The sequence below is a fragment of the Peromyscus maniculatus genome, chromosome 11 (assembly GCF_049852395.1).
Source record: "Peromyscus maniculatus bairdii isolate BWxNUB_F1_BW_parent chromosome 11, HU_Pman_BW_mat_3.1, whole genome shotgun sequence".
Lineage (NCBI taxonomy): Eukaryota > Metazoa > Chordata > Mammalia > Rodentia > Cricetidae > Peromyscus > Peromyscus maniculatus.
Genome location: NC_134862.1, coordinates 78014981 through 78087069, shown reverse-complemented (window position 1 = coordinate 78087069; position 72089 = coordinate 78014981). Strand labels below are relative to the sequence as shown.

Below are 72089 nucleotides of genomic sequence, written 5' to 3'. Positions count from 1 at the left end.
TTCAGAGAAGTCACAGCAGCCATAGACATTTGGGACAGATTGTCACTGCACCCACAGCTAAGAAACAGAGAACAAAGAATGCCTGCCTGCTAGTGCTTAGTTCCCTTTCTGCACTCTTATACAGGTCACAATCCCTTTTCTAGGGAATGGTGCCACCCAATGCAGAACTACTGCCCCTAGGAAATGGGAAATAGTTGAAAAAAAAATCCAGTGTTTCCCCAGATTTTGTCTGGAATTCTCCCATCATAGCACAGAATAGAAAAACTCAGAACTCAGTAGCCTAGAGACAGATTGGTGTTTAGGAAAGGTGGCTAGAAATTCAAATTGACCTGCACTGGAAAAATCCCCCCACCTTAATTAGTGTTATCAATATAATTCTACACACACACACAATCACAAGTCAATACCTCCTTGAACCTCCCTTCCCAGGTGATTCATCATTATGCCAAATCAACAATTGAAACTACCAATCAAAGAATAAATAGCCAAAATTTTACAAATTGGATGAAAATTGCAAACCCACATATCCCAAACCTTGACAAACACGCAAGGTTTTAATTTAAATCTCATGCAAAATAAGTGATGTAAACACTCAGAATGAAAAGAAAAATAAGACAGCAATTTAAAGAGTAAAAGGAATGGTAGAAAAAGACCCACATGTATCTACAGTATAAAGTAATGTTGGTAAAAATTTTATTCCTTGCTGAAAATTATGTAAGATAAGTAATGGACTTCAAAAAATTTTAAGAGAAAAATATTCAATGTCAAATATACAGAGGAAATTTCTCAATAAAGAAAGTAATATGAGGACTTTTAAGACAAAGAGAAAAAAATTCATCAGTAACAAATATACCTCAGAAAATATTAAAACGTGGTATTATTTTTATATTTATTTATTTGTGATTGTGTGTGTGTGTGCACACACACACATTTATGTCACTATGTCTATGTGGCAGTTGGAAGTCAAAAAAACATCTTGAGAGAGTCAGTTCTCTTCTTATGCCATGTGGGTCCTAGGAATCACACTCAGGTCCCTTTGAGTCATCTTTCTAGCCCAGAACAAATTCTCCAGATGGAAGGAAAGTATCTACATTTGTACCCGAAGAAAGAAATAAACAGCACTAGGTTTGGTAAATACTGCAATCAATGTAGAAGAAATTCTCAACTTATTTTAATCATTTAAAAACTAATTAAATGTTTAAAATATTGAATTTGTAGTTTCATACTATTAAGGTAAGCTATGAAAAGTGACGACAGGAGATATTTTAAAGTACACTTGTCTGACGATGTTATCAACAAAGTCTGACGATGTTATCAACAAAGTGGTGCTATTTAACTTGGAGATAAACTACAATGAATCACAGATGCTTACTGTAGCCATAGAACAGCCACATCAATGACAAAAAAGAGGCAAGAATGAAGTCAATAGTACAAATAGTAATTCATAAAATTAATCTAATTCTTCCGAAAAAAAAAAAAAAAAGACAAGAAGGAGTGAGGAACAATAGGTTGGAAAGTAGAAAACACATTGAAATGGAAGTTTAAATCAACTGTATTGATAATCATGACAAATCTATGGCAACTAAACACATGATACAAAGGTCAAGTTGTTCTAAAAATAACATCTAGATAAATGTCAGTACAAGGCCTGATTCAAACATGGGAACATACTCAAGGTATAGGGGTAGGATATCCTGGAAAGGCTAATCCACAGGAAGACAGAGTTCACATTACATTACACAAAGTCAATTTCCTAACAAGGAGTGGGGATAAGGATGTTACATGCCAGGAAATGATCAATGCATCATAGAGGTGTAGAAAGGTTCACAACTGATAACTGGGTTTCATAGCATGGGCTGTTAGGGTTGTAATATTTGATAGAACAGGCATAATATATTTATACACAACTATTAAACCACATTTATTCACCTTCATAAAATATAAAAAACATATGCCAAACAATACTGCCAAATAATCCAGCCCAGTCAACACTCACAGAATATTCCACTCAACAAGAGAATGTCTATTCTTTCTAATCCACATAGAATACCTGTCACTATAGGATATTACCACAAGCCATAACAGTTCTTTGGAATTCTAAAGATTCCAAATCCTAACTGTGATAAAAACAAAATTTGGAAATGTAAATAAAATAAAAACCAGAAGTTAGAATAAATGTTGGGAATATAATTAATATAGGAAATGTTTAATTACAGAATTGAATTTTAAAATAAAGCATGGATGTAAGAAGTAACCAGAGAAACAATTAGAATACGTCATTAGAAAACATTTATCAACTTACTAGGTTTAAGTGACAACAAATAAATTATATATTATCCAATTGTACAAAGTCATGTTGCCATATATAGACTCCTGTCATTATCACAACATGGTATACAAACAAGTTCATTACTTCCCAAATTTGCCACACATCCTTCCCCAAATGTTATTGTATATAGATTTAGCATCAGCCAGCAATCATCATGGCTGTTTCCAAAGTGAAATACAATGCCTAAAATGTTGCACATTTTCTCTTTTTTGTATATTATACACACACACACACACACACACACACACACACACACACACACACACACACACACCACATGTGTGTGGATGCGAGTGCATCCTGGGATCAGAAGGAGAGCTATTTGTGGAATGGAAGCAGATCAGTGGGAGGTGGAGGGGCACAAAGTGGAGCATTGGGAAGCAAATATGAGCAGAGTATGATAATCAATATATATGGGAATGTGTTATAATGAAACCCATTATCATGTGCACTAACTAAAAGGCTAGTTTTTAGGAGCAGCATGCCTGCACATAAGGATGTGTTTAGCTGTCGTAGATGGTATGTTTATAATTGTCAAAATGACTAGTTTCAGAGCTATTTCTTAGTTTCAGTGATGCTTGTCAGAGAGTCTGGGAATTTGCAAAACCAGAAATTCCTGGTTTCCGTAATTTTGACAGTTCCCTTTTAGGGCTCCATTTCTTTTTACATCACGTGATAAGCAAGAAAGATACGCAAAGGTTTGTATAAGCCTATCTCAAACATATTACAGCAAGAATGTTGAAGGAGAAAGGTGCTTCTAAAATTGTAAACTATCAAAAGTAAGAGAAAAGTAAGAGGTAGTGACTAAGATCACCCCTGGCCTTTCATTAGAAGAGCAGAGGCCAGCGGTGGTAGGGGTTGTGTGCAAATTACCAAACAAAAAAAGTAAAACATGAAATTTATAGTCAGAAAAGCCACCTTTAAAACTGAAGATGATAGACTCCCTCTTCCCTCTCTTTGCCTGGACTCCTGGAGCTCACCCTGGTACTTAGCTGTGGATCTCTGCATCTGCTTTCATCAGTTACTGGGTGAAGTTTCTATGATGACAGGGTATTCACCAGTCTGATTACTGGGGTAAGCCAGTTCAGGCACCCACACCACTATTGCTAGTAGTCTAATCTGGGGTCATCCTTGTGGGTTCCTGGGAATTTCCTTAGCACCAGGTTTCTCCCTTACCCCATAACATCTTCCTATATCAAGATATCACTTTCATTGCTCTCCCACTCCTCCTTCAGCTTGTCCATCCTGTTCCCTCATGTTCTCATCCCCCATCCCCTCCCCTCTATTGCCCTTCCTCATCCTCAGTTTACTCTGGGGGATCAAGATCATGATGGGGAAATCTACAGAGACAACTAAACCAAGCTCAGGAACTCATGAACTTTAGACTGACAGCTGTGGAACCTACAAGGGACTGGACCAGATCTTCTGCATACAGGAGACAATTATGTAGCTGGGTCTGTTTGAGGGGCCCCTGGCAGTATGATCAGATCTATCCCTGGTGCATGAGCTGGCTTTCTGGATCCCATTACCTATGGTCAGACACTGTGATCATCCTTGAGGCAGGGAGGAGGAGCTGGGTCCTGCCTCATCTGAATGTACCAGGCTTTGCTGTGCCCCCATGGGATAACTTACCCTTTTGGAAAAGGGGATGAGGGGTGAACCAGGAGGTGGGTAGGCAGTGGGGGGAGAGTGGGAGGAGGGATGAGAGGGGGAATCTGTGGTTGAAAGGTAAAATGAATAAAAAAACTTTTTTAAATAAAAAAAATGGAAGGTGAACTTGATACAGAAAGCATCTTCATAGGAAACAGGCCCATGAAAGATACTGAACATCCAAAATCATTAAGGATTTCCCATCGAAGAAACAACAGAATTCTACAGCTCATCTGTGAGAATGGAAAGCCAGAACAGAATAAAACCCTAAACACTGACAATGACAAATGTTTCTGTCAAAGAGGAGAATCAAGACATCTCTCCACTGGGAGAAAATACCTGCCAATCATACTTTTGATGAGGGTCTTGACTCTGGAATACAGTCAAATGTCCTGCAACTCAGTGGTACAAAGTCAAACAACTTAATTAAACATGAGCAGAGGTTGTAACTTGGCATTTCCCTTAAGAAAGCATGCAAAGAGATAAGAAGATACTCAACTTCACTAAATGTTAGGAGTCATGTTAATAAAGAACAACATATAATAGTTCATAAACACTAGAAATGCTATAATTGGATATTCTAAACCAAAGCAGACACCACTTCACAACCTACTAAGAATCTAAACACAAGCAAAATTATAAAACAGTAATATACTTTGTTGCAGAAATTAAAGAAATTGGTGTCCTCATATATTACTGTTGAGGGTGGAAAGTGCTTTAGTGCCCTTGAAAAAGAGTTTGGCAGTTGCTCAAAACAAAGTGTATCCATATGTACCAGAAACTCTATCAAAGAAATGCAGATATCCAGCCACACAAAACTTGTGCACATCTTCATAGCAGCATGTTTTGTAATAGCCCAAAATGAACAACCCATAAGTCCATGAAATAAATGGATAAATTAGATATGGTCATTAATATAATAGAACCCTACTATGCTTTCAAAGGTGTGAATTGGTGCTGGATATTTCCTCCAAATTGAAATGTTCCCTTCTGGAGGAGCAGGGAGGGTCCTAAGGCTCAAGAAAGGAAAGAAACTTAAGAGACTCAACTCATAAAACCTACAAGACTCAGAAAGTTCATAAAGTTATAAGATTCACAAAAAGCCAGAGGCAGTATAACCAGAAAACAATTGTGTAGGGAGAGGAGACTCTCCAGTAGAGCTACCTGCAGACTGTGCAAGGATGTCCAGGGAAGCAGCCTTTCCTAGTAACCACCTGTGCAGCTGTCTTTGAGTGACACGTGCTCTGGTAAAGTAACCCCTTACTCATGCTTATGTAAATAATCCCAATAAACTTACTAGTTCACCAAACCAGACATGGTTAGAATAATTTCTTTGTTATGCCCTCCCCTCAGTGTGTTATCTGGTATGACTAGCTATTTGCTTCTGTCTAGGAAAAGTCACACACAAATAATGATACATAGTATAGCCTGAGTGAACTTGAGTATTTAACCAAAGTGAAAAAAAATCATAAAAATACACACATCATAGGACTCTATTAATATGAAATGTCAAGAGTAGAAAATACAAAGAAAAATAAATAATACAGGTTAATGTTGTTCAGTGCCTTGGTGAAATGGGTGACTGAGAAAGGACTGCTAATGCGTATGAAGCTTATTTTATGATTAAAATGTTCAACAATAGATTACGACAAAGGTTTCACAGACATCTAAATACACTAAAAACCTCGAAAACAGAAATAGGTAAAGGAAGTGGTATACAAATTATACCTCAACAGAGGTGTTGAAATATCACATCTCACTTGGAACAAGAATGAGAATGAGTCTCAGATTTTACTGAGTTTCTTCCATTTTATTTTAGAGGCTATCAAATGCATAATCTAACTTTATCAAAAATAAATGATTAAATAACTTAGTGTTACGTGACTGGTAATAGAGAATGCATTTGAAGCCACACCTGTTTGGGTAGTTAGGAGATAATTAAGTTGATTACCTGATGTTTATTTATCCATTCATGAGTCTCCTGTCTTTCAAACTCAGGGTGAAGCCCTTGATTACACAATGATGATCTCTTAAAAGATCCTAGGAGGGCACTATTTTTATTTTCCTAAGTCTCCCTGAGAGCTTACAGATCTCTTCTCCTTTTGGGTATTAGATCCCCTGAGAGACGGTATTGTGATTAGCATCTTTGCCTGGATGTGGTAACCTATGTGGCTGTATATAATGGGGAAAAGTTGTAGGTTCCAGAGAACTTGGAACCAGAAACTAAGAGAGAAGAGTAGGGACTTTTCACCTCTAGCGATTTGTTTTTCTAACCATATTGATTTTATTCTAAAAGAAATTTTGAGTATTGCAGGACTCATAGGAAGGTAACTACTGAACTTGGCTTGGCAAAATGGTCCTTCAGGTTCCTGCTTTGCAAAGGAAACTGCCAGACATTCTTCAGGACACAGAGAAAAGTGACTGAGAGACTCTAAGTCAGTGGGCTGAAGACAGATGCCCCAACTTTACAGAGGAACTTTGGAAGACTGTCCAGGCTACCAGCTGTCTCTGCCTACTCTCACAAGACTCTTGAAAGTTGATTGTGTCCTTTTTCCATTTCTTAGGTAATATTATATCCTTCTGAGGTCTTTTATGTATTTGAAGACTAGATAGTTATAATTTCCTGAGTCATGATAAAAGATAAGTTAGATATAAAACCTTAGACTTACAAATATAGGATAGATAGGATATCTTCTTTAATTTTGCCAAATACAAATAGGCTAGATATTATAACTATAATTCTTGCTTGATAATTGTTTTGTTATATGTAATTTTACTATGTTAAAGTTAAAACCTTCCTTAAAAAAAAGAAAAGGGAAAGTGCTGTAGATATTGATTACTCTGTATGCTGTGAATGGGTTGTCCTGATTGATTGATAAATAAAACACTGATTGGCCAGTAGCCAGGCAGGAAGGATAGTATAGGCCGGACAAGCACAGAAGAGAATTCTGGGAAGTGGAAGGCTGAGTCAGGAGATGCTGCCAGCTGCTGCTGCTGCCATGAGAAGTAAGATGTGATGTACTGGTAAGCCACGAGCCACATGGCAACTTATAGATTAATAGAAATGTGTTAATTTAAGATATAAGAACTGGATAGCAAGAAGCCTGCCATGGCCACACAGTTTATAAGTAATATAAGTCTCTGTGTGTTTACTTGGTTCTGAGCGACTGTGAGCCCGGATGGGATTAGAGATAACTCCAGCAACAGAGAATTTAGTTAGATAGTTGTGGTTAGAATAAGAATGGTCCTATAGGTTTATATATTTGAATGCCTAGGGAATAATAGTATTTGAAAGGATTAGGAGTTTGCAGCCTTGTTGGAAGAAGTGTGTCATTGGGGGTGGGTTTTGGGGTTTCAAAAACCCCTTCTAATCATAGAGTCCTTCTTTTCCTGCTACCTGCAGATCAGGATGTAGAACTCTCAACTACTTCTCTCTTTATGCTGCTTGCAGATATAGATGTACACCTCTCAGGTATTTCTCAAGGTAACACATTTGTCCATTTGCCATCATGCCCCCTGACCATGACCAGAGGTTTAGTCCATTTTCATCATGGACTAAACATCTGAAACTGCAAGCAAGCTCCAGTTAAATGCTTTCCTTTATCAGAATTGCCTACAGTCATGGTGTCTCTTCATAGCAATAGAGACACTGACAATACAGAAGTTGGTACCAGGAGTTGGGTATTGCTGTGACACGCATGACCATGCTTCCTGTTGGCAGAATGTGGGCTTTGGGACTTTAGATGAGGGAAGATATTGAACATTTTATGCCCATCTTACTGAGACATGCTAGAAAGAGCATGGAAAACACTGGTGCCCAGAGCAACAGAGATTATGACATCCCAGTTTAAGAGGTTTCACAGGAGAAGAACATTAGTAATGGCCCAGAGACTGTTCTTGTGATATTTGGTAAAGAATGTCACTACTTTCTGCTCTTATACAAAAACTATGCCTAAGGCTAAATTGAAGAATTTTGGATTAATGGCATTGGCAGAGGAGATTTCAAGACACTCGAATATTGATTGTGTCATGGGATTATTCGTGGTCACTCTTATGTGGATCTACAGTGAAAAGGAAGAAAGCTAAGACAAACAGAAACACAGAAATAGTGTAAGATCAGATAGTGAAAATGATTTCAAATATGGGAGGCCCTTTATATGTGTGAGGCAATACTATGGTTCATCATAATGAAAAATTGATAGAAACAGAAAAGATAATGTTGGTGATAATCATAAGGAGGAGGATTACACAAAATGCCACCACTGATGACTTTTCCCCCTGAAAACTTACCTTGTGTATGTTTGCTATATGCTGAGATGCATACTTCACTTCTCCTGTTGCTGATACAGGAGATGTTTTCCCTGGAATAACCTTTACAGGTACAATGGTATATCACAGGCCTTTGTTATCAACTTTGTGATTTGTAGAATGATTAGAACATTAGAACTGACAGGGGACAAGAAGTAGGGGAGAAATGGCCATTCTAACCAATGCTGCTCTACTGGCTGACATTATTTCCAAGATGTGTGTGACACACCAAACAAGTTCAGAGCTTATGATGAAAAGCAGCTTCTGTATAACTTTTCATTCTAATTCTATACATTAACCCTTCAACCCCCTCAACTCCTTGAGCAGTAGTGCTTTTCTCATATCACTTAAGGGTGCACTTAATCTACCAGGAAAACTCATATACATTCCTCAAGACCCTGGTGAAGGCAGGTTGAGGGAAGCTGGCCTTCAGGTAGATTCCTGGCATACCTCAGAGGAGCAAATGTTCATTTCCCTTTTTGAGGGGTGCTGGAGACTGGACCCCATGGCCTTGTCCATGTTAGGCAAGCACTCTGTCACTATGAGTTAGAGCTCAGCCTTATGGCCACTGTTTTGATGCCAGTGTTTATACCTCTGGCTTTGTGCATACTGAGCAATATATAAACCCTGTACTTTTGTATCTTTCCTATTGGACTGTAAGCTCAGGGATACAGGGGTAGAGAGTCCTATCATCTACCTTAGAGCCACAGATCCCAGCACCCATATACAAATCTGAGAGTGGCCTGCATGCCTATAACCTCAGTGCTGTGAAATGTATAGACATCTTTTCTAGAAATTGTATGGTTGTCAGCCTAGCCCCAGGTAAGAGACCCTGTCTCCAGAGAATAAGGCAGAGAGTGACTGATCTGGATGCAGGGGCACCTCTCCATATACAAATGTGTGCATACACCTTATACATCTATACACAGACATACTCTCACACACACATCATTTAAAAAAATTTAAAAGTACTAATAATTTTGAAGAAGTCACTCTAGGTTTTTATATCTTATTTTGTCCACCAAGAAAGAAAGGAGTGTATCTATCTGGTGATAAGAAGCAGCTGTTGAAAATACAGTGGAGGCAGAATGCCTGTGTTGAGCCATAAAAAGGAAGAAAAACCCAAACAATACTTATACACATTCTTTTGCTAGTGTGTCCTTGGCCAAAACAATTCTTAAAACTATGTGTCTATTTGTCCTTGTGTGTATGTTTGTGTGTGTGTGTGTGTGTGTGTGTGTGTGTGTGTGTGTGTGTGTCACAACTACTCATGCATCTGTGGAGGCCAGATGAGGAGTTCAGACCCCCCCCCCCCGAGCTGGTGTTAAGGTAGTTGTGGGCAGCCATGAGTTATTGAGAACATAACTCCTGTCCTCTTGAAGAGCCACAAGTGTTCTTAACCATCAAGCCTTCTCTATAGCTCCTAGCAAAAATAATCTTTAAAATGTTTTAAATGCATGAAATACTTAAACTTACTAAGGTCATCACTCTTCTAATTATCATCGTAACTGAATCACAGGATCTTACTGATGGGGCAGGTACCTGTGTTAACTAACAATAGTCCTTATATGGCTTCTGATAAAAAAAAACAAAAAACAAACCCAAAGGTAGCAAAGGTATTAGAAGGTTCCATTGTTCCTCAAAGAGTTCTTGTTTATTTTTGATTTCCCAGCTATGGCAAGTGCCCATGCAGGCAGCTCCCACAGTCTGTGACCCACGAACAGGGGTTATTCTCCGAATGCTTAAAGAAAACTGCTGCTGAGGGATGCTGAAAGGATCGCCCTACTAAGGAGACTTCTTTGTTTCTCTGGCAGTGGGTAGGGCTGGATTGAATTTCTAACTTTCATCACTGCCATTTGGTTAATGATGTAATTGTTTTGCAACCATTGTGTATTAGAATAGGGTTTAAAAGGATATCGACAGTCTTTTGTCTAATGATCCCATGGCCAACTACGTTCAGAAGACATTGAACTCTGGGGCTTATTAATGTCTTTTGAAACCCCGTGTTTATTCCTGGCTCAGGACTTCTTCTGTTGAATTGCAGTTTTCTGGTGATTTGCTTGTCTGTTTTAAGTCTCTCCTCTACCCCTGCAGCCCCCCTCCTGCCTTGTTTTAACCTTGGTGTCTCTGCACAAAGTAAAGAGAAGGGATTGAGTATGGAACTGATGAATAAATAATTACCTCTGCAGAATCAGGAAGTAACCTCTTGGTGCCAGCATCTGAATCAGGATATTCACATTCACATCTGTAGCCACCACATGATGTTCTGGGCTCTCAGGGTCTCTTGAATACCATTCCCACATCCCTCCTCAGCAGGCTGCCACTCCAAGCCTCCCCAAGTCCCAAGGGAGCTTTGGTTACTGCAGCTGATATGATGTGTGCTTGAATATTAAAGTCTTCTGCACTCTTCCGCTTTAACCCTGGAGTCTCAGCACTGGCCCTCTGGGACCTCTCCAAGCCATTTAAATGACATCCAGGCAAAACCAGGCTGAATTACAAAATCATAGCTTTACTAATATAAAATCCCAAGCCTCATGTTTTAATATCATATATGAAGTCCTGTCTCATGACCAAGATTAATTTAATATGTAAAACAATAGATACTTCAAATTAATACAAAACACTGTAATACAAATGACTCTTATTCAGATTTGAATCCTGCACACAAAGGCTATAAGTAAATTAGTTTTATTGATCTATATTCATAGAATTATTTAAATGTACCCTCTGGTACTGAGAGCCAGGGGTTTCTCTGATGCTTGCCATTAATGCATTTTTCATTAGTGGCTAGTGCTGGGAAGCCCAAATTTCATTTGGCTGCAAAAGATTAATTTCCTCTTGACAACCATGGCCAGATTAAAAAAAGAAGAAGAAGAAGAAAGAGAGGAGTTGAAACAGTAACCTAAAGACAGTTCTCAGAACTATAAACTAGAAGACCAGGAAAACATGGATTAAAAAAAATAAAATTAAAAACAAAAAACACTGAAAACATTGTGTGTGGTTTTTTTTTTTTTCCTTCACTGTGTGTTGGAGGAAACAGACATCTTCAAGACAAATAAACCAGTCTTGTCTTTGGTTCTTGACCCTGTCTGAGAGCAGGCCACTCCCTTGTAGTTGATAACTGATGTATTTTTCATCTCAGAATCATAAATAGGAAGGTGTGAAGGCAATTCATCTCCAAGTGGCTTTGAATTATTGTATCCTTCCTTTGCCTCTTGAGTGGATTTCCTGAAAGTATTTTCTCATCAACCTCAGAGAAGAAAGCACATATAATAATAGGAATAATATAATTAAGGCTAATTAAAGCCGTTCAAATTAATTTTGTTTGAAGATTCTTTGGAAAATTCGAAACTCCCATTGAGATAATTGGTACACTCTGGGGAGTCACAGAACTGAGCCCCTGAACCTGATTGCTGCTTGGATGTCCCCACCAGCAGTGAGAGTACCCTGATTTGTCTTCCCCTAGGGTAGTGCAGTCATTATGCCAGCTCTGTGGGGAACCTTCTAGTTTTTCCTTTTAACTCTCTCATCATTGGACCCCACAACCACTAACCTATTTATTATGACAATAGAATAATACTGATGTGGACCGTGAAGACCAAAATGGGAAATATTTTCACAAGTGGGCAGAGTAAGCAGTCATTTTCCTGTGATTTATGAGCCATTAAATGTCTTCTTACATAAAGTGTGTCTCTCTTCTAGTCTTGTCCCAGTGTTAGAGAATCCTTTGCCTTCTAGGGGGTTATTTCTTATAGATGGAAGTTCTTTGTATTTTATAGAAATCTCTTTAAGGAACCAGTTCCGTTGGGCATATTAATTCTTTCTAGAAACTACTATCAATGTTTAGTGTCATAAAACCTCAATGGTTGTTTTTAAAACATTTTTCACAAACTGTGCTATGCTAAAAAATATCCCCTCAAAAATAATCTTCATTTATTACGTGTGTGTGTGTGTGTGTGTGTGTGTGTGTGTGTGTGTGTGTGTACATCTATGGAGGTGGGAGAACAATGTACAAGAGTCAGTTCTTTCCTCCCACCATGTGGGTTCAGGGACTTGAACTCAGGTTGTTAGGCTTGAAGGCAAGCACCTTTACCCACTAAGCTCTCTCTGCCCAACAAAGATGTCTACATTTTACTTCTCAGACATTACAGACTGACCAGATAATAGGGGATTGCAGTTTCTGATGGAATTAAAATTACTCATCAGTTGATCTGGATAAGAAAGTTATTTTGGAGTAGCTGATGCGCTCCACGTAACCACAAAAGGCCTTTAAAGTACAAGAGAGAAACAGAAGAGAAAGATAATAAGGCAGGTGTAATATTATAGGACATAGCTCATCTTTGTGGAAAGAATGGGACCATAAGCCAGGGAGTTCAAACATCCTGCTGAAGCCAGGATTCAGATTCTTCCCTAAAGCTGCAAGAGAGCCCTGTTGAAACCTTTATGTCAGTTCCACACAACCCATTTCAAACTCCTGACCTTACAATTCTGAGATAAGGCATTTATGTGGTTTTAAGGTAGTAGATCATGGCAATTTCTTCCAGTTACAATGGAAACTAATGTGAAAGGAGATGGGAACAGGCCAGTTTTTTAGGTCTGAAATCCAGTATCCAGCAATGGGTGAGTGGGAGGGGCTGGAGTGAGCACAATAGAAATAAGCACAATGGAGGAACACTGAGGTGGTGCTGTGAGGTGTAAGAAGGAGGGAGTCCTGAGAAGATGGGGGGCATGTGGTTATTGACAGATGCAAAGAGGGATGATCCAAGATCGAAGAGAGTGATAAACAGGAGGAAGCCTGTGACATAGCTTGATCATCCCTAATGCAAAGACCCCAAATCTACAACACACAAAATTTAAAGTAGCTTGAGGGTTGCTTGACACTGAGTTTTTGGAGCATTTTTGGATTTTAGAATTTTAGAGAAGGGATCATCAACTAGTAAAAATCTATGTCATTATTCCCAAACTTAAAAAGAAAATCTGAAATCTGAAAAGCTTCTGGCCCTAGGCCTTACTCCAGTTTATAATGATTTTCCATTGCTGTATAGTAAAATTATCGCAGGCTTAGAGACTTACAGTAACACATTTATCATTTCACAGTGTGTTGTGGTTTAGGAGCCTGGAATTGCCCAGTTGAACCTGCTGGTGGCCTCAGAATTGACCACCAAAGGCACATAGTCTGTTCTGGTCTGTATGCTCATCAGAGAAGTCACTTTCATGTTCAGTCATGCCGTTAGTTGGATTTATCCTTATGGTGGCATTGCTACACACTCTTTATCCACCCACCCATCCATCCATCCATCCATCCATCCATCCATCCATCCATCCATCCATCCACTCACCCATCCATCCATCCATCCACCCATCCATCCATCCATCCATCCATCCATCCATCCATCCATCCATCCATCCATTCATCCATCCCAGTGCCAGGGACCAAACCCTTGGCTTGTACTTTCTAGGAATCTTCAAATTCTCTAAAGACCCTGACTTTTGGTGGTTATTTTCTGGAGAGTACCCTCACACCTTAGAAGCTCAGAAATTCCTTCATACCAGGGTCTCCCCCAGTATAGCAAGTCACAAAGTAGCTGTGGGGAATATATTATGATGTAGTGTGCTAATCCTTAGGAACAAGTCCCAGGGATCTTCTCCAGCACTCAGGGAAGGGATTACATAAAGACATAGAAACAAGGAAATGTGAATCTCTGGAGCTCAACCCTATGTTTGCTTGTGTTTTTGTTTGTTTGATTAAAAAAAAAAAAAGCTAGTACCACTCAGACTTGATGGACATCTTCACCCAGGTTATGAATCTTTAGGGATTTTGTTACTATTGCTAATGACTTTTCTCACAATAGAATGGTAGGATTGATTTTTTTCAAGAAATTCAAGAGTTTTGTATCTTTCAAAATGGCAGTTATTTGAGCCTAAGTAGGGTTCATGTGTTCTTAGGAAAGCCTGATTCTTGATTGGTGTTTAATAGATAGTGACTGCTAGAATCCAGGCAAGCCACTAATCACACCATAGCTACTTTTAACAAACTCTTTCTCACAGACACAGTAGGGAAAATGTCAAGCCCAAACCTGTCTATGAATCCCTAACCCCTTGGTGCCAATTATCTGGAAGAACAATAGATGTCCAGCTCATTTGCCCTAAGAAAGTTTACTGACCCCAGGCTGCCAGACTCTGGAACAAGAACAGAAGATGGTGACATATCCTCCATCCACACAATGGGCACAACTTAACTAAAAGTGTCCGTTTTCTTCTACACCCTCAGTCACACATTCCTTCGCTGGGATCCCCTCCCCTGCCTCCCACCACTCAGGAATCAGGGACAGACTTCCTGCAAGCCCATGCTTTGAACTCATCACCCACATGGCATGGAACCTGCCCCCTCCTTTGGAATCTGTCATAAGAGAACCCCCACTGTGTCCCATGGGTCTGAACTCTCCTCAAAGTCCCTGTTATGCTGTTGTCTGTCTGTCCATGCCATTGATAATCAAATTTCTTACCTAAAAGACAATCTGCCTCAGTGTGCCTCTTGATTATCAAACCTGAAACCTTATGATAATGTACCTCATGTAAAGGTGAACTGGATAGACTCTCATTCTACATTGCCCCCCCCATCTCCCACTTCCTCCTTTTCTTTTATGCCCAGCTCCTGACTTTTTTCTTCTAGTTCCTTCATTCCCTGAGAATGATATAGACTGTCCATCTCTTCCTCAGAGTCAGTAGATTTCTAGATTGAAAAACAGTAGCATATGCTCAACTCCCCAGCAGCTCCTTGGGTATAGGGGGTGTCTCTGTCCATATGGCAGATTGAATAGCACAGAGGTCCTTTCTATGGCAGTTATTGTGGGACTTTTAGTGTTGAGATAGTGAGATTCAGCCCAGCAGACCTTGAATTTTCATTATTAAAATGGAGCTCCCAAGACAGATTTTAAGTTAATATATGTGGTCTAAGTCTAGCATATTAGGAACAGACCTGATTAAAGAACCTTTTGTGTAAGAAAAATAAAACAAATCTGTAAATATGATAAGCCAATGAAGTGTCTGTTAGTAATTTCTCACATAAATAGGTTTTGTGGAAAACCAGAGACACCTATAATTTCCACCGACCAGAGAAGGTCCTCAATGTTTGCTGAGTGAGTTCTCAGTTGAATCAGGATTCTGACTTATCATAAAGAACAATCCTTGGGCTTTACACAGGGAGGTGAGGGTGGTCTCAGTTTCCCACACAGCTTGGTAATGATAGATTCTATGCTATTTTAGATGAGAAAAGATCCTCACTGGCTTGTAGAAACCATGATAGTGATGTAGAAGGTGTTAATGAGAAAAGGAAAAGTAGCTAGGCTTAGTTGAGCCTTTTCACATTCTGCAAGACTGTGCTCTGAGTTTGGATTGGTGATGCTCGCTGTATTCCTTCTGCAGTCTAGGAAGGGGGCGTGGTTTTCAGCAGAGCACATCATTTTCTGGTAACTCTGCCTTACCATCCCTTTACACTAAGGTGTCAAATTATCAAATTACTATTACCAGAAGTTTAAATTAACTTGGACCCTGTCAGATGAGCCACGGGAAACCAGGATGTAAACAAATATAATCTTAACTATAGTAAAAGCAAAATGAAACAGTTTTCTGTGTGTGGATGTTGTGTGTTATGTATGGTGTGTGTGTGTATGTGTGTCATGTACACATGTTGTGCATGTATGTTATGTTTGTTGTGTGTGTATGACACATGTGGGGATGTGTATAAATATATATTGTGTGTTTGTGTTATATATATATATGTGTGTGTGTGTATGTGTGTGTGTGTGATGTGTGTATGCATGTTACATGCTAGGTGTTTAGGTATGATGTTTGCATGTTGTGTGTAATATGTGTGCCTGTATGTTGTATGTACATGTGTATGTGTGTGTGTGTGTGTGTGTGTGTGTGTGTGATCCTAAAAAGCACATGAATGAACTGAGTGCATATGGTAAAGACATCACTCTTAGTGAATTATCTTATAAAGATAATTTAATTGGGGCTGGCTTACAGTTTCAGAGGTTTAGTCTATTACTGTCACGGTGAGAAGCATGGGTATAAAGTATAGGTGGCAGCATGTAGGCAGCTATGGTGCTGGAGAGGGAGCTGAGAGTTCTCCATCCGGATCAACAGGCAGCAGGGAGAGAGGGTGAGGCACTGGACTTGGCTTGAGCTTCCGAAGCCCCAAAGCCCACAGCTAGTGACACACTATGTCCAACAAGGTCACACCTCTTAACACCAAACCCTAAGCATTCAAATGTATGAGCCTATGACAGTCGATCTTATTCAAACCACCACAATCCCTCTTAGGCCAAAAAAGTCCAATTTTCTCTTGAGCATGGGGTAGGCAATTCAGGAAGGTGGAGTAGGTTTTGAGCAGGGAACACAGAAACTGGAGATGGTATAAGGCAAAGCCTCACAACAAATAAGTAGAAGAAGGTTCAGCAAAACAGTAAACAGTATTTGTAAATATTTCTGCACTCTCCAGCTTTGAAAGGACTTCTGTGGTGACATTCCATTACCAAACCTAACAGACTATGAAAAGCAGCATTTAAATGAATGTATTATTATTTTACTACCTATGTATTTTTTTCCAAAATAAAAGCATGTATGTTATGTTTGTTGTGTGTGTCTGACATGTGTGGGGATGTGTATACATATATATTGTGTGTTTGTGTTGCATGTGTGTACGTTTGTGATGTGTATATGCATGTCACAGGCTAGGTATTTAGGTATAATGTTTACATGTTGTATGCAATATGTGTGCCAGTATGTTGTGTGTACACGTGTGTGTTTGTTCCTAAAAAACACATGAATGAACTAGGTGCATATGGTGAAGACATCATTTTTAGTGAATATCCTGTTGCTCTGAAGAGACACCATGACCATAGCAACTCTTATAAAGAAAAGCATTTAATTGTTCCTGGCTTACAGTTTCAGCTGTATTCAATATACAGCTGAATTCAAAGATAATCCAAAGACTATATTTGTTTACATCCTGGTTTCCCATGGTTCATCTGACAAGGTCCAAGTTAATTTAAACTTCTGGTAATAGTAATTTGATAATTTGACACCTTAGTGTAAAGGGATGGTAAGGCAGAGTTACCAGAAAATGATGTGCTCTGCTGAAAACCACACCCCCTTCCTAGACAGCAGAAGGAATACAGCGAGCATCACCAATCCAAACTCAGAGCACAGTCTTGCAGAAGGTGAAGAAGCTCAACTAATAATAATTATTATTAAAGCTCAACTAATAAAGTAATAAATTGGGTAAAAGATGCAGAATTCTGAAACCAGGGCTACAGGCAACACTAAAAACGAGGTAACCGTTGTCTTAGTCATTTCTCTCTGAATTGACCTGATACAGCAAAGGTGGATGCCACGACCCAATCTGATGTGAACTTGGCCTCCATAGAGAACAGCCAAGAAGATTTTATGGATCATTATTTATTTCCAACTTCCATGGGGTTGTTCTCCAAGTTTCAGGCAACCGTTGATTCCTTTAAAATAATTATGTCTAGCTGGATCAAGGTTCTTATTCAACTAGTCTACTGCTTTCTAACAGTTTAACAACTGTACACCAGCAACAAGAATTAAACTCATTTGCAGCTGGATGTGCAATCTCAGAGTTATAGGAGTTTGAGTTTGGCTTGTTTCTAGGTCTGGCTCCTGTTATCTTTATATACACAGCACATAGTCACATCAAGTGCTTCACTAGGCCAGAGGTGTTCTCAATGAGGCCTTAACAACTGGCCTGGAGAACACAGTGAATGATGAAGTCCTCTATTGTTTCGGACCTCAATTAAGAATGGTAACAAAAATGTGCTGCATATACTTAATGGGATTTACTTATCTGTAAAAAATTATGAGGTTATTAAATGTGGAGTGGATCTGAAAGTTATTATAATAAGCAAAGTACCTCAGATTCATAAAGATACTTTGTCTCACATGTATATCCTAGTTTTTGGTAATTATATGTATGTGTGTATGTGTGTGTGATTGTAGGCATAGACTATGAAACTAGAAAGGGGACCACAAAAAGGGGAAAGGGCGTGTTGAGGAAGCAGGGAGATGCAGTAGGACACATGGAACATGAAAGGGAGAAGAAGGGCACTAGGGGTGTTTGAGGACAAAGGGGGACAGGGAGATGGGGGAGAAGAGGGAGGAGGGTCAAGAAAGACAAGTTATGTTTGGGAAAATGCCATTGTAAAGCAATATTTTCTATGCCAATTTATGAAATTAAGAAAAATAATAGATAATGGGGAAAATAAAATAAAATTACACACTAAAAATTGACTTTTAAAAAATGCCTCATTTTGTGAGCATTGGTAAGCATCTCCCTGCTCATTCCATTGCCAACTCTTTAATTAGAGCATGAGTTTTATTGCATTAATGGGGGTTTGTCCATTTTCTTCTTTTTGTCTAGAAGGAGAGGTGAGGGAAGAGATTGAGCTATTTCTAAATTCTGAGGGTGTATCAGTAGAATGATAGCATTCCACCAAACTTTTCTGTGATGGTTGAAAAATGAATGACTCATTTGTCCCTATAAATATGAAAATGAAGAACAATGAGAAGATGAGTATTTTTAAAAATAGAATTAAGTTTTATTCCATTGGAGGAGGTTAAGAATATTGTACCATGTGCTAAAGATTTCCCCTTGGGCTCTATTCAGCTCATAATTTCACCTTTGTAAGCTGTGGCCCTAGTGTCAGATGAGCACTGCTCTTGGAGCCTCTCTGGAGCCTAGAACACACAATGGGTCACCTTCATAAAGCTTGAATAGAGAGCAAATTTATTGAGTTGTTAAAATGCCATGGTGAAAGCAACTTAAGGGAGAAAGGCTTTATTCTGACTTCAGTTTGAGGGGTACCGTCCACCATGGTGGGAAGAATGGGAGCAAATACTGAGGGGTGACAGCTGGTCACTGTACCTCAGCTGTTGGGAAGCAAAGAATGAACTGGAAACGAGCTGAGCTATAAAGCGTCAGGCCCCACATCCTGGTGGTCCATTTCTTCCAACCAGGCTTCACCTTCTAAGGGTTCTACAACCTTTCTAAACAGCATGGCTGGCTGGGAACTAAATGTTTAACCATGAGCTATCCACTTCCCTCCAGACCTGACACTGACTGTGCAACTCTGTCAGAAAAATCTAGAATCTAAGATAATATGATTTAAAGACAGTAGCAATAGTGTCACCAATACATTATTAGCTTTCCTTCAAAATAATGTTTTATTTATTTTAATACAAACCAGATACCTTATAAAAGAGTGATGTGTCTATATTGAGCACATTATGTGGTACATCTCATCTAAGACTTGACAGCCATCCTAAGACATGGCTAATACGTGTTATCCCAGGATAAAACTACCATTAGCATGCCACAGAGAGGAAGAAACAGACTGAAGCATGCAGATAAGGTAGAGAAAGAATTGCTAACTTTATACCAGTGAACTATCTCTTGCTTAGACTAAAGACTTAAGCCGAGGGTCCAGGGAGGATCTGAGTAGCTGCAAGATAGTCCTAACTTTTGCATTGTGGAGTTTTCAGTTTTTATTTTTCCTTTTGGTGCAGCATCCAGTGTTTCTGTTTGTGGAAGAAGTATTTGATAACAGAAGCCATGGGTATGTATGTATCTTTGCATTATTTAGTATTGCTTTTCCTCTGGACAGTAATGCATAAGAACTGAACTCATGTCATGAGTAAATATATTAGTCTAGTAAACAATAACCAGGATTTAAAAAGCTCTGCTGTGAGAAAAAGGCTGGGGGACCAGTCACTTGCAAATGAGTCTGATTTTAGTGTTTCTAAATAGTTTGTTAATGTTTCTCTCTCTCTCTCTCTCTCTCTCTCTCTCTCTCTCTCTCTCTCTCTCTCTCTCTCTCTCTCTCTCTCCTCTCTCTCTCTCACCACTGGGCTAAGAATACAATTGACTGCGATACAACTGTGATTTATAATGTTGCTTATAAAGCAAGTTCTGTCTTATTTCATCCTTCTCATAGACCCCACCATTGGCCGCTGGAATTGTGGAAGCAGGAAGGACTGACTATTTTTTATCCTTTTTTTCAGTTGTTTTTGCCTCAATAGAGGGATTGTTGGAGCAGCTGGAGGCAGCTAGTCCTAGGGCAGGTAATGATTAATCGTGGATTTCTTGGTCCTGATTGTAATCTTCTATGCAGATTGCCTAACCTGAGAGAAATGGAGGCTTAAAGAGACACTTTTGTACAACCGAGGCTGGTCTGAAGATGCCCTGCCCAGTTCTGCCCAGCTCTGAACAGACACCAGACAGTAGATTTTTCAGGATGACTCCTATGAGCAAGATAGGAATAAGCAAGGAAAAAAGAGTAATAAGAGATCTCTTTCCCTCAGAAACCTTGCACTCTGTAGGTTGTAGAAGGCCTCTGGATATAAATGCATAAAGAAGCATAAAGGAAGGAGGTATTTTTGTGTGCAAACTCCTAGTAGTACCTGCCTACAGCCTTCATCTTCATCTCTGTGAAGTGTCTGTATATGAACTTATAATACTACAGAGTCTTACAAAATAATGTGAAATGAAATAGAAACAGCATTGTTAAGGTTCCTAGGACTGGATCTGACACTTGCCTAGTCCTCCTCACATAAGTTGCTGAGATGCAGGTGGGTACTTCCTATTGAACACAGGCTGTCCCTCTCACCTGGAGGAAGAGAATGAACTCATTTCAACAAAGGTTTGGGAAGAATCTCTTTAAAGAAGACTAACTCAGTTGGCTCACAGGATGAAGATGGTCTTTCTTCCATGCTGTTCCTGCAACCTCAGTCTCTCAATACTGGTAGAGCTGAGGTAGCTATTGTAAACCATGTGACGATGAGGAGGGTGAAGTCCTGCTGAACGAATCCTGCCCTTAATTATTTGGATGTTTCTTGTCTCAATGCTTGCTCATTTGCCTTTGGAACTCTTAAGGGAGAGGAAAGCATAGTCCCTGTCTCATTTAAGTCATAACTGTTGGAGTGCTATAGTTACTGCACACCAACTACAACTCTCACTGATACAGTCATAGTATCATTTGTAATTAGAAATAGTGGGCTCCATTTGGGGGAGCAGGTCATTCAGATATCCTCGCTGGCTAAGTGCACAATATTTGCAAGCTCCCAGGGAGTGGAGCAGACAGTGAACATTATGAGAAATCAATGGAGGCAAAGTTGCAGTTATTCCCATAACTCTGTGAATCCCACAAGGAAATCCAGGCAGAGAAATTCTGTTCCATACAAAGTCAAACATTCTGGAAATTTCTAAAAACCCATGTAACTTCATCTACTGTGTTTCTTAAGTCAATAAATGGCTTCTTCACCTAACACCTTTTAGACCTTGCCTCTTGATCATACATCAAGTTCAATCTTTTCTTTTATAACTCATGACTCTCTTCTAAATTGTTATTGTGGTGGTAGAGACTCGACCTGTTATTTCCATAATCCTGTCTCCAGCACCTACTCCTGTGCCCAATACCCAAAGAATTTTTAGATAACAAGTAGCTAGATGAAGAACACTTTCTTTTGTTTTACTGTCTAACTGACACAAGTCTAGATTTCAGCCTAAGCTATAGCCTGACCAAGACACCACAAAGTAATCCCAGGATTGTTCTTGGTGGGGTTTACTGCATAATGAACTACTTTTCATTTTTTTCTGTTCAAAGAAATGAAAGACTCCCTGATCAATTTTCTTAGGTGAGACTGGAGAAATTTCCATGGACACAAAAAGCCAGCATACAGAAAACACCTCACCTTTCTCTAAAGCAGACAGGAACCTCCCCTGAGCCAGGCAACTATGCTAATTGTCTGCATGCTTGGAAATTTCCGTGATGAACTAATTTTGTAAATAGGGTGATGCTTTCTTTTCTTGTCAGTATGTTAACTCAGACTTTTAAGGAATACTTATTATTAATTAACTTATTTATTCATTCTTTCTTAAACTCTCATCCTTAAACTGATTGACTTGCACCACATTTTTTTAAGGTAAGAGATATTATGACAGATCAGACTAGAAGGAAGAATCACAAGAAAAAAATTTCTCCTATAATTTACTGTGAGAATAATGTACTATGGGAATTCTTCCTCCCAGGAAAACTGAACATAAATTCTAAAAATACATTTTCAATTTTTCACAACTCACAATCCAGAATAAATTCTAACCATGCCTTGTAAACCAAACATAGTCTTCATCACTGGTCACTCAGATGTCAGATGTCCTTGGAATTTTGTTTGTTTGTTTTGTTTTTGTTGAGACAAGGTTTCTCTTTGTAGTTTTGGTGCTTGTCCTGGATGTCGCTCTGTAGATTAGGCTAGCTTCAAACCCACAGAGATCTGCCTGGCTCTACCTCATGAGTGCTGGGATTAAAGGCATGTACCACCATCGCCCAGCCTCCATGGAATGTTTCAATGTCTCTACTCAATTACTCTCATATCACTGTTCTAAAGCAGGGACCTTTCAGTTGTATGTCTCACCCTTTGCAAGCCTGAGTTTTTAAAATGTACACTTAATATTTATTTGTTTGTTTATTTGTATATACACGAGTGTGCCTGCTTCTCTGTATGTGCACTGTGTATATGCAGGTACCTGCAGAAGCCAGAAGAGTGTAGTGCAAGCTCTAGAACTGAGGTTACAGGCAGTTGTACATCACCCCGTATGGGTACTGGCAACCGATGCTGGGTTTCTGCAAAAGAAGGAAGTGCACTTAACTGCCATCTCTCTAACCCTACAACTCTGATTTCAGAAAATATTTTATTATGAAAATTTCTGAGCATGCAGAAAACCAGAGTGTAATCATCCAATTTCAACAATCATGATGTTTGGTTTGTTTAGTCTGGGTTTTTTTTTTTTTTCACCTCTTGTCAGTTTTGTTTACTTACTTATTTTTCTATTATACAATTTGAATTAAATACTGATGTAATTTTACTTCTGATTTTCTCTCCCACAGCATAAATGCTATTAGAGCAATTTCCCATTGTTTGTGCTTTTGCTTTCCAAAGATCCAGTTATCCATGGTCAACCATGTTCTAAATCTATAAAATGGAGAATATCAGAAATACGCACTTCATAGGTTTTAAACCACATGCCATTCTGAATAAGGTGATGGAATCTCTCACCATCCTGGTACATCCCAGGTGGGACATGAATCATCTTTCTGTCTGCTGTTTCCATATTGTAGAAACTACTCACCCACTAGCACTTAATAAACAGACAGGTCTTGGGTTATCAAACTTACTGCCATAGTGCACGTGTCCAAATAACCCTTACTTTGCTTTGTGATATCACCAAGCATAAGAACGGCAATGTTGGCTACTTGTATATACCACAAGGAAGACATAACATACTTCTTTTAGGAGAAGAGGTATAAGTACTCAAAAAGAAATCCCCTCAAATTCATATGCTGAACTTGCTAAAATTCTACCATAAGAATACCTCTTCAAGGGCCGGGCGGTGGTGGCGCACGCCTTTAATCCCAGCACTCGGGAGGCAGAGCCAGGTGGATCTCTGTGAGTTCGAGGCCAGCCTGGGCTACCAAGTGAGTTCCAGGAAAGGCGCAAAGCTACACAGAGAAACCCTGTCTCGAAAAACCAAAAAAAAAAAAAAAAAAAAAGAATACCTCTTCAAAACTGTTCAATAAAAAAAAAAGAAAATTCTGCAAGTTTGCTGTCACACTTCATGTTGTAAATGCCACAGTATATGACAAGAGCTCAGTTAAGATGTAAAAAGCATTAGATTTATGTATCTATGAACAGGATAGAAAATAGACCCATGACACATGCTCTATGGTCTCAGGTGGTGGCGGCCTAAGACAGGAAGTAGATCAGTGGCACATGACATGTGGTCTCAGGTGGCAGGGGCCTTAGGAGATTCTGCATCCCTCTCAGATAAAGAAGACTACTCTACTATCCCTAATGCATTTTCAATGATTCATTAGTGTCCTTTAATATCCAGTCCATACCATATCACCTCATTTGTCTAATATATTTTTTTATAGTTGGCATGTTCATTCAGAATTTAAGCAATTCCTGCTTTCTGTATTTGACTACTTGTGTAAACTTATTTAAATTTACTCTTGATCTAGATCTATCTACTCTCAGTTTCCACCCCTCTCCCTTTTTTTAGCTATTGATTGACTTGGTGAAGGAAGTGGAGAAGAACAGTCCACATTCTGTACCTGCTTTGCTTATTGCTTAACAAGTTTCTGTATTTCGTATATTTTCTATAGACTAAGAGTTAGAAGCTTTTGTAGAGCAAAGGATACGGTCAACAAGGCAAAGCGACAGCCTACAGAATGGGAAAAGATCTTCACCAACCCCACATCTGACAGAGGACTGATATCCAGAATATATAAGGAACTCAAGAAATTAGACATCAAAAGGACCAACAGTCCAATTGAGAAATGGGCTTTAGAACTAAACAGAGAATTCTCAACAGAGGAATCCCAAATGGCCGAAAGACATTTAAGGAATTGCTCAACTTCCCTAATCATCAGGGAAATGCAAATCAAGACAACTCTGAGATACCACCTTACGCCTGTCAGAGTGGCTAAGATCAAAAACACTGAAGACACTTTATGCTGGAGAGGATGTGGAACTAGGGGAACTCTCCTCCACTGCTGGTGGGAATGCAAGCTTGTACAACCACTTTGGAAATCAATATGGCGCTTTCTTAGAAAATTGGGAATCAATCTCCCCCAAGATCCAGCTATACCACTCCTGGGCATATACCCAAGAAATGCTCAATCATACCACAAGAGCACTTGCTCAGCTATGTTCATATCAGCATTGTTTGTAATAGCCAAAACCTGGAAACAACCTAGATGCCCTTCAACTGAAGAATGGATAAATAAATTGTGGCACATATACACAATGGAATACTACTCAGCAGAGAAAAACAACGACATCACACGGTTTGCAGGCAAATGGATGGATCTAGAAAAAATCATCCTGAGTGAGGTAACCCAGACTCAGAAAGACAAATATGGTATGTACTCACTCATAGGAAGATGCTAGATGTGGAACAAGGATGACTAGACTGCTACTCACATCACCAGTGAGGCTACCTGGAAAACGGGACCCCAAAAAAAGACACGGAGAAATGGACAAGATCTACATGAATAGCCTGGTCATGAGTGGGAACAATGAAGGGCGACAGTCGAGGGAAAGAGTGGGAGATCCTAGCTGGATCAAGAAAAGAGAGGGAGAACAAGGAATAGGAGACCATGGTAAATGAAGACCACATGAGAAGGTGAGAAGGGGAGGAAGCAGAGAGCTAGGGAGGCCCACGGAGATCCACAAAGATACCCCCTCAAAAGACTGCTGGCAATGGTCGCGAGACGGCAGGAACTGACCTACTCTGGTGATGGGATGGCCAGACACCCAAATAGTGGTGCCATAAACCCCATCCAAGGACTGAGGAATCTGAAGGCAGACATCCACGGCTGGGCCCCTGGTGGAGCACTGGGAGTCTAATTAGTGAGTAAGAAGAGGATTTATATGAGCGAGAATTGTTGAAGCCAAGGTTGGATAAAGCACCGGGACAAATAACCAAATGAATGGAAGCACAGGATCTATGAACCAAAGGCTGAGGGGCCCCCAACTGGATCAGGCCCCCTGAACGGGTGAGACAGTCATTTGGCTTGATCTGTTTGGGAGGCAGCTGTGCATTGGTGCCAGGTCCTGGGCTCGTTGCATGAGTTGGCTGTTTGAATCCTGGGACTTATGCAGGGACACTTGGCTCGGTCTGGGAGGGGGGAATGGACCTGCCTGGACTGAGTCTACCAGGTCAACCCCGGTCCTCGGGGGAGACCTTGATCTGGAGGAGGTGGGAATGGGGGGTGGGCTGGGGGGAGGGGTGGGCGAGAGGGGGAGAACAGGGGATTCTGTGGCTATTATGTTGAACTGAATGGTGTTGTAAAATAATAATAATAATAATAATAATAAAACCAAAAAAAAAAAATTAGATTTCTAGAAGCAGTATGAAAAACAGCAGTTGAAGTCTGTCATATAAGCTGGCTCCTATAAAGAATTTAGAGAGTAGCATGCAATTAGCCTCTGAGGGATCAATCTTGGGAGACGTTAGAGTTCAAAGTATTCTCAATTGTTATATCAGTATAGAATTGATCCTAACTTTAGGAGACACTAGAGAAACTGAGAGAGATTGGCCAGCCCATATGGGGCAGATTCTTTGTAGCTTCTACAATAAACTTCTGTTTATAGGTCTCAATGTCTGTAAATAGAGTAAGAGCAGGCCATGTCTAAGGCTAAGTTTCCAGTATATTGGATTCATGTTCTTCATGTAGTGACCACTGGCCAGTTGTGCCTGTCTGTGAGGATTGTTGTTGTGTGCAAGGAATCAATTTATACCAAAAGGTATAAATTGGAAGGTATGTTCTAGATTTTGGCATGGTGTTACACATTTGAGTCAAGTGCTTATGCTGGTACTCTTGACTGTTGTTCCTCTCCAAATAGAGTGAGAAACCACAGAAAGGGAGTGGGCATACTCAAGAAAAACTCAAGTTGATCTAAGGAATTCAGCAAAGCAAAAATGAGGAATATCTTCCTTCCCATGACTTCTCTAAGCCCTGTGATCTCACAGACCTGTATTGTAAGGACATGGCACATCAGAAAAGGGCTGTAAACCTCATTGCTTATTATCCTGAACCATCCTGAAGTTATGAGACTGGTGGCTGGAAGAACTGGGAGTATTCAGAAGGAAAGGAGATGGCTTGGAGAAAGAAAGCAGATCTCAGTAAACACTAAAGGGTCTCTTGTATGAGATATGAAGTAGTCAGGGTGCTTCTGAATGATCCCCCAGATACAGAGCATAGTAGGAACCAAAGAGTGGGAGGGTGAAGAAGCTGAATTTATTGCAGGGTCAGATCCAGCCCTATGTCATAGCTAAGCATCTATCCTACAGACAATACCTTCCCTCTATGGAAGTGTTCAAGTTGAATCTGGATGCCTGGCTACCTGAAATTCACAGTAGATCTGGATTCAGGTGCCAGGTTAGACTGCATAGTTAGACTTGTCAGTGATGTAATCAATTCTTAATCATCTTCAGCCCTACTATCTCCCCAAAAGTTTCACTCAAAACTTGTGTGAATCCAAATTTTCCCTTTATCTCATTCCAAAGAACATTTATCATTCCTTTCATACATTGTGGTGGCTCAGATTACACTTTAGTTATATGTCGTGTTTAGATATGTCTCCAACTGTTTCATGCACATTGGCACCACACCCCTCCCCTTCTGCATGAATGTGTGCTCCTCTGTATGTTTTGAACTGTGTAATATGCCTTTGTTTTATGTCCCCCCATGGTGCTGCATGGTTGTGTTCAGTAAGTACATGTTGAAATGGGTTGAAATGATGTTAGGGACTTCCACAAGACAGCAAAACTGCAATGTGAAAACTCCAACTCTGAAGAGGGAAAAATCCAGCTTCATCTTTATGAGAACTTCCCTTAAGACTGCCATAGTTGCTCAGTGGTTTCCAGTTGGCCCTAGCCTCCATCCCTCCTCTTGTCCTCTCCACATCTTCTGTTCTCTCCACATCTTCCCTCCCACCATCTACTTCAGCTTAAGAAAAATCAACTGTCTTGGGCTTTTACTTTCCCCCTTATCAGTCCCTCTACTTTAGGGGAGGATGGGGCATTTTTGTATAAAAAACTTTTGTTGAGATAAAAGAGATAAAAATTATTTTCCCTCTCTTTTACAGTTGAGACAAAAGAGATGAAGTAAAATAATGTCTGGGCGCGTGCGCACACACACACACACACACACACACACACACACAAGCACACACATGCAGAAGATTCTGAATTTATGATGTGAGTCTTGCCTTTATAAGAGAGTTGATCATGTCATTTTGGTTAAGCTGTATGTGCCTTTGTTAATCTGGTCCACCTGACCTCACAAGAATTTGGTGTCAGTGGCATGAGAAAGCGAATGTGGAAACAGTGTGCAAATTATAAACTATGTGGATATAAAACTGTTTTTTAAAAGATTTATTTTTATTTATTTTATGTGTGTGTGTGTGTGTGTGTTTTGTGTGTGTCCATGTATGTGTGTGTACGTGAATGTTGCCACAGAAACAAAAAGAGAACATCAGATTCCTCAGAGGTGGAGTTAGATGATTGTGAGCTGTGCAATATTGATGCTAGGAACTGAAGTCAGGTCTTCTGCAAGAGCACAAAGCACTTTTACCTGATGACCCATCATCTCTTCAGCCCCTCAAACAGTTTTTTCTGTTAATATGTCAGAAGCATACTAGTCACCCTTCCTTCCCCACCAAGGATTTTCCTTGTACAAATTGAGAGTAGCTAACCCTCTGCAGATGATTGAGATGTGTTGTCTTCTCTGTGCACCGTGGAAAACATTGCATCCCTTAGTAAAACTAAAATAAAATGATCTTCTCATATATTTCAAGTTCAGAGAAAGCAGTAGCCACAACATTATTAAACCTGGAACCCAGTGCAAAGAAACCATGGAAGATCAATTAGCTCTATTTGTTTCTAATGAGCAGAATTCTCATTCAGAATTAGTGTGTGTGCTTTCATTTTCTGTTCTTATTTCTAATGCTTTCAAATTATACTTAAAAAGCCCAATGCTGATAAGGTAATTTTAAAAAATATTATTTTCCTAATATATATATATATATATATATATATATATGAAATATGAAGAATGCTAGATGAAATGCTTGATGTAATTTACTAATGCATTCAGAAATGGGGGTGTCACATCTGTAGCAGATGCATCATACAAGTGAAAAACATTAAATTACTGTAATGTGGGGCTCCTGTTAAGAGAGAAATATATGAGATGATGTTTAATTTGTATTTTCACTTTCTTTGGATTATTTCATTCATACATAATGAACAATAGTATTTTATGAATATCTTTTGCAATTTATTTATTTAATTTATAATCAAATATTAAGTCATATCATCCATATGCACTATCTCTGGCATCCCCAGACTTTCCCAATCACAGTCACTGATGCCATGTCAGGAGAAGCTCAGGTTGTGAGGTGATCCTGAGAAGATTGAAAGCATGTTACCTATTGATATGCCTTGGATGATAGGACCTGATGTTGGTTTATGGTTCCAGAATGATAATTGGGAGTGTGATTCATAAATCCACTAGCTTTCCTCTTCCTTCTTAGTAATGACACCATTGTCTGTGGTCTGTGTCAATGTAGTTCTTATCACCTATCAGCTGGCTACCTTGGTTTCATCACTTAGCTCTTCGCATTCCATCAGATGAGAGTCTGAAGACAAAGCCTTGACTATTTGAACAAAGCTCCAAGGAATGAATGTATTCTTCAGTAAAACATTTTTCTGGAATCTTGGGAAATGCTTTTCATTTTTCTCACAAACTATCTGAAGCCCAATGCATGCTCTGTCATAGCACCAGAGATGTAAAATATATTCTACTATCACTGGCCTCTCAGACTTTGAAGGGGCCTCTCCTTTACCTTTGTAGGAAAATAGTATTTAAATGTACTTAACTTATTTATTAACTCAGCTTCCCACATCCTCCTTCTGAAGAATCAGTCAAGCTTTATGTGAGCTGTACCCCTCACATGGAGACATCTTTCTTCTGAGTAGATTTATGGATAGACACATCTTACATCCCTCATGTTAAGGTAGACTCATTGCCTACACTTCCATATTCACATTGCATCTGCTATCTTGGAAAATGTTCCTCAGGTAGAGCCCCTACCCTTACCCTCCCAGTAAGTTTGATGGTGTCCACAGACTCAAATTTTCTGCTACTGGATTCTGCTACTTCTACCCCAGATGATAATGGCGTGATCATTTTTGTGTAGTCTACTCTACAGTACTTCAAAGGGAAATTGATATGAGACCTTGGTCCTTATTGTATTCAAGGCATTCTTCCTACTCTTCATAATATTCCATCTATTCTTTGAGAAGGACTTAGTTCAAAGTACAGAAATGAACATGGATTATGGAAAATAAATTATCTGCACTTAATTTAAACTTCAATAGAACTACAGATTAAAGCCCCTTCATTAAAGGAGTAACATAAAACTGTATTCCTTATGAATTGTGCTACAGGTGATTTTGGAAAACTTCGTAATAACATGCAGAGATTCTGTTACATAAACTTTCATAATTTCTTAAGAACTTCAACATTGTCTTTATGACTGTGAGAAAACTCGTTTCTTTAAACTTTAGTCTTAGCATCTATAAAACAAAAGAAGTGGACTACCTGATACAGAAAGGTCCTTAGCATTCTAACATATAGTGATGGGATTTAATTTAAAATCTAAACTGTTACAGCAAGAGATGTTATCAATTAGAAAGTTAAGTTTATTCTGAATTAAAGTTAAAGGCTAATATTGATATTTGAATGGAGCTAAAATTACAGTTGCTGAATATTACTATAGGCTTGCTTCAACAATAGAATGGTAACCCAGGATCTGAAAGACAAATGTGTACTCAATTCCCATTCTTGGAAGTAGAGCTTCTATTGCCATGGTTGTAAAGTTGAGATCTCACATGAATATCACTGGGCTAGACAATTTGAGGACGTCTGTATACTTTCAGCAAAGTATTCTTCCTATTGAAGATGATGTGCCTTCAGCTAAGAATAGACATAATTATAATGATCTCACACCTTTCAAGAAGTTAAGAAATCTGTAATTCAGAAGAGAGCAATTAGTAAACACTGTATGCTAATCCAATTTGGGAAGTGTAAATAATTCCTAAACATCAAAGATATGGTCGTCATTATCTACTGTCAAGTTTGTAGGCCCTGTCCCTCAAATGTCAGGTGACATAACCACATGTAGGTGACATTCAACAAATGGCATTTTACATTGATCTTTGCTTTGCAGAACAATATTAAATTTGGGGGATGTGGGAAACAACAAATACCCGCTCTGTGTAAAGGAGTGGTGACTGACCTCCCGGTGGTCTCTGATATTCAGAAATGCTGGCCCAATGGGAGAGAGCTGGGCTTTTGTTGTTGTTTTGTGTTGTTGTTTTTAATTTCTTTTGAGAGTTTACTCCTATTCCATATATTGTGATCATACCCAGCCCTGGCGTGGACCACGTGGCAAGCATTGCTACTTGACAAGATTACAGCATTTCGATACTGCAGATCCCAATTCTTCAGTACCCTTTTACTTTCACTTTTAACGATTCTCACTGTGTGTTATGAGAGTTCCCTTAGGCCTTTTTCTTTGGGAAATTGTGTGGGGGCTTCAGTGGAAGATAAGGATATATACAATGGCTGCCTCTTTTTATTATTATTAATTATTAATTATTTATTTATTAATAAACAAATTAATTCTTTAGAAAAATTCCCAGCCATTGTGGAACTATATAGCATGATGACTCTGTGTACTCCCACACAAGTTAACACCAAGCTGCCAGAAAATTTAAGGAAGTAACATATGCTTGATATGCTTGATAAATAAAGTATATTTGATAAATAAGACTTGTTTGATAAGTAAGGTATATTTGATAATCAAGATTTATACATTCCTAATATCTACTCAGGTTTGCAGTATTTGTCTAGCTTCATCTTTGCTCACTTTAAGCTTTAGCTATTTGGATAAACTAAGCCATACAAAAAAACTGCAATATTCTATAATTGAGTGTCTGGTACTGCCGAGAAAGTCCTTTTCCTAAGGTCAGGCATTTAAACAGAAGCCCCTACTTCCTCAGCGGCTTGAAGAAAGTTCCTGCTTGCTTCAAAGGGAGTCATTCTCCCTATCTCTAGCAAGAGGAACTTGTGGACCCTTTCATTGCCATATGACCATGGAGCCTATTAATTTGTTAAGGTCAATGCTGGCTTCCTCAATCCTTACTCACAAGCCCCTCCCCAGCTCACAAGCCCCCTTTCTCCCATTCCCATTTAATCCTTTGTGCAGTTGTAGAAGATTAAAGATATAGCCTTTTTTTTTTTTCAATAAAGCAACAGCCATCCTGATTCACCCTCAGATCATGTCAGTCTCCTTCCCTCAATGACTCCTCAACCTCACGGGAGCTAGACTCTGGCACACCCCCACCACCTCTTTGCATCTCTGTCCTACCTCTGATGAAATCCTTCTTCCTTATGTTATCATCACTTCTTGTCTTGTGCCGGTGGTCACAGATGCTGTGTGTTTCTTCCTGCAGTGGCCACGTCAATCCATTCTACAATTTTCATTTGCATCTTCTAGCTTTTTGCCTTCCCCTCACCCCTTCAACAATGTCCCCTGTGACTGAGAGTGGGTAAAATAGATGTCCCATTTAGGGCTGAGTTACTCAGGGATGCCTTATCCTCATCACTTCAATAGTTTCTCTCTTTGATTGTCACCCCTTGCTAAATGAAAGTTAATAAAGGCTAAGAGTTCCATTGGTATATGGGCATAAGCATAAGCTTTTAGAAGTCATCCTAATGGCATATCTATTAGCAAAACATTAGTGGTAGGTTCCCCTTACGACCTGTGACTTCCCTAGCAATTGGTTTTTACCCATGTTTATAGTACCAGACACGATTTCCCTTCTACGGAGCAGGCCTCAGATACAAGCAGGGCATGGTTGGTTGTCACTGGATCAGTCATACCACTGCTGTACCACTGATCATATCTTATTTGTTAGGGTAACATTATAGACTATAGAGTTCAAAGCTAGGTTAGATCATTGGTGGGTTTTTTTTTTTTAAAGACATCTAGAAATATAGAATAGTAGCTTTAGCTTCTCAGGAGTTAGATATTGACAACTGATACGGATCCACATAATATATATGTCAACCAAAACATATCTTTTGATTATATTTGTCTCAGTGGTCACCAATTTTCCATTTCTGAGCCAAGCTTTAGCTATCACTATAACTCAGATACTTGCTGAATATATACAGGAGACTTCCCAGTCACTGAGGACAGCTTCTCCCCCTTAGAGGTAAAGATCACAAGAGATTTAATTTGGGAGGCAGGTAAGTGAAGCTAGGCATCTTTGGAGGAATGTGGGATGACAGTTCTAAGAAATATAAAATACAGGCTGGGGAAGCAAATTTGCATACCACTTATCCCTCAGAAAGGGAGTCTATGGATGTCTGTAGAGCTCGTTACCAAAATGTCAGCTGGTAAGACATAGATTCTATTACAGAGCCCAGCAGCAGATTCCATTGTGATATTTCTAAGAAGCACACCACATACTCTTATTGGCCATACACTAAAAACTGATGAGTGTCTAATCACCTTTAAATGCTTCATGGGAATGAGCATACCTTGCACAGATGCCCCTGAAGCCTTGCTGGATCCCTGGGTTCACAGTCTGATGTTGCTTGGAGTGAAAAGTACTTGTTTTGTCTCACAAAACTGTTTGAAAAACCTCCAATGTTTTTCTCTTTATTCTATTCATGGACATGTTAATGAATGAGTCAAACAACACTCCAACCCGTTTGCAGTTACCCAAAAGGAAAAAGAGGAAAAGAGAACAGCAATAAAGCAACCAGCTAGTAAAGATTCCAAGAAACAAAGAAAGCCAATCTGTCTCTGGCGTGGCTGAGATAAAGTTAAACTTTGAAATGCACTTTCTTTCTTCTGCTCAGAGCAGGAAGAGAACTACCCTGGAAGCCAGAAGACAGGTGCTCCCGGAATTTCGATAGATGCCTGACAGGCCCACATTCATCATTTAGTCCACTATGAGAAATGGTGATCGGAGACTGATGTTATCAAACTGCTTAATCTCACTCTCATCGCACTGCCTTTTCCTGAACCTTGCTACACAATGTTCCGGAAGAGAGATGGTCATTACATTTGCCTCTGATGGCAGTTTCTGATCACCAGCAGCCAGGGTCTGTCTTGAGAAGGCTAGGGAAGTATAAATGTATTTTTAGGGTAGATCACTCCTTTATCTTTTGATTATTCAGGCATTTACTTGCTTGTATTTATTTACTCATGAGTTATTTATTCAACAACCATTCATTGATTCCCTTCTCTAGTCAATCACAATTCTATAGTCTGAAATCTTAGTGTGAATCACACATATGTGAATGACTGATTTGTGAATAAATGAACAGGAGCCATAGTTCCTGCCTCCAATGATTCTAGCCCTTCCCAGTGCAGAAGACAGACCAGTAAAGACACTAATGTAATTCATGATGGTTAGCACTTGAATAGAGGAGGGTTTGGCGTTGTGAGAGCCTTATGGGGGGGGGGTGTCTGTAAAGCCTTTCTCTGAAAAGCTAACAGAACACTTTCCAATGGAAAGAGGTTATGGACAATTGGATATAGCAGGCAGCTCTCAGAATGAAGGTTTGAGTTGGTCCTCAACAAACAGTTGGCTCAATTTTACAGTGAGTGAGGACATGTTTTTGTTTGTTTGTTTGTTTGTTTTTTAAAGGAGAAGAGATTAAAGAAATGTTAGGGATTGAAAGACTGGTGAATAACAATTTGTGGAGGCACAGCCTGGGCCCTCTTCCTGAACCAAAGTGGCTGGAATCCCTAACCTTCACAACTCAATTTAGATGAATTGGTGAGCTCTGGGTTCTCTGAAGACACTTTGCTCACCAAAGAAAAGTGGATGGTGATCAAGGAAGACACTTGACATTAACCTAAAGCCATGCATACCTGTGCATACATGTGTGCACAGAAACACAAACACATGTGTACCGCCCAAGACACACATGATCACACAAATGTAATTGTGGCAGAAATTTTCACTGTGGAATTTCAAAAGTGAAGCAAAGGTAAGAGACTATTTTTCAAGGGAATGGACATCCCTGTAGGCCATAAGTTGTACCTATTTTCCCTCTGTTAGTCAAGTCTGGCTTATCACCTGATAAATATTTCAAATGTGAATTTAAATTTTGCTGTTGTCATAATAAACATATTTTGGAATTATTAACAGTCTTTGCAAGTATTGTCACTATTGATGAGGCTCCTATTAACTTATATGCAAAATCTTGGCTAATTTTTAAAGTAAGAATATAGAGTAAAGAAACATGAATATGACTGAAAATTTTAGTTTGCTTTATAAAGGAAAATATTTGAAAAATGCTACTTCATGAATTAGAGCCTATATTGAAATTATTAGGAAATTCTAAAAACATATGGTATAAAAAACATTGTAAAATCAACATTATTCACTGATATAAAAGTATATAAATTTATTTATTTAAAATAATCTGACATCCTATTGGAGATGTTCAAACAAATAGCAAATAACTGATTCTGTCCTCTCCTGCCATGGCAATAATCCTGATGACTTTCTTATTGTATTACAAACTATGGCTCCATGCCCCAAGGAAAAATAGTCTGCTCTAGTGCCCGTCCAAGATAATTTTTGTCATCTTAAAAGGATGTGTGCTTCATAGAATAAATCAAATAAATGAGTTTACATTTGGAAGTCCATCTGGTGTGCTGAAGAAAAAAAAACAAGCAACGACCAGTCTCCTTCTTGTCTTTCCCCATGTGACCTTGTGTGAGTCCTTACTCTTCACAGCAGCACATGCTGCAAGTATTCCTTTGGGTGAAGGATGTTTCACAGATGAAGGTGCCATGCTCTGAAGAATGGCAGAAGACTGAGCTCCTGTGAAACCAGAGAGCTCTTAATGACAAGCAGAGAGCTCATTGTACTGTTCTTCATTCCACTTCTTTTCCTGCCCCTCAACTATCTATTCCTTCTCTTTCCACCATTTCCATGTACATTCCTTCAATGACTATAATAATCTTAATTTATCATCTTTCTTTAATAATCCTAGTTTATTGAGTCCTTAGTATGGTCCACACAGTATTCTAAATGATTCCCACATACAAAGTCATTTATTTTCACAAAAATCCTATGGATTATGTATATGATTACCTACATGAAGTCTTTAATGAATTTACACAGACTTCTATGATGTCAGGCAGCACCTGATCAGAAGTAGTCTGATTTGACACACTACATTTTTAGATTACAATCAGTGATGTCTCCTAGAATATACATATCTCAGAGTATTCCAATAGCTCTTTGCACACATGTACTTTCTCACACTTTCTGTGCTACTTTTTTTATCCATTCTTGTGAGAATAGAGTATGAATTGTTCATTTCCCGGAATTGGCAGCGTTTGACACATGGACGGAAGGGCATTATAATGTTTAAATGAACACATAACATGTTTTCCCAAAGAGTCATGGAACCTTGGAGTCTTCACCCTCACAGGTCAATGAGCAAATTTCAGGGTGGTACCCACGAATCTCTCGTTTCTAAGAACTGCATTCAATACATTATAGAGAAACTAATTTTTTCTCTGTGGTTGGAATTCATGTCTGTTCTAGTTCATTTTCATGACCAACTTGACACAGCCTGAAAAAAGGAACTTCAATTAAAAAATTGAGTCAATGAGATTGGTCTCTGAGGGATTGTCTTGATTGATATCAAGGAGGGCAGCTCCCTTGAGCTGCATCATTCCTAGACTGGTAGACCTGGGCTGTATAAGAAAGGTAACTGGATATAAGTCTACAAGCAAGCCAGTAAGTACCTTCCTCCATGGTCCCTGCCACAGCTCCTGCCTTGAGCTCACACCTTAACTTTCTTCAGTGATCATTTGTGACCTTCAAGTGTAAGCTGGAATTAGCCCTTTCCTCCAAAGTTGCTTTTTGGTCAGGCTGTTTTAGTACAGCAACAGAAAACAACTTAGGACAACTTCCTTCAACAAAAATCTTAAAGGGCTTCTATTTCCCCAGTAGTAAAGGGGTCATCAGAAATTCTCCAAGCAATTCGCTCCCGGCAACTAATTTCTCTACCTGACTAAAATTCAAGTATAATTATGCTAATCTTTACCATAGGGATTAAATGCCTTAATTTTGATGATGTTCACTTATTAGACTTTAACCTTAATTGCATATAAAGCCAATTTTATATTTTTTATTTTTAAATTTAAGACATTAAGATAAAAATATAGTAAGTAAAAGCCAGTGAATGTTGTTCAATTAAGTGATTTTGTTTCTAGCAGTACTTATTTATTTGTGGATTTATTTCATCTATATTAATAGATTATTTACACAGGAGTTAATATCATTGATTAAGGAACAATGTGCATTAGTCTTTTAGTTGACTGTAACAGTCAGAGTAACTCTGTAATTATTTTTCCCTCAACATAGTGCATGTTGCTATGCAATCTGCTTTTTTTTTTCTCACCAAGTTGCTATTAATATGTCTTGACAGGGTATTTTTAATGCCAGAAACCTTATTTTGTTGAATTATTTTATCACTTAGGAAATTGTTGTTTACTTAGATTGAAGAATTCCATAGTGTATAATAAGATGACAGAAGAAAGATCCAAGGATCATTGAATAAATTAAATGTATCCAATATCTACTGTCTGTGTAGGTTCCTGCTGGGACTCCAGCAAGTATTTAAATGAGCAGGAGACATAGACATATCCCTAAAAATCTTGTATTCTAGAATATAGCTCATATATATCCTCAAATATTAAATTTAGTGATTTAGAGTTGGTGTATAGACAAAATATTCGATAGCAAATGCTTGAGCTGAGTAAAACAATGATTAAAATTAAAAACTTACCACAGAGGAGTTCTGAAAATGTAATGAAAATGAATGTTAATTGTCTTAATTAGGGTTTATATTGCTATGATGAAACACCATGACCAAAACACAAGTTGGGGAGGAAAGGGTTTATTTGCTTTCACTTCCATCATTGAAGGAAGGATATCAGGATAGGAACTCAAGCAGGGCAGGAACCTCATGCAGAGGCCATGGAGGGATGCTGCTTACTGATGCTTTCCTTGGCTTGTCCAATCTGCTTTTTTATAGAATCCAGGATCACTAGACCTGGGATGGAGGATCCACCCACAATGGGCTGGGACCTCCCCCATCAATCACTAATTAACAAAATGCCTTAAAGCCAAATCTTACAAAAACATTTTTTTTTCTCAATTGAGTTTCCCTCCTTTCAGATAACTCTAATTTGTATGTAAAGTTGACATAAGACTAGCCAGCACATTAATCTTGACTGTCAATTTGATATGATCTAAAATCATCTAGAACAGTCTCTAGGCATACTGAGAGAGGGGCTATTATCCAGATTAGCTTGGTCCTGGCCATCCATGTGTAGATTATCTTGATTCTTACTTGAGGTAGGAAAACCCATCTCCTTGGACTTGGGTACTGGGCTGCATGGGAGAAAGACAGCTGATTGCCGGCATTCTTTGTTCTCTCTTCCTAATTGCATCTAGTCAGGTTCTTCCTCTAGCTATCATGCTTCCCATGCCATGGTGAATGGAATCTCGTGGAACTATAATTTCTTACTCCTTTGGGTTTTTTCTTTTCTTGTTTTTTTATGGTGGGATCAGGGTATGTTGTGACAACAATAAGACAAGTAACCAACACATTATATGAGTGGTTTGTTACAGAAGAGACTTTGGGTACCCACCAGAACTTAGTAAGTACAGGATATCTTTGTTTTCAGGCACATGAAGATGAAAGAATAGAAATGAGGATGTGGAGTCTGGGAAGGGCAATGCAATCGCTTTCTGTCAGGAGTCTGGCTGGGCTCACAACGCCCTATAAGGGAAAGTGTCTCACTCATTCCCTTGCTGAAAGAACAGCCTTGTGTTTATCACCATACACCCGCCACTTTTCTGGACATAGTTAATTCATCCAGTAATACACTTTTCCCAGAAGGCCAGTCAGTCTACATCCAGGTTATGGATTGCCTTGGTGTGCAATGATGAGATAAGTCAATCAAAGTCTTTCTCTCTCAAACTTAAACTAACACATACCATGTAAGAACAGTTATACATAGAAATTGAAACTGAAAAGATATGTCAGGATGGAAAGGTGTTATAGGAATCAATAGAATGAGAGTATATCAACCAGACATTTTGATCAAAATTATGAGAACATAAATAAATATTTGTATCTTTTATGTCAAACCCCAAACTGGTTCTACATTAATTTGTGTTCTCATAAACACAAACACAAGACAAAGACTTATTTGGGATCAGTTTATTTGGTTTGAAGCAATAAAGAAAAAGTCATTCTAAAGACACATCACTGAGTAGCAAGGACATGTTTTCATGGGAACTTCTTGTAAAATATATGGAATGTCTAACAGAATTATTCATTTGAGTAATGGGAGGTGGAAACACTAACTTAAGATACCTTGTCCCTATCATTTGAGGATTATCTCCAGGATGTTAACTGACCACCTTCTTAGGAAATGATGTATGTAGCCAGTGCAAGTTTCTTAGCTATTAGGAAAGTTCTAGATAAGACAGTGGACATGCTCCACATGGTTATCTGTCATCCTTATGCAAACACAAGCAGCACATAGTACATGGAAAAGAACACATTGGCCAGATTAATAAGATACCAACTATTAATTGTAGTAAAAATGTAATCATCTGAATAGTAATTGCTATTCAAGTAATAACACTGTTAATTAAGGATATGGTGACTAGTAATGATTTACTTCTGCTTATGAATTTTCTGGATTCTTGGAGATTCAACAAATAAGCCAAATGGTTCTATGCTAAAGACCACATTTCTACAATTTTGAGGTCTCAAGAATGACATCAAACTTAATTTTGTCTAAGGAGTAAATTGTCCATTTTGTTTACTATGCTGGTGAGGTGGTGTTGAACATATTTCAAAGATTCCATTGCCTTTTTTCTTTACTATAATGAATTCTAAAGTCCACATAGAGCAGAAAACCATTGGGAATATTCTACTTTTAAGTATATATGCCTTTATTATGCACTAGGGAGTTAACTACAGAAGTTACAAAGTCCTGTGTTTTGCCTCCTCTCAATCTTAAGTCTTTGAAAAATAAAACCCTGTATTTCCTAGTCAAGCATTAAAATTACTTTTTTGTTGAGGACAGAAAGATGGCCAAGGAGCTAAGAGTACTAACTACTCTTATAGCAGACCCAACTTCAGTTCCCCTTAACCACATCAGAAAACTCACAACCATCTGTAATTCTAGCTCTATGGGAATCCAATGTGGTCTACAAGAGCATGTGCACTCATATGCACAAACCCACACATAGATACCCATATATACAAATAATTAAAATAAAATAAAAATAAATTGTTTTATTTGCATGAACTCTTTTCTCTGGGAATATAGATGATTTCCCACTTAGAATCTACTGAACTCTGATTCTAGTTTTTGGTCAGTGAAACTATATAGAGACAAATTGTTGTGGGATATTTTACACTGTAAAAAGGTATTGCTGTGATTGGTGTTATAAAAATCTGAATGGCTACTAGCTAGGCAGGAGAGATAGGTGGAACTTCAGGGTAGAGAGAGGAAGAGGATAATTGGAGTTCATAGAGATGCCATGGAGACATTGGGAATCAGACACACAGAATGAAAACAAATGTAAAAAGCCACATGGTAAAATCTAGATTAATATAAGCAGGTTAATTTAATTTATAAGAGCTAGTAGGACAAACCTAAGCTAAGACCAAGCTTTAATAATTAATAATAAATCCCTGTGTAGTTATTTGGGAACTGGCGGCCCAAAGAAAAATTTACCTACATCAAATTTTAAAGATAAGAAGCATATTTTGAAGCATTCACAGTAGTTAGTGTATTGCACAACTCCTCAACCAAAGAAGGCTGGTCTTCATCTGTTGAAGCTCTATATACACTCCAATATCTCAAAGAGACATAAAGATTCACAGTTCTCAGCCCATTCATCCAAATACCTCCATACAAGTCTAAGAGCCCCAATTCATCTTTATCAGGCCTTGTTACTAATGGAGCAATATGTGCTGTACATCCTAGTTCCTTCCTAACCCAATAATTACAGTCTTAAAATCAGAGTTTGTGCATTCTTGGACTTGTGGCCACATGACATAAAAAGTACTTTAATCATGTTCATGGGCACATTCTTGCTTTAAGACCACTAGAAGGCTAAAATTTGCATTGGCTTCATGAGACACATTTCAAATGCATCCCAGAATTGTCCAGTGAAAAGACAGGGAGAAGGCACTTTTGTCTAAGGTTTCTCATTTCCAATTAGATATCAGTTTCCCCAAGAGTGTGAAAAGCCATGTTCTTTCCATTTGTTCATGTACTACTAGAATAAGTCTTGTCTGGTGGTATTCACATTCCAGAAGAAGCTGAGGGACAATGAAATGTGGGATGCACTTGTTGCAGAACATTATGAATATGAATCGAGTCAGAGTTCTCCTGAAAATTTCCTCTGCATATGCAGCTAACATCAGAGAGAGGGTCAAAGACATGTGAGGTGGGACATCTGCGATGTCTGATACCATAGGTAAAGCAATCCCTCAGTGTTGTGGACTCAGGAACCTTTCATCTGCTTAGCATCCATCTCTGAAATGATGTTCTTACCACATGAAAGAAATCTCCTTCCCTACTTTCATTCAAGAGAACTGGAAAGGGGAAAAGAAGAGGGAACACCTTTATCTCTCAGAGCAGAAGTGGACCTCACACCCATTGGGCAGAACTTGGCCATGTGACCTTACTGGCTATTGGATAAGCAGGAACATAAACTCTAGCATATTCTGACTATTTAAATACCTACTAAAAATCAAGCATTGCACTCACATAAAATGTTTTTTTTAATCCATCTTTGTGGTACAACCTTAGAAGTATATGGAGGGGTTTTGTTGCTCTTGTTTCAAACAATGATTAGAAGGTATTCCTCTCACTTAATAAGGAAACCCCATGACTTGCAATATCCAGAAGAGATTAGCCCAATAAATAAGGTCTCTGTGTATTTTGAATGTTCTGAAAAGTGTCTAGGTGGGTAGGAAAAAAGTTGATAACTTTCTATCTAGAGTTTCATATACATATTCACAATTATAATATACCTGATTTTTCAAGGTATATACTTACTTGATTAAGAACAAATATACCTTATATGTCTATATCATTCAAATTTCTTTACTTGATATATTTTTATATTACTCAAATAATATAAAATAAAACTTTGTTTTCCTTTTTTAAATAATATACTAAGGGCATTATTGATTCTTGTAGAAGTATTTGTACAAGTGAGGTATACTTAAAATTTCAAGAGAGTGGAGGGAGTTTAATAAAACACTCAGTGTAAAACATGGGTATTTGAGCAGAAGTGGTTAAGAGCTGCAGTTACAGAAGGGATAAAAGAGATAGTGTGGACAATGGTCCACCTTTTCCTGTAGAAGCTTGTCAACGCAAACTAGAGAAGCAGAAATAATGGCTAAGTTTAAACATCAACACCAGACTTGCTCGTGAGTGAGAACAATCTTGGTTCCTGGGAGGTTGAAAGCAGGAGGATTGCTGCAAGTTTTAGGTCAGCCTAGGCTACAAATAACAAAGACTAAGCCAGCCAGGGCTGCATTCTTGGATCTTGTCTGAAACAACAACATCAAACTATGTATAAGTAGAAGCTATGAGATAGCGATTTATGTATGTTAAAATTCAGTTGCTGTGTAAAAACAACAGATCAGACATTTGCGGAGTCACTTAGCTTTGAGCACTACAATGAGTATACTTGAGCTCCAGCAGCTGCATTCTGCAAGGATGCCTCAATCCCAACTGGCTTTCAGTATTCCACACAGGTTAACCCAGGACTCTAACTTGTGTTCCACTTACTAGGTGCTACTTCTGGCTTCCCTGAATTCCTTTAAGCTTGAGGTTACTCAAGCATGCCTGTATTCAATCAGGTCATAGTACCAATGAGTACTGAGGGAAGTGGAGAGAATATGTCCAAGTCTTCACACTGGAGGCTAGAGAATGGGACAGAGTACTTAGTGAATGATGCGGTCACAGACTAAAACCATGAGAGAAAAGAACATCCTTTGGATTTGTGAAATAGAGAGAAGAGTGTGCTTTTTGGATGTTGATTGTTGATCTTCCATGTCCTCTCTGTCGTGTTTACATTTTAATTATTTGTCTTGGTTGATTTCTGAGACCCTTGATACTCCCTTAGCTTTCTCTTTCTTTCTTCTTGGGAAAGGAAAAAATTCCCTTTTATATTTTATTCTAAATGTTCCATGGTGTCAGGAACGGCACTTTCACCCCCTTTGTCATTGGGCATCTGGTTGAGATCAAGTTCAAGCAAGTTATTCCTGACTGCTCAAAAATATGATCTGTGACAAGATATTCCAATGATACAAACTCTAGAAGATTTACTCTTTCATTATCTCCCCTCCCCAATGTGTTTGATAATAATAAACATAGAAAGCACAACATTTCACTGTCCTTCACCCCAGGTGGCTCAAAGTGGAGAAAGGCACTCAGATCAACTTTTACCTAAAATACAACTTATACACTATGGCATTCTATAAAGAAACAGACAAAGGTGTTGCTAGCTTTGCCTTGGGGCCCTGGATTAAATATAGAAACATTTGGAATAAGTCTTATAAGATGAATAAGATAAAAAGAAAATAAAGAAAATAAGGTGGATAGAACTGACAGTATAGACTCAAAATATTTTTTATCCATACATATAGAAAATTAATAAACTTAGATTATTGGAGAGCAGATGGAGAGAAAGAGGTAAAGAGAGAAGAGAGAAGAGAAAATGAAGATCAATAAGAAGCTAGGCTAAGGTAGTCACTATTCTCTTGGTTGGGGAGTTTAAAATTACTCACCCTTTGCCTGATAATGATTACAATGGTGATAAGTATCAGGCAAGGAAAGGTTATTAAGTATTACACACTTTGAGAATTAATATAATTTTCTTAACAATCCATGCAGGACACCCAAAACTGGTGAGTTTGTATTCAAGGTGATATTCAAACAGAATAAAATAACCAGTTAGCCATTGGAAATCTGGAAGTAGGGCAATGGTGTGAGAGAAGAGCCGAAAGTTGTCAACCTCTGGGCCCTTGTCAAAGTTATATCATGGACACTTAAGTCAAACAAAGGGCAACACTGTTAAAGGAAATCTAGAGGAAGAGACTGCAAAGAAAGGAACTGGGAGATGCCTGTAAGAAAGAATCAGGATAGAATGGAGCACCAAAACCAAGGTGAGAAAATGATTGCCAAAAAGCAGGTGTTTGAAGCCCAAAGTTTTCAGAGAAACTCATTAAGTTAAAAATTATTATAGATCCATTGAACATAAAATGTTAAGCTCCTCCCGTACCCAGTGATGAACTGAAAATTTTAGGATAAATACAAATCCAGCAAGCTTACAGATGATGTCTAGTCTGAAATGTCCCTTGTGGAAAATAAGACTGGTGCTCTAAAAATACTCTCAAATCCCATATTTAAAGAAAAGATATCTCACCCAGGAGTGGATGCACTGTGGTGTTTGAAGGTGGCATAGCAAAACGGCTGCACGTGTGAACTAACTCTATTTAAACAAACGCAGTTTCCCACCTAAATGAATAGAGTGCCTATTAGAAGGCACTTGACCTTCTGAGCCTCAGTTTTCTCATCCATAAGTGAGAGAAAATTATACCAATTTCTATGGGTCATAGGTGAGGATGTGATGAGATAATTGCATTTAAAACACTTAATCTGGTACATAGTGTGGGCTCCATCAATAATAGCTATTATGATTATGCTGGGCTGCCATGCAAAGGGAGCTGCCATTGCCTGACTTTTCATTAACCATGCAACACTGGGGAGTTTTTGGCAGCAACCACAAAGCAGTTTGTTGGCACACAACCTTTCAATTATCTGCACTACTGATCCCCTCCATTAGCATGGATAAGAGAAAGTGTGCAGCATAGATAAGCCAGGGGGAGGGAAAAGAACCAGACTAACCATAGATCTATATAATTCCCTATTAGGATTTAGAAGCCGTTCTCATGGCTCCAGGTTTACATCTTCAAAGAAAGGAGCCCATGTTCTTCTACTTGACCACAATGAAAGTTAACTCGTTCTGGTTGTTATTGCACTGTTACATAACAAATTTCTGTTTAAGAAGATATACCCAAGGGCTCTTTCTTCTATATGCTGCAATATTTTAGTTCTGGCTTTATTTTCAATGCTTTGCCTCTGTCTAGCAAGGGTAAGAATTATTTAGGTTACTTGAGAGTCGGTGGAATGATAATAAAAGTCACCTTATTTGACACTGACTTCTCGTTATGACATATGGAGGTAGCTTTTATTGTATCTTATTTATTTAACAAGGCTGTAGAATTGTAGAGGTTTTCCTTAGAAGTGGTGTAAACTGGACGTGGTATAAATTTATAGATTTTCTTTTTGGCCACTGGAGGGCTCTCATATTTTTCCACTAATGAAATGGAAACCTTGCACATGACTAAAAACTAGAAATCAAAGATTAAAGTTTAAAGAGGGATCTTCTAGTTAGTGCCCCAAAACAAGGTGAGGTAGAAATTTGGGAGCAGGTGAATTGAAGGCTTCAGAGCAGAAATGCTGCCATTTGAGACACAGGCTGTGTCGTTGGTGAGGACTCATCTCAGCTTCAGCATGAGGTTGAACAGCTCCTGTCTCCACTTCTTTTATTCTAGTAATGCTCTGTTGCCTTTCTTGCTTTCAGCTGCTAATTTCCCAGCATCCTCTCCTTGAAATGGTATTCCTAAGGTAAAATACTGATTCCTAATATTTTTGGAATCATTCCTTTTCCCTTACCCATGTCCTGGCTGACTACCCTCTAGCGTCTGATGATCTTCTCTAACCATGTACTATGTCCCATCAATCCTTTTAGGGACTCCAGTAGCAGCTACACAGATACACAGGCATACTCTCACACACAGACATACACACTTACACACAGAGACCCACAGATACAGAGACCCCCCCCCCCACACACACATACATACAGTTGTGCTGGCATTAGTGTTTCCATATGAACTCAGGCCAACCATGAAGTGTTGGGTACTTGCACTGGGATTTCAGATTTCCTGATCACTATCAGACATAAAGACAAAGTAAAGTAATCGATAACAGTGACTCTATTTCTGATTTCACTTGTTCTGGATACCTACACAAAATATACAAAACATGGCAGCAGGTATCTTTAAAAACAGTAAAATTCAGAGACAAAAACATAATCATCTGTCCAGTGTGAAATCTGAGGTCTATGTGGCTTTTAACCAATCCCCCAAACACAATTGTAGGTTGAAGTAAAGTCGGACACTGTCCATCTTTTTGGTCCAGTGGGTTTAGGGGTTGGAACAGATGAAGCTGATCAGGAGGGTAAGAGGTTAAAAGTGCAATCATCTAGGTATCAGGAAAGTTCCACAGCTTAAAAACTGCAGATACCTATCCAAGTTAAGGTTGTTGAAAGCTCTCATCTTTGCATATAAAACCTGACTGTTTTACAGTCCCTTCCACTGTACTTCTAAACACATGCTGTGACCATCAGTGGCCTCTAAGCCACATAGAGCTATGTTTTAAACATTGCCACACATTACTGATAAACAATAATAAAGTGACATTAACAATAAAAGACAACAACCACAATGGTTCATTAATGGTGACAAATGTATCGCTTTACTAATGTGAGATAAAGAATAATAAAGCAAACGGCTAGAGTAGAACTTCCTGCTATCTCCTCAACTTGTTTGTAAGTCTAAAACTGTTCAAAATGCAAAAGCTGAAATAAAAGATATTGGTTGGTTATTTATCTAATATGATTAACCATCAATTAAAGCCAAAAGGTGAATGATGGCCAGAGTCTGGACAGCAAGGCACAGGCAGCCTCAGAGCTGCTGATGGCTACAGAGACAGAGGTACACGTTAGTCCTGGGAGAGAGAGAAAAGCACCTCTCTTATGTAGGGTAGTCTAGTATTCCCATTTAGACCATGAGGCTTGTCCTGCTGCTCCCTCCCCAGTGTAAAGCATCTACCTGCTTGTTTTCTTCATTCAGGATCCTAGTGATCAGATTAACTTTCTGGATTTTTGTTGTTGTTTGGTTTTTTTTTTTTTTTTTTGGTTTTTCGAGACAGGGTTTCTCTGTGTAGCTTTGTGCCTTTCCTGGAACTCGCTTTGGAGACCAGGCTTGCCTTCGAACTCACAGAGATCCGCCTGGCTCTGCCTCCCGAGTGCTGGGATTAAAGGCATGCGCCTTGTGTTTGTTCTTTAAACAGCTTGCCTCTGGGCTTGAATTCTCATCCCCAGCCCTGGTTCTGCTTCTTCATTTCAATCTCCCTGTTCTTTTGGCATGTACTGACATACCTATCCTCTTACTGTCTCCATGTATGGACTACTGAGAAAAGATTACTGGGAGACCATTGGGTTTCTGATGATGGAAGCTTCCCACCATATTACGAAAGACAAATGACTCGATGCCATTGGGAAGAGTGAATTCTTGCCCTGGGAATGTGCTCTTCCATTTCTCTGCTAAGGCAAAATTCTACTTGGACCTGTCAATGACAGGTCATTCTAGGAGGTAGTGTCATCCTGTGTGCCTTGGTCCTTTGTGGTACTGTTAATTGGATATACAATGTCCTCTAAAGATCTAAGTGTAGACAACCTTAGTCCCCAGTCCCATGGTGTTCAGAAGTGAATGGGACCAGCAAATGCTAACCTTATCATTGGATTATTTCATTGGTGATTTATACCTGAATGGGTCAGTGAGAGGTGATGAAAGTGAAGAAAGTGAGATGTCGTTGGAGGAAGTGGGACTTTGGAGACATTCCCTTAGTATAAATACCTTGTCACCAGCCCCTTCCAGCACCCCCTTGCTTCCTGACTTCTAGAAAGTGACCAGCCTCCTCCACCACAGGATCCTGGTGCCACAGTGTTCTACTTCACCAGAGCCCCAAAACTTGTGCACTATCAACTCTGCACTTAAGCCTCTGAACCCATGGGAAGAAGACGTCTTTCCTCTTTTGACTTGATTTTCCCAGGCATTTAATCACTGTAATGGGAAGTTGACTAAGACATATGGGTTCTGTATCCCATCCCCAAACCGAAACTTCTCCTCACTATTCCTCAAACAATAGAGCTTGGCAACTAGCTATGTAAATTTTACATTATATTAGGAATAACTAACCTAGAGGTGATTCAAAGTATACAGGAGGGTATGTGTAAGTTATTTGTAATTTGTATTACCTTTTCAAAATAAGAAACCTGAGGTTGGGAAGATGGCTCAGCAATTAAAAGCACTGGGTGTTCTTCCAGAGGACCCAGGTTCAACTCCCAGCACTCACTATCACTTCTAGGGGACTTGATATCTTCTTCTGGCCTGTGCAGGCACTAGGCATATGCACAGTACACAGACATACAGGCGGATAAAACAGCCATGTACATTTAAGTAAAAATTAAAATAGCATGAAAGAAGGCAACCTGGAGATCTGCAGATTTTGCTGTCCTGCAGGTTTGAGTAGAGGTTCTACAGCTAAGCCTTCATGAAGACCCATCAGGTCTACCTGCCCTTTTGACCTGCAATGACATCTCCTCTCTATTAACACTGTCAAATGTCCTTCAAATGCAACCTGGCTTCTTTCATCCCTGCATTTCTTTTTAAGTCTATAAACTGCCAATTATGCTTAGTCAATATCTAGTTTCTCTGTTGGACACATGAGAGGCTTACTGTTTCCTGCTTCCTTTGAAGCTAGAGGTGACCGGGTGACTTGTTTTGGCCAATGAAATGAGGCCCGAAGGGATGCCTGGCACTTCCTTGTCAAAGCCTTTAATTGCTGGTGTAGAACTTGCTAGGCTTTTCTTCTCCTGCTGTGAAGATCATGGGAACACGTGTTGATTCAGAGGTGTCAGAAGATCAAAGCAGCCTGGAGAGCTGAGGCAACACATGGAAGACAGCTGCCCTGGAGAGTTGCCCAGACACGCAGGGGGCTGTGTATGAGTGAGTAAATTTTGTTGTATTAAAAAGGAAACTAAGATTGTGGGAATGTTTTTAACCACTGGGTAACCTAAAATAACTCCACTATTACAGTTGAAAAGTAATCTCAAGGGTATACTACACTGTTAGTAATTGATGATATCTTAATGTATTACCTCTTCCAGAATATTCCATTGTGATAGGTGATCTCAGGAGACAAGATATCTTCACTGAGAGGAATGATCTACTAATGATGGAGCAGGAGACCCTTGGGCATATTAGAGAAGATGACATTTGGGGATAAGGTAGTCTTCCCATGATCTCTAATCATACCACGCTTGTGTTTGGCCAGATATTTGTCTATAAACATACTTTAAGAAGCACAGTTTGTGACAGTTGCAGAAGCTGTGAGACCCAGTATCTTGATTCTTCCTCTAAGCCTGTCTAAACATCACTAAGATGACAATCTCAGCCACTCATTTTGTCGTTAACTTACCTTCTGTTCTTATTTTTTTTTATGGTTCCATTGTCCTCCTTTGTGGTTATTACTAATAATCCCTTTCTTTCTTTTTTTTTTTTAAAGATTTATTTATTTATTAATGTATACAGTATTCTGCCTGCCTGTAAGTCTGCAGGCCAGAAGAGGGCACCAGATCTCATTACAGATGGTTGTGAGCTATCATATGGTTGCTGAGAATTGAACTCAGGACCTCTGGAAGAGCAGTCAGTGCTCTTAACCTCTGAGCCATCTCTCCAGCCCAATCCCTTTCTTTTACATGCTGGAATGAGAGCTTTTAATCTATGATTTTATCATTATGAGTAACCTGTAAAATGTTGTCCTCAAGGCACGTGGGTGGAAAATTGGAGCATCACAGGTCAAACCCAGGTCCTCTGGAGAGTAAATGCGCATTTCACCTTGAACTCACCTTTGGAGGCAAAGCCCCATTTAAACACCATTTCCTTAGTAATGTATCTTCCTTGACCGTCTCTAAAATGACCTTGTATACTTGTCCATCCCTGTTCTTACACACAACTACAGTAGCTTGTCTTTCAACCTTCCCCTGGCCCCAGATTTGTGTCTCTTGGTGTTTAGGCCCCTGTAGTTTGTCCCCACGACTCCAACTCTGTTCTTTAGAATGTGATGCAGGTGGCATTATGTGGCTGCCAAGGTCAGTCATCAGAAGCCTAACTTCTTCCTCAGCCTCGAGGATCAGGCCCTCTTCGAACACGTCCTTAGATGGAGACCAAATGCCATGCAGAATTTGACAGCCCAAGACGATGGTTTTCTGAGAAAGTACAAGACTACCATGAAGAGGACAAGTGGAGAGAGGCAGATGGCTGTTCTGCCTGGTCTGTGTCAGCCCCATGAGGCAACATATACAGAACAAGGGGAAAAAAGCTGTTCTGGTTGTCCTAGATGATCCTGTCCAGCTCTAAGTGCCACCTCCAGGGATCTGCATGAAACTCAGCAGGTAAGAATCACACCATGAGCAGTCTAACCACAGGACCTCCAGGTAAGGAATAATAAAGTGGTTGTTTTCAGGGGACTGAGGTGTGGGAAGGCCCATTTTACCTTGAGTATTTAACGTAGAAACTCCCCTTGTAGTGCCCTCCTTCTCCACAGGCTGATTTCGTGTTACCTGATATACTGTTTATTTTCTTAATTAACAATTTATACAACTGGCTCATTGATATCATAATGGAAAGATTTGGAGGCCTTTTTCCCATTCAAGGTGAGTACTGTTCCATTCTCATTTTGTGCCTGGGTCATGGCAGGATGTCAACTAATGTTCAGTTATCAATTTTTAATCTCCTTGAACTCAGAGACTACATAACTCTCACCAACATATCCAACAATGTCCAGCCTGCCAATGTCTGCTGTCTCCCACAATGCCTCTGTTCATTGCAAACAAGGATGTTCATTGTTAATCATCCTGGCAACCTGCGTGGTCTAACCTGAGCAAATGTTTGACTCCCCTTGTGACCCGTTTTCCACAACTTCCTTCCTGGCATGGTCTAGAAGTCCAACACTTCAGCCTAATGGAGGCAGGCACATTAATCCGGATATTTAATCACCCTGTTCTCTGGACTAGGAATGTCCTCCCCTATAAGATCCATTCAATTTTGTTAACGCTTATTCATTTCTTCTGTAGAATCTAGCTAAGATGTGTTCTCCTTAAGCTCGCCCCCATTCTCCCATAGTTCAGTGGTCCCTTTTCTTGGATTCCTGTGACCTGTTGAGTACTTATCCCTCAGTATGTCAATCCATTGACTGCTGCCTATTAATTCCTAGCCGGGAAGTCTGGCAAGGATGGAGCCTGTAGCCTCTTGAAGGTTGTCTACCTGCACAGTGAGTGCCACAGGCATGTGGATCAATAAATGAGTGTGGGGTGAATGAATACACTTTACAAGGAAAGAACAATCGCGGGTGAGGTAGGAAATAAACACAGCACTGAATCCTCTATCACCACAAAGTGCTGTTGATGTACAATGGGCCCCCAGCCTCCCCGGCTGCTCCTGCCTGTCTCTCGCCTTTCATCTTTCTCCACAAAGCCAACAGCCATCCTCTGATCAATGCGGCTGCCTCTCTCGGAACCTTCTCTAGTCTGTACTTGTTTTTTTGTCCTGAGATGCCTGAAGCCTCTTCATGTTCAGCCCAAAATAGCGCTGACCTTTCCGCTGCTCTGTCACCTGGCAGCTCGTATCTAATTTCCTTTTGCACGAGCCTTGCTCCCTGGCTTTCAGCGTTTCTGCTGTCCAGGTTTCTCTCGCAAGCTCACTGTGTTGCCGATTGTGTTTTTCCCTCGGAGAATCTGGTTTCCACTTTTTTTCTGGTTTGAACTCCATCTCACTGTTTATTTCTCCCCCCCCCCCCCAAGCATTCCATGGTGGGTGAAGTGGGGGCAGGGTTGGGAAATGGGAAAGGCTATTGCCTGGTGATTTCTCTTTTGTGGAGGAGCCCACTGAAGATCTGGAAAACAGTGCTATCCCAGTTCATTTTGCCCTCTCCCTCCCAGGACAAAGTGTCCCCAGCTGCCTTTTCAGACTTCACACAGAGTAAGGGAAGTGATTCCTTGCACGGGGGATTTTGTGTGGTTGGTTTCTTTCTCTTTTGTTCTTTTTACGTTTTGCTTTTATTTTGCCCTTTGCAAATTTAATTTGAGTAATATCTACCACAAGATCACATGCAAACCTGAGTTGATTCTTTGATAGAAATTGTTTGGAACTGTCTTTCTGAAGAGCTAGCCTCACACTCTAGCTGACATCTTCTACAAAATGGCTTCCAGTGGAGAAAGAGAAAGAAGTCTGTATGTCCTCCCCACTTCCTATGAGTCAGGGCTTTAATAACACATATGATTTACATGTCCAGGAACTGAGACTGTGACTCAGACTCAAATCACAAATCAGCATTATACATAGTTATGAACGTCATTATTCAAAAAGTATAAATACACTGGGCATGGGAGGCAGACCTGGGAGGATTGCCATAAGTTCAAGACCAGCCTGGTCTACATAGAGAACACCAGACCACCTGTGATAGAATCACACCACAGACACACACACACACACACACACACACACACACACACACACACACACACACGGCAAATACAGTTTCTAGAATACTTCCCATGTCCTTATGACTTCATGCTCTTAAAGGAGCTATTTGTCCTATGTAAAGAAACCTTGCTCCTTTTCTTGCCTATTCAAATTCCATCTTATTCCTTAAAGCACATCTCTAATGGCAGGCATATCGTTCTCAAAAAGCCACCTGTGACCTAGATGAGCATCCTCACCCCCTCTTCCACCTTCCCACAGCTTTGCTCTGAGTATACTGGAGTAAGTAGCAATGAGCTTTGAATTCGAGCTACTCCTGGAGGCATTGTCTCTTACCAACTTACAGACTCTGTGGCGACTTCTCCTTGCCTTTGACTTCTACTGAGGAAAGCACAAAATCCTGATAACATGTCTTAGCAAGGTTTATTATAATTCTGATTTAAAAGTGGAAAAAAATGTGCTGGGCGGTGGTGGCACACGCCTTTAATCCCAGTACTCGGGAGGCAGAGATAGGCGAATCTCTGTGAGTTCAAGGCTGGCCTGGTCTACAGAGCGAGATCCAGGACAGGCACCAAAAATACACAGAGAAACCCTGTCTTAAAAAAAAAAAAGTGGAAAAAGTGCACAGGGTGACAAATCCTGTTGAGATTCTAAGATTATCCAGTTATTTTCCTAGGCTGTTACAGGCTGGAGTTTAAGGAAAGCCCCTTTACACTCTATTGAGTTCTTCAGTGAAAGACATGGGGCTGGGGCTTGGGAGCTAAGTAAAGAATCAGTGGGAGCAATGGAAAATACAGCAATTGCCTTTCAATCTGGGAGTTGAATATTTTGCCACAATGGGACTTACTGTGACATCTCCCAAAAATAATATTACAATTTTTTTTTAGTTTACCACTCGAGATTTTAGAGTATGTAAATACAAAAACTATACTAAGTGCTTATAGGTAATATAGATCTTAGTTCTCTTAACAATCATGAGAAAAGGGTTTTGTGTCTTCATCATGATCATCATGATGATTATGATTATTCAATGGATGAGGGAGGTAGGGTTATGGCCAGAAAATTAAGCAGTTTTCTCAAGCTTATATAGCTAATGAATGGCAGGGGTTGACTTTAATCCCATACAAGTTAAAGCAAGATTCCTGGTCCTAAGCAACACACTAATTTGTCTCTCTCTGCAGGTGGAGAATGCCTTATTATCCTGTGTCATAGTTCCCTGTGATTATGAATGGATGTGGAAGGTTGTTGAACATGGTTGTCATGTAATAAAGGGATTACAACTGACACCAACAAAGAGAAGGGTCACTGTAATTACTAAATTAATAAGTGACATTTTGACTGGGTATAAGAGACTTCTACACGTCAGGATCTCTGCACTTTCTAAACAAACATCTCTACCACTGTCAACCAGCATGCAAGGAGGGCATCATAATCTTCATCAAACAGACAAGGAAACTAAAAGCCATGGAGGCTGAAGAGTTACATGGAGCCCCAGCAGCTACCCAGAAATAAAAGGGCAATGCTTGTAGGGATGTCTTTGATGGAATCCCACACTGACTGCATTGTCTTAGAGAAAAGATGAGATTATTTTAGTGCTCATCCCCCTCTTCCAACTCAAAGAAAACCTTTATTATCATTCTTATTGCCATTTTCCATCTCAGGGCCCTTTTGAACTTGAAGGTTGTTGTTTGGTCCTCTCTGCTCCTAATCTTATTTTTCCAGAATTTTGTAGGCAGGGTTGAGTATAATTGGGTTGGACATCAAATTGAAATTTTCTATTTATCCTACTAACTGAACAACTGGAAGACATGACAATTTCTTACTCAACATTGAAAACTCAATTCCTGGTAAATAGAAGGTCAATAAATGTTGAACCAAACAGCGCTCTTCCCTGTCATTCTCCATGGTTTTACTGATTGCTTGCCTTTGGTCTCTTGCCTTATTTTATCACCTGCCTTATTTTGTTTTCTAATCTTGGAGCTATAGTGGCACCCACAGTCACTATCAACTCCATGGGAGCATTCTGATTCAAAGGTTTGGCTAACCCACCCTAGGGAAACAGGAGCCAGAGCAGGGTCTGTTGCCTTGGGAGCAGGGCCGTCTGCCTCCTCTCTACTCTCATGGAGTGCTGGCTATCACACTCCTGGTTAGCAGCCCTTGTGTTCAAATTCATTCATTACTGAAGATTAATCAATAATTGAGCATTATATAGCCACCCAGAGGCCATTTCATGGTGCAGTGGCATATTTATTACTTTATTCAGTGAAGGGACTCAAGAGCTCGCTGGTATTGCTCACAGTTTGATTATAAGATGCCTGACTGACAATCTAGGACTCTCAGCACTTCCCAACTGGCCTTTCTCCTATATCTCAGCCCAGTCCTTCTGGCACAGCTGCTGTCTGCACTAGCCCAGACCTCCCAATCTGTCCCTTTTAGACAGTCAGCTTGGGTTCCTCAAGTTGATCTGTACTGAGGCAGGGATGAGCCAGACAGCTCGGGAGCAATGCCCTTGGTGGCAATATTGAAGTCTGTAGGGTTGCCCTGGCAGCAGCTGGTACTTGTTGCTTACACTAAGCACTGCCATCAAGTTCAAAGCTCTTTTTCCTAGTGTGACAGGAGGGTACCCCAGTGTGCTTTGAAAAGTGCAAATGGAAATTGGTAAGAATGCTATTGATCACATGGAGCTGGAGAATATGATCCTAGGAGGAATATCTGAAGTTTCTACAGGGAAAAGATTCCCTTAAAAATCCTCTGTACTATGCAAGTCCATGGTCCATGCCACACTTGGGAGAGGTCTTCTGATTGACTGGCACTTGAAGTTTTGACTCTGGTACTAATTGTTGTGTTTTGCCCAATATATTCTGTTGCAGGCCAAATCCTTAGTTTCTAATCTTACATAAATTTTATCCTTAGGAAAAGCATTGATCTACATGTCTATGGTAGTTTCAATCTGGAGCAAAAACTGCACCACTAAGAGATATTCACCATCAAGGGTTCCAGAACTTCATGTTTTTGTGTATATCCAGAATGATAAAGTTTCTCAGTTCAAAGTTCCGTTAGAATATCTTCTAGCAGTGTTTGGATCCTTTGTTCCTCCTGTTTACAAGACCAGGTACAGCATACCTGGTGGGATTTCCAGACCCCCTTCATGTACAGAGCAATGCCTATGCTCTGACGTGTTGGGTCTTTATTCAAGAAGGGCCTATTTATCATAACTTTCATTGACAATGACCAAACTAATGGATATTAATGGCAATGACATGAAACTAACCATTGTTCTTTAAGAGGAAACTGTATCAAGGCATCCTTTTCTTTTAGGATAAGAATCCTAGGGAGAATCTTGTCAGTGCTACAGGTAGTGTGCACAGGGATGTCACAGGGCATGTGACAAGTCTGGACTCCTCTGCAGAGAGAATGGGAAAAGGCAAGTGTTCAATACACAATTAAATGGTGGTTCAATGATTTTGTTTGTTTGTTTTTAAAGCAAAACTAGCCATTATTGATAGAGTACCTACTAAGTGCCAGTACTCCTTTTTACCCTTTATTCTCCTACAGCTGAGTTGTTAAGATGAACATTAGACACCCTTTTGGGTAGAACTATGCCAAAGGCAGAATGAGGCAGGCAGATCCCTGGAGTTTACTGGTTTTTCTTTCCCTTACAGCACAGAAAAAAATGGACAGCATCTGAAGAAACACACCTGATGTTGTCAGCTGGCTTCTGCATGTACATGCATACACATGCACATGCACCTACACACACACACACACACACACACACACACACACACACACACACACACACACACAGAGTATTCTTTTCCCTATGAAAATTCTCCTTTTAGGTTTTTCAAAAGAGATTCTAAAAGCTTTCCCATGATTCTCCTTGATTATTCATATATAAATGAAGCAATGACCTGGTTTAAACTTCTAGGATATGAGATGAACACATCATGAAGTCTTCTTTTATTATGAAATCCTTAATCCCAACCATAAGGGAGGAACTTGTCTAGCCTCTCACTTCTTCAAGACCTTACCTCTTAACATCATCAGTCTAGTGTCCCCTGAATGTAGGAAAGCTACTCAAACTATAATCCTATCACCTCCATCCATTGTTTAATCTTGTTTTTTTAATCTTGAGGTAAAGCTTGGCCTTTACCTCATAAAAGCTAAAGCCACTGTCTCTGGGGCCTCGCTCCTTATTCACCCTTCAATCTCTCCTGGTCTCACAGACAAACTGGAAATCTCTCAGGACATCTCAAGGAAGAACCATCATTCTGAGACTCTCTCCTAGTCTCTACTTACTGGGTTACTTTTCTTCTTTTCACATCTTCACCCTCTTGATGCTCATAGAAACTCTTCAGGCCATGAGAGTCAGGGTGGGGCTTTCTGCTCATGGGGGAACACAACACACATCCAACTCATATGGATGATCTCATTTGGTTTTATATTGCATTGGGGGCTCAGCAATCCCTTGTTTTGTCACTGTTCTCAGTCAAATTTGCACTGTTTTTGGTGCCTTTCCTGCCTTTTCAACTCAGTGTTGGAATCTAAAGCAGTCTATGAGATGTACCATTCACCCAAATTACTTTCTCTAGATATGGAAACTGACCCATTCACACACTATGCTAGCAACAGAATTACACATGAAACTTGGCCTCTAGGTGAGCATAAGACTTTTGTTTATGTCATATTGAACATCTGAAAAACCTGGAGTTACATATGATCTGACTCAGGACCCCTAGACTAGAGCTTACCTATGCCTGTTGATCACAACCTCAGTAGTTACTTGCTTTTCCTGAGTGCTTTATAATTGCTGGCTTTGTTTCCTTTCCCAGTGAAGCAATTAGCGTATCAGAGCTGAAGGTATGATCCACAGTTCCTCAATTCATCACCCAAGCTTGACCTCCATACTGTGCTCCATCTCTCTTGGGAAGAGCACCAAGCCAGAGGTGGCTTTCAGGACTGAGACCCAATTAGATTTATCACTAAAAGGAACAAAATAACCCAGGCCACTTAGTGCCAGTTATATGAAAGGGAAATAGGTTAATTCTTGATTGAAGAAAAAAAAAAGATTCAGATCCAGCAGCTTGTTGTGGTGTGGCCTTATGCAGAACAGAAAGCTGTAGCTTCCGACTGACTTGGTCATGTGTTTATGCCTGAAGTCAACTTTGTACCTTCAGTGTTGATTTTATGACAGTCACAGCTATAAGGAAATTAAAGAGAAGGATCAGGATGTCACCTTCTACAGTGGGTGTGAACACTGGCAACCTGTCTAAAGGCAAAGACTCAAAGCAGGAGCTGATCACCTGACACAGATATTTACATAGGCTGAGAAAGACAGCGAGGTTCTTCCTTTCATCAGACATGCCATTATTCGTACACACCTGGCAGTGCCCCAAATGTTGCACTCTCAGACGGAGAATCAGACCTTTGTCTGGTAAATGCAGACATTCCTAAGGACAAGCATAATGTCTGTTTCCCATCTTGTCATGTCAGTTTGGAGAACTATAACTCATGTTTTCCAATACTGGGCTCCACTGATGTCAGTGCCCACCTCAGGAAAATGTCCTGAGATGACATGGAGAGCTGCTTTTGGATGGGCCATGTGACCTTTGCCTGACCTTTTTGCCTTTAGAGTCAGTGCCACTCTTGGCTCCCCAGTCTCTGCCATAATTAAGTCAAAAGTTTCCACTATGGAGAGAAGAGAAGAATAGGCCAGATGGCTCCATGTCAACACTAGTTGGTACAGCCGCCACCATCATCTTGATGCTGACAACAAGAGCCAGCTAAGTGTTCACATAGCTCAGACTCTTAAGAACATTGTCGCTGGGTCAAGTTGTCTATTCCAGTAATCCCAAAACCTGGGAGATGGAGGCAGGAGAAGCAGAGTGAAAGACCATTCTTGGCTATATAGTGAGTTCAAGGCTAGACTACATGACACATTACAGCTCCCCAGCCCCCAACTGAAACAGTCCCAGGGAGATCAGTGGCTAAGGACCCTTACTGTCAAATTTGATGACCTTAATTCATTTTCTAGGACCCATATGTGAAAAGGACAGAACTGACTCACAAGTTTTCTTTGAACTACCACATGTGTGTTGTGGCATGAGAACCATGGCATGTCCACAAGCATTTATGCTCACTTACATCATAAATAAAACTGTATTTTTTTTTAAAAAAAAAAAAAGCAAAAAACAAACAACAGATAGAAAATATAGAACTAGGAAGATAGTTCAGTTGGAGAAGTACAACGTAAATCTTACCTCCAAAGTCCACATGAGAAAGCCAGGCATGGTGGTACACATCTGTCATCCCAGCACTGGGAAAGTGGAGACAAGTCAATCTTCGGGGCATACTGGTCAGTCAGACCAGCCTACTCGGTAAGCTTTAGGTCCCAGATAGACCTTGACTCAAAAAATAAAGTTAAATGACTACTGAGAATTGACACTTGAGGCTATCCTCTGGTTTCCACACAAAATGCACACATGCAGCCAAACAAGTAAACACACACACACACACACACACACACACACACACACACACACACACACACACACAGGCATGCACACATGCACATATCTATATCTATATCGATATAAATAAAATTCAAATTCAAAAAAATGTTCTTACTAACAGACGAAATGAAAGGCTAATGCCTCTGTCTCTTCCTTCACTGAATACAGGCAAAGGGCTCCCCATTTGGGGTAGATATCATTAATATTAAGTGGTTGGTCTGAGTACATGGGGTAGTGAATGAGGACACCAGAAAATCCAGGTCCAGAATTGCTTCTGCCTGTGGTGAGGAGGGAGGCTGTGCACAGTGTCAGCTTCCCCATGCCCAGCCTACACTGTCTCCATGAAGCATCAGGAAGAGAATAACTGAAGAATAACCAATACTTGAGATCTTCATGACTCTCAGGCATCTCCTGGGATCTAATTTTAAAACAGCAAATAAAAATGTTTTTATAAGCACATATTACTTAATTTAGTTAAAAATTATTTGCAAAAGCAGAGATTGTAAGACTCACAGAATTACATTTCTCTCAAATGCAGCTGGTTTAAGTATGCCTCATTTAAAGGAAGTTTACCTTGCAGAAATTGGGACCAGCACAGTGAAAAATTCTGATTGTTGCTGTTATTATTATTGTTGTTCTTGTTGTTATTCTAAAGGCAACATCAGAGGCCATAACTACATGTGTTGTGAAGTAGAAGCATCTGACCAAACCTAGCATAAAATGCTGTGTTTCATTAAATACAGAGGTGTGTGGGAGAAAACAGTCAGAAATCTTAGTCCTCAGGCAGAAGCATGTTACAGTGTGTTAGTTTCTCAGTTACTGGAAGGTGGGAGTTTGAGAGTGTAGAATGAAACAAAGTGATGGGGAATCACTTTGGGTGTGGTGGCTTGAGATCAGAGCTGAGTGTGCTGTGATGGCTTACCAATGTAATTCCAGCATTTGGGAAGAAGAGACAGGGACATCATAGTTCAAGGTTATCCCTTGGTTCTATAGGAAGTTCCAGGCCAATCTGGGCTACCCATGGCTCTGGGACCCTGGAATGAGAAAATGAGAGACGGGGGGATTTAAAAAATAAAGCAAAACTGAAATTGGTTTAATTTGATCAAATTCACATGAGTGCTGCCACATGAAAATACCCTTACCATCAGAATTTAAGTCTGTAGTAGAATTTTATAAATACTCGGTTTGATTTCACAATGAAATATCACGCACCATAATCCTGAACGATAACCCTCTGAACAAATGATTTTCTACTGAGAAAAGCCAAAAGTGCAACTTCCCCTTCCTTTCACAGTAATGGAAAAGATGAAAGTTGATTATCTGTGAATCTAACTTTCAGGAGAGCAAGAAGCATTCTTGCTTTGAGAAGCTCACACAAGTTTCAGTTTCCACACTCTGGGTTCACACTGCTCTTCCCTACCTCTAAGCCTGGTGCTTGTGTGGAATAATGAGTCCCACAACTTTGGGCCTGATAATGCTTTTATAATATAAAGGAGGAAAGCCAAGGAGAGTGGATTTGGGCATCCCTCTAATGAAAAGTTGGCCTGTCTGTTTTTATCAGCCTAATGAAGCCCTGGCCCCATTCTCTTGCCCGGTGTAAGCCTCACAGTGGGGACATTGAGCGCTTTCCAATACATCCCTGCCACAGATGCTATCTGCCAGCTCTCTTAGCAGAAGAGTTCATTTGAAAGGGATCCTGGCTCGAGTGAGGCTTTGTGAGCCTCCCAGCCTCATTACAAACCAACGGAGATGAACTGACTGCTTAGTACTCAGAAGCCAACCTAACAAAAGCTGACTCATTACACAGGGGAGGCTGGGACTCTCCTGGGCACTGGGTTTCCTTTTGTTTTGTATTTCAGCCCCCTTTCTTCTCCTCTCCTCTTCCTGGCCACCCCAACCCAATCCAGATTTTGTGGCAAGACTTTAGTACTGAAGAGACCCTTTCCTTCCTTTCTTGTTTTCTATTCTATAGAAACACAGATCTAAGAAGGATGCTTCTCACTAGATGCTGTGCTTGCGATGGCCTAATCCAAAGCTATTATCCTCTGTTTTTTACATTGGTGTATATCTTCCTGCTTAGCATGTACAAGTTCTGGATCCTTTGCCTCCTTACCCAGGGACACACCCTTGCAGCCCGGCAAAGGGAGTCAGAAACTCTTGCTCATCCTATAGGGAAAGAGCTGGAGTTGGCCAACCCAGACAGCCCCTCTACTTGTCTTACTATGTCTTAACTCTGAGAAAATTATAGAATGCTTCTATACTCCATATTTAGAGACAGGAAGTGTCAAACCTTTGTAATGACATGATAAGAACCCTCATATGGTACTGACAGAAAAAAATCACCCCAAATGAAAAGGGTTTCAAATATTGTAAATTCAAATATTATGATGAAGTCCAGATCCGGAAAGCATCCTCTTCTCTGAGGGCCTAGAACATTCTCTGCGTATAGTACCCTGCCTCCTTGTCTTCCTCTGTTGAAATAATCACAGTAAATGTGGATGTGCATTCACTCAGGGTTATCCTCTACAATAGTCATAAAGGAGGATCAGTTAATACTTATCCTTACACAGGAATAAGAGAAAAAGCAATCCACCAATCACAAAGTTAATAAGGAAGGGCTGTATGGGAAAGCAAATGTTCCCCTATACACAGTGTGTGAGCTAAGACACTATACTACCTACCTGTGCATAGAAGGGTCAAATAAAATAATCCTAGGAAACTAGGGAAAGGAGCCTGCCCCATAGCCTTCTCTCCCTCTCCCTCTTGCACACTGTAGAGCCCTTACTGCTCCTACCTTAGAAGCTGCAACCCTGAAATCTAAGTTTCTTCCAAGAACAGAGACAATATTTGGGAGGCAGACACAGCAAAGTTAACCTCCAGGTCTCCCACTACTAGTCAGGGACAACTGGAAGAATTTATCTAATGGTCTTGAATTTGTGCTTCCCCATCAAAAACAAAATATTGAAGCTAGGATCACATGATTAATGGTAATCAATGTGAAAAGGAGTGAAATGCATTTGAAATACTGCTCCTTATCTCATCTTTCTCTCTTCCTCCCAATTCTCCAAGAAAAGGCCATTAAACTGATCCACACTCGTGACTTCCTAAGTTAATGTGTCACTTCTCTCAGGGGAACCGCTTTTAAACACACTGGAATGCTTTAGGCCAAAAGGAATGTATTTCTAATTATGGAATTTGATTATTAGAAGTAGAGATTCTACATATTCAAAATCTTTCCATGTAGTAGATGTGCTTTATTTATGGTTAAGTGAATAAATGGGAAAGAGTACCCAGTGAGTCACAGAACTTTGAAATAGTTTGTCTCATTATTAAACACAACGTACCAGCAATGATCACCTCCAAAGCTCTTGGGAAAAGGGTAGGTACACAACTGACATGATTCCTTCACTTGGGAAGCTGGCTTCCATCCTAGCCTCCTATTCTCAGCTCTGGCCTTTTTCCCTTGCATAGAGAGTCAGGAGTTCTTGTTGTTGGCCTTATAAAACAAGAGTACCTTCAAAGCACAGTGATCCAGTAAAGAATGACCATGGCAGGAAAGATTATAAATTGCTGCAGAATTATTTTCTCCACTAGTTTTCTAACTGCTAAGATGTCAGGAGACAAGCTGCACAGCCCTTTGACAGTTGTGAGTTCCAGAGAAATTTCCTCCTGGATTTATGAAATCTGTCACTACCCTTCATTACGTTCATATGTACATAAGGCTGTGCTGCTCGCGCCAAATCAAACTTTCAACAGTCAATTGACCTTCTCCAGTTCAAGACAAGAACCAAGCTCAAGAGAAATGATTCCATTCTGATCTCAGAGTATGATTATTCCCTCAGGACAGGATGTGCCTCATGGGAAGTTCATGGCCAAAACCAACCCTGCCCCAAGTGCAGAACCACATCCAATAGTGAGTTATAACCCTGAGCAGCAGGCATTGCTCATTCCGCAGTTATGACTGAGCTGGGAATGGTGTGTCTGGCAGACTGGGGCTGCAGATCTTTTTGGTCTTGACTTCTTCTACTGCTCAATCTGATTTATTCATCCCACAACATTTTTTTGAGCCACCCATAATGCCAGGTCTTCAGGATGGGGTCAAATTAGGATCCTACTGGTGCTTGTTCTTACCAACTAGCCTACAGCTCTCAGAACTGTGTGTGGAGATGAAGTCCTAGATAGCATCTGCAGCCCTTCATGAACAAGGTACAGATGATTCAGGGTCATGTACCAAAGAGGCCCTGGTAAATCCTTCCTACAAATCCTGACCCTGTTCATTGAACCAGAATCTCTGGGGAGATGGCTCTGTTGGGAAAGTGTAAGTTTGGTCCCCCAAACTCATGTAAAATAGCCAAGTATGATGGTGCCTGAGTGTAATCCTGGAGGTGGGGAGGCAGAGACAGGAGTATCCTTAGGGCAGGATCATCATCAAAGACAGGAGTATCCTAACCAAACAATCTAGCCTAACTTGTGAGCTCTTGGTTTAGTGAGACAGCTTGTCTCAAAAAATTAAGGTTACAGCAACTGAGGAAGATGTTCAATGTCAACCTCCCTCCACGTGTACACACACATGCATGCACACTCCCCCCAAAATGGGTATATAAATACTCTCTCTCTCTCTCTCTCTCTCTCTCTCTCTCTCTCTCTCTCTCTCTCTCTCTCTCTCTCTCTCTCTCTCTCTCTCTCGTTTCCCATTCCCCTCAAAATTCCAGTATCTTTAGAGAACTTAGACTCAATGTGGTAAAGGAGGCAAAACATTTATTCAGTTTGTTGTCACAATTCTTTCTTTGTTTCATTGTGATTGATTTTTTTTAATGTCAAGGTTTGTGTTACATATACTAATAGTGTCAGAACTGACAGAGGAAGATTTTGGATCATCAATTTCTGCCTTTGCCAAAGGAGACACTAGCTGTTCCTTAGACAAAGGGAATGCATTGCCAGGGAGGGGCAGCCAGGCCCAAGTGGCAGGGATCACATTTTGTTCTCTGCTGTATACTGACTGGTTTTAAAGAAGCTTTTCCCTAGTGGATGATTTAATTTTTACATAAAAGCTGACCAATTGTCTAAAGGACTCTCATATGCCTTCCATCCAGTTCTTCCTCTTACCAACATCTTCTGAAACTTTTGTTCATCTCTTAAAGCTGGGAAATGAATGTGAGAACACTGCTGTATCAAAACCCACAGAATTCAATCAGGCTTTACAAGTTTTTCCTCTAAGGTCTTGTTTCTCCATCAGCAGACTATTTATGGTGTAATATCACACTTAGGCACACCATTTGCTTATGTATTGTTGTTAACATTACTGACTCTTATATTAAGACATCTGACATCCCAATGCACTGCAGAATATAGGAAAGTGACTTAATTGCAATTGAAAATTTTTAATTTATTTAAGATAGAGTCAATGTATAGTCAGTGATTTTTTTTATCTATTAACTGTGGTCAAACTGACTGAATGACAACCATTTTAATGAAAGATGTTAAAGTCCATTGATGAAGGGGAGAGAAGAGATTGAATGCTACAAGCAACACTGGGTCATGTAGGAACTATGAGCTTTAGTGGTTATTCTCTCAAGGCACAAAATGAGGTGAGAAGCAGTGGTTACATGCCACCTTGCAACATCAACAAGGGACTGCAAATGAATAACAGAGTTATGCTATCCCACTGTCTTGAAGCATAGAGAAATTGAACATTTTCTGATGTTATAAATAACTACAACAGAGCCAAATCTGTTCCTAAAATCTACTATCAGTTACTACATGCTCTGTTTCTATGCATGAAACCACAACACTGACTAAGAAGGCCAGTATGTATTTCAGAAATGAGTACATTTTTTAAAAAAGAAAATATAATTGTATCATTTTGCCCCTCCCTTTTTTCCCCTCCAACCTCTTTCTTATGCCTCCCACCTCTCTCAAATTCATGGCTTCTTTTTCTTTGTTTACACACACACACACATTTAGTATATATAATAGTGCTTGTATATATTTCAGGGATGACCACTTGGCAATGAATAAGCGATTGTGGCCTCTTCCTTGGAGAAGAGTATTTCTCCTACTCTACTATAACAATAATTTTAATGGTGTCAACCCCCAAACATATTGATACCTATATAGTAAAATGCTTATATCTAGATTTCTTTAGAACTCATCCAAATATTCTAATTCTAAACTACTTTAAATAATGCATCATAAACAATCCCTTCTACTAATCATGAATCACAACACCCTTGCTTTGCAGGGGATTTACTGAATGATTCAGTATCATATGTACAATTTCTCATGCTGTCCTAAAGCAGTCTTATTCACGTGGCTAACATCTCTGTAACACCCCCTCATCTTTTTGCAGCTTGTTTTTTATTTTTGGTTTCATTTTTATGATATATCGTTACTTTTCTCATTTCTGTGACAAAATGCCTAGGAAATACAACTTAGGAAAGAAAAGCCTTATTTTGGTTTATAGTACAAGAAGATACACTTCACCACAACAGGAAGATGCAGATGCACAAGCAGGAGGCATCTGGTCCCATGCTCCCACATTTAGCAAAGTGGAGATAGATGAAAACTGGTGTTCAATTCACTTTTTGTTCAGTCTATGACCCCAGCTCAGAGAGTGATGTAACACAGAATAGTTCTCCCTGCTCAGTTAAATGAGGTACCATATCATGGACATATGCGTTATGTGTTTCCATGGTAATTCTAAATTCCATCAAGTTGATAATCTAGATAAACCACGCCACAGGATAAAATCCTTTATCTTATCTCTTTCAGTGTGGTGTTTGTTTTGTTTATTTCATTTTACTATTAAGTTTTTCTTGAACAGTTAGCTTATGATCAAGTATTCTCCACAATTGGAAATATCCAAGCCAAGAGCTCTTGCATTAGTAGTTCCTTTAGTCTTCCAGTGCCCATACTCTCTGCTCCCAGGAGGAAGCCTGTTCAATGCATCATTCTAGATTGTAGCCACAGTGTAATCCTGCCTGGAATGGTGGGGGAATGCTCTACCTCAGTTGGGGCATTACTAGACCTGGTGAACATTTCTTATTACAAAAGAAAAATCCATCACAAACACAGCACTGTCTGTCAAAATCATATTTGTTTGGCATTATGTAGGAGGTGGGAGGGGCTATTTAATGAGATTCTAGATCTTCAATTGTGAAATTGAAGGAGAACTCAAATAGCACCAGGGTATGGTAGAAAAGGAAAAGGAAAGATAAGAACAAAGGAGTGAAGAGAAGGAAAAATAAGAAATCATTAATCCATAGAGTCTATTCATTTGTGTTACACCCATACTGAAATACTTACTTTCTAATCTTTCATTACATTTTTATTCTGTGTGTGTGTGTGGGCACATGTGTGGGTGACCACGTGTATGGGCAGACATGCATGTGTCATATAGTGTGTCTATGGAGCTCAGAGGACAATTTGCAGAAATCACTTCTCTTTTACCAACATATGGGTTCCAGGAATTGAATTGAGGGTAAGTGCTCTTCCCCACTGAGCTTTTTCAGAAGCCCCACCTTTCAAATACACATACATACATACATACATACATACATACATACATACATAATACATATAAGTGTGTATGTATGTGTGTGTAATTATCTTTTCTCCTTAGCTTTTAAAAGCAATTTTTATTTTACCCCAAAGTTATTCAGGGGACCTTCCTGGTAGTCATGAGGGCCTCAGATGATGTTAAACCTCTAGGGTCAGCTAAGTGAGCACTGTAAGCTCCCAGGAACAGGTTGGGGGACTGTCTGGGTTTTGGGGAGGGCAGAGGGATAACATCGGATACTGTGCTTGGAAGGCCAAGGTATTGATGTCAGGGCTTGAGCTAGAGGAACGGCCCTTGAAGTGGGAGGATTGAATGATGAGCCTTAAAAAGCAGTGCTGTTGTGGTACAAACCATGAACCACTGTGGCTGCAATCTAGAGGTCTGTGAATAAAATATGTTTGGAGCCCAAAGTAGAGCAGATGATTACAAATGGTTTTGTAGCATAAACACAGCTGGAGCCATTTTATTTAAATGAACAGAAAGGGCAGCTTTTTAAAAAAGCAAAGCCCATCTTGAGATTCATAAAAGTGCACCCAATGCAAAAGCCTTGGCCAGCAAGCTCAGTAAAACATTCGGGACAGCCGGGGTCAAAGAGTCTTTCACAAATATATTAAGGAAGAAAGGCATACTAGAGAGAGAGAGAGCGGTCTGCTAATAAATCAGAAAAGGAATGAAAATCATGATAGCTCAAAAATGACTGACTTACTGAACTGACGTATGGTCAGAAAAATAGATGTTAGCAACGAGGCTAACGGAAAGCTGTGTAGGTTATTAGAAAGCAATGGATACTCAGTCCATATAAAGTAGCTATTGATGGAGAGCACTGTTAGAGAATATTTGAAAAATCAAAGGCATAAATCAGTAGTCTGGGAGGAAACGTTCCTCGGCTCCAGCCAAGGATGATCTAGTCCTTCGCTCTGCAAGCGATACTCACCTCAACTCTGACTAAAACAAGAAGGGAAATCTGTACTTGTCATGAAAAAGAGCTATGGAACCCAAACAAAAAGGCAATCATGAAGTAAAGCGAGTAGGAGGCAGGACACGGAAAACAATTTTTGGGTGAAACTGTAAAAAGTTGATACTGCAGAAAAAGGCTACAGCTAATGGGATAGGGGAAATTTCAAAGTTAAGTGGATGCTCAGTAGAGAAAAATAAATAAACAAGCTGGTAATTTGAGGATATGTTCTCTCCTTGTCAGTTCCTTTTTTTTTCTCCCCTTGAAGTTAAACGCATTGGAAATTCACTTACTGTTTTCAAATCGTATGCCACCTTAATGAAGTCTTGACTAAAGTTACCGTGAAGCCATGGATCCAAGCTGTCTGGTAAACTCCTACGAAATCTGCTGGATTGTAAGTAGGTCCTCACTCAAACGAGGCTCAAATTTAGTATCCCGCCTTATGTAACACAGCTTCTAAATCTAGGGTTAACTTGGAGAGAGTTTTACGTGGAGTCCTAGGATTGACCCCAGGATCGTCCGCCTCCCCTTGTGTCGATGCACCTTGTCTGCTAAGCCTACCTTCATCACAGCCCTGAGACCTGTCGCAGATCTCACAGCCGGTTCCTCAGTGACACACGCAGAAGGGAGAGGTCATCTGGCAGCTTCCCTCCAGGGGGTTTTTGTGTGCATCCTGGTGGCTAGAGAGATGGCTCAGCAGTCAGAGTGCCTGTAATTCCTGCTCCAAGGGGTCCCTACATGCCCTTCCAGCTTCCATAGTTTTCTCTCTCTCTCTCTCTCTCTCTCTCTCTCTCTCTCTCTCTCTCTCTCTCTCTCTCTCTCTCTCTCTTTCATACATACACATGCAAATAAAATAATCAATTAAATCTTAAAGTAATTTAAAAATCCATTGTGCTTGGACAGACAGACATAGGTCACAATCTTTAACCATAAATGTGTTGATTTGCCCAGGGTGTGAAGGGAGAGTGGTGGGATGTACCAGCTAGCTCAGCCTGGGCTGCACACTTCTTCACATCTGCAATCAGATGTCAAGTCTGTCTCCATAGGACTACACGGATGGGGCTGTCCAAATACGATAGATGATTTGGGGAAGAGAACAATGGTGGTCACTTAGAGGTAACTACCTCGTGTCTGAATCTATACTAGAAGGCCAGATACAAAACAGGGCAGTGGAGCTACACAGAGCCAGGAACCTCTAGCTCTTTTTCATCCCAGTGCCTCTAATGTCCAATTTCTTACCTTTTTCTATCCAAATGCTTCCCCTCTCCAAGCAGACTGGGCGGTCCTGCTTGGTAGCTAGATGTCCGCTTTGACTGGAACAAAGGCAGATTATAGGATTTAATACCAGGGGCAGCCAGATAAGGAAATAAGAAAACTTTAGACCCATGCCAAATGTCTTTTCTAGAAAACAAGTTTTCAGATACAGAGAGATTTAGTCTAGACAAGCCCAAACCTTGGTATCTGAGCCAGAATAGGTGAAGTCAAAGATAAAATTGGGTACCTTGAGCAGAGAGGAAGTACAGTTTAAACACACACTGACCAGGAATTAGCTCTTGGGCTATATAAACTATGCGTACATGTAATACCAGAGCTATAGATGTACCCACTGGAATAAGGCTTGCCTAGTATGTGCGACACCCTTGTTTGAGCCTTAGACTGAGGGGGAAAAAACAACTTGAAATATTGGACTGATTTGGATGCTGCCTTAGTTATTCTTCTGTCAAACTGTTTTCTATGAACAGAAAACCTACTTCTAAGGGCTCTACTAATGCCTTGCAGTGTTCAGTTGATACATCTCAGGTTCTAGATGCACAGTGCTGTGGAGGTGGTTAGAGCAGGTCTCCAACAATCATTATGAAGGTGTAAGGTTGGCATCAGAGAATGGCCACAAAAAAAGTGTGTGACACTTGCCCAATGCTGGTTTGTGACCTGGGTATTAGGAGAGGAGAATTCAGCCAATGTATCCTTCCAAAAACTTACCTCAGTTAAATGTGAGGATATTACAGCTACAGCTAAGTGCTTCAAGAAATAAATAATAATCTTGGCAATGAGTCTGTTAATGGCCTCAATTTTCCTTGCTCCCTGCTTTAATTTACCAATTTACTTTATCTTCAAGTTACAATGTCACAGTCCTGACTAAGCCCAACATAGCATTCCTGTCACTGGTACTTGTGAGCCCTGTGTCTTGCTGCTCCACATTTTCTTATGGAGATTTTTCTTTCCCAGGTTGTGCTAAAATTTCACTGCATGCAAACCTGGCGATGCATATGGTGCATTTATTATTTTTAAACACCGTCTGGAATCCACTGCCTGTCTGCCTGCCCCTCTCTCTTTTTTTCACCTTTTTCTTCATCTGTTGCATGCTTCCCCTCCCGCCCCCTCCTTCTTCCCTCCAGTATGTTTATGCATTCAGAGAAGAGTCTTCTGGGAAAATAATGGAAGAGAAAAGCTTGTGATTTATCATTACACTATAATGGGTGCCCTGCTTCCGCTGGAGGAGGTCAACCTCTCTGAGAGATACCACAGTCCCTCCTTATTAACGTTCTGTTCCCACTAATGGCTTGGGGTAGGGCAGCCAGGTCTTACAAGGAAGGCATTTAAGAAGAGCACTTTGTTTAATGGAAGCTGGGGGTTTTATGGGGACACATATAGCACCAAGCATTCCTAGGAGAGTGACATATTCATAGATAAAGAACTCCCTCCCCCCAACCCCCGGGAGTAGCCTTTAAAACATCAGCAGGCCCTTCGCCCTTGCTTTCCTATTCTGTGCTTTTTGTTTTGTTTTGGTTTTCAGTGTCTTTTTTTCTTTTCTCTTTCTGGTTCTTATTCTGACACACCTTTACAACTGCAATCCACAGTTTTCACCAGCCCTTCTTATTTCGGGCCCTCATCACCTTGTTCGCTTTTTAATGGATCCTTTCTTGGGTCTGCCTCCTTGCCAGCTCTCTTCTTAAGTCATGGGTTTTATCACATCACAGCCCTGTTTAACCCCTTTACACTCCCTGAATCAAGTTCCAGTTCTTTAGCCAAGGTCCTCTCCAGGCTCCTTCCAGTCCTTACCTCCCTGAAAAAGCCAGACCTGCCCTGAACTCTTAGCCACTGCAATTCCCTGGAGCCTAGAAAATCACATAGGGTGGGGAAGTGTAGAGGGGGGAAAATCCAGGAGCTTAAATCTCACAGGGAACAAGAGCTAATGGAACGATGGCTTGTCTTATTTATTCATTCATGTATTGTATGGGTGGGTGTGTGGTATGTGGGTGTGTTCACATGTGGGGGTGCATGTGTGTTCATGTGCATGCAAGTAACCATAGTACGGGGCCCCAGGTTGATGTTGGTATCTTCCCTGATTGTCCTCCAGTCTATATACTTTAGTGGGGCTCTCACTTGAACCCAGAACTCACTGATGAAGTTAGTCTGCCTGGCCAATTACTTAGGGCATCCTTGTCTCCATCTTCCAAGGTTGGCCGCATGCTTGTCTGTCATTTATGGAGGTGTGGGGATCTGAACTCTGGTCCTTACCCCAGTACGGCAAGCACTTTTACAGGGAGCCATATCCTCAACCCCAGAGTGTGCCCTTTTCCAATGATGTTTCAAAGGATATAGAGACAGGTCCTACATTGGAGACAATTCATTTTGTGTCTCAATCCTGGTCACAGAGCTTGGTCCATGGCAGAAAATAATAAAAGAAAGAAGTAGCAAATGATAAGATTAATGAAAGAAATTCAGTGAAATTCTAAGATAAAATTTAAAGAAAAAAGGAATTAGGCATGGGGCATTAATTTCAAAGTGTGGTGCCAGGAAATAAGTAGTGAGTTTAAAAACCCATCCCTATCTAATGATACGTGATGAGCCACAGAGAATTGCGCCAACGACATTGTCCGTTTCACACATGTAAGTACCCCCTAATTATTCCCTTCAATATAAATGATGCAAGATGGCTGCAGACTGGGGGAAAGTTCACACAGGCACGTTTGTGATGTGATATGATTTATTACCACTTTCCAGAAAGGGGTAAAAAGAGAGAGGCTGTCCAAGGTCACAGACTAACTGCAGCCGTGTTTACGAGCAGGAGACAGTCACTACTTCTAACAGTCTCTCCTGTTACGGAGCTTAAATGCTGCAGTTCATTGAGTCATAGGTTGCTGGTTTAATTGACTGCTGAGAAGACACACAACACGGATGTCCTAGCTTTCAGGCTTGCTTTTGTCACGACACAGTCTTGGTCTGTTATTTAGTGAATAGTTGGTGTACCGCTTGGCCCTTAATCCACGGCTCTAAGTCATTTTAAAAATAGTTCTAATGTGTGTCTGTTACGACTTCCTGAACACCATAAGCATACACAATATACAGATTGGTTAAACAGTAACTGCACAAATACACAAAAGTGTACTGTGCAAATATTAAAATTAATGCACAATCGGGTAGATCAACTTACCCTCCTATAAAATATATCCAAGCTAGCTTTTAGATTTAAAATTTAAGTTTCAAAATAATACTGACACCTTTTTCT

At 39.9% G+C, this 72089-nt stretch overlaps 1 long non-coding RNA gene across 1 annotated transcript; it reads left to right on the top strand.

The window, feature by feature from the left end:
• The first annotated feature begins 48868 nt into the window (after positions 1–48868).
• Positions 48869–50533, top strand: LOC143267724 (uncharacterized). The gene is made up of 3 exons (XR_013043149.1): positions 48869–49017; positions 49179–49298; positions 50195–50533. It is a non-coding gene; the product is annotated as an uncharacterized LOC143267724 (long non-coding RNA).
• Positions 50534–72089: the final 21556 nt, after the last annotated feature.